At 42.2% G+C, this 72,089-nt stretch overlaps 1 long non-coding RNA gene across 3 annotated transcripts; it reads left to right on the top strand.

The window, feature by feature from the left end:
- The first annotated feature begins 44,651 nt into the window (after positions 1-44,651).
- Positions 44,652-71,320, top strand: LOC122565343 (uncharacterized). Of its 3 annotated transcripts, none has more exons than XR_015751905.1 (5): positions 44,652-45,147; positions 45,873-46,074; positions 48,063-48,183; positions 50,922-51,047; positions 70,826-71,320. It is a non-coding gene; the product is annotated as an uncharacterized LOC122565343 (long non-coding RNA). The 3 variants fall into 3 exon arrangements; XR_015751906.1 differs by lacking the exon at positions 70,826-71,320 and having other exon boundaries at positions 44,652-44,796; positions 44,957-45,147; positions 50,922-51,159; XR_015751904.1 differs by lacking the exon at positions 70,826-71,320 and having other exon boundaries at positions 50,922-51,159.
- The last annotated feature ends 769 nt before the right edge of the window (positions 71,321-72,089 follow it).

Genomic DNA, 72,089 nt, shown 5'->3' with positions numbered 1-72,089 from the left:
GGAGTAGAGACAACCTGGGTAATTATAGACCAGTGAGCCTTACTTCGGTTGTGGGTAAAGTGTTGGAAAAAGTGATAAGAGATAGGACTTAAGATCATCTAGAGGGGAATAAGTTGATTAGGGATAGTCAACATGGTTTTGTAAAGGGCAGGTCGTGCTTCACAAACCTTATTGAGTTCTTTGAGATGGTGAACAAACAGGTGGATGAGGGTAAAGCGGTTGGTGTACTGTACAGGTATATGGATTTCAGTAAGGTGTTTGATAAGGTTCCCCACGGTAGACTATTGCACAAAATACGGAGGCATGGAATTGAGGGTGATTAGCGGTTTGGATCAGGAGTTGGCTAGCTGAAATAAGACAGAAGGTGATGGGAAATGTTCATCCTGGCGTTCACATACTAGTGGGCCCCCTTTCCCCTTTGCAAGGATCTGTTTTGAGGCCACTGCTATTTGTCATTTTTATAAATGACTGAGATGAAGGCATAGAAGGATGGGTTTGTAAATTTACGGATGACACTAATGTCGGTGGAGTCGTGGGTAGTGCTGAAGGACGTTGCAAGTTACAGAGGGACATAGATAAGATGCAGAGCTGGGCAAATGAAGTTTAATGTGAAAAAGTGTGATGTGATTCATTTTGAAAGGATTATCAGGAATAAAGAGTACTGGGCTAATGGTAAGATTCTTGGTAGTAGAGATGAGCAGAGAGATCTTTGTGTCCATGTACATGCATCTCTAAAAGTTGCCACCCACGTTAAAATGGTTGTTAAGAACCCATACGGTGTGTTAGATAGGGTGGACAGTGAGAGCCCTTTTCCCTAGATAGCATGAGGGGACATAGCTTTAAATTGAGGGGTGTTAGATATAGGGCAGACATCAAAGGTAGTTTCTTTACTCAGAGTAGTAGGGGTGTGGGCATTTAAAAGGTCATTGGATAAACATATGGACAAGAATGGAATAGTGTAGGATAGATGGGCTTCAGATTGGTTCCACAGGTCAGCGCAACATCGAGGGCTGAAGGGCCTGTACTATGCTATAATGTTCTATGTTCTGTGATGGGAGGTACCTGACCTGTAATACTTCCCTTAATGATACTCAGAGTTTTACAGCATGGAAACAGGCCATTCGGCCCACACTGTTGAGAACTGAAATCTAATGTGTTATCTAATAAATTGCTGCAAAGCTATGCTGTGCCACAGTACATTGAGAATTCACAGACACTGACAGATCACAAATTAATTAAGCAAGAATGACAAGACACAGGTTAAATTTATTTGTAATGCTACCATATATCAGGTGAATAAGGCAAAGTCCATTGCAGGACAAAATTGAAATGTTCCTTTCCTGCACTGAATACAGGCTGGCACCATCAATTCAATAATAATCATTTACATTGATAGAATATTTTATTTGTGTGGCTGGAAAAGCAATGATAGTTTTCTGTCGAGGCTTCATTCAACAGTTTCAGCCACTGCTGAGGAAATGGTTGTGATTCCATCACGGAATGTAGATTCAGCATATAGGTGACTGACAGTCATAATTACGAATAACGAAAGCAGATAAGAAGGCCATTCAGCCTGCTGCTCCTGTGCTGACACTTTGTAAGACCCAGCAAATTAATATTGCTCCTCTGCTTTTTCTTTGTAGACCTACAACCTTTTTTTTGTTAATGTGAGTTTTAGCAAAACGTTCTGGGCGTTTTCCATTTATGGGAAAATAATTCCATTGGCAGGAGTCATTCCCTAGTGCCTTTTTTAAGTAATTTGCTTATGATTTTTGTTACTGAGTTCCCACAACATCAAGGCAGCTTTGGACGGAGTGTAGATTCAAGGAGCCCTGGTAAAATTTGAAAGTAATGGTCATCAAAAAACTCTCCACAGCACTGAGAGGGAAGTGGAAACAGGCATTGGAGATCAGTCATCTCAGCTACAGGATATCTCCCCAGGAATTCCTCAGTAAAGTGTCCACAGCCTATCATCTTCAGTTGCTTCAGTAATCGTAAGGCCAACAGTAGGAATGTGTGTACAATGTTCAATCTTATTTGCATGTTCCCCAGATACCTTAAGTGTCTGTAGCAAATTGCAACATGGCTGCAGAAAGGCACAGTGGCTCAGTGGTTAGCACTGCTGCCTCACAGCACCAGGTACCTCAGTTCAATTCCACCCTTTGGCAACTCTATGTGCAGTTTGCATGTTCCCCCATAGCTGTGGGGATTCCTCCCAGTGCTCCGGTTTCCTCCCATATCACAAAGATGTGCAGTTTAGGTGAATTGGCTAAATTGCCCTGTGTGCCCAGATATGTGCAGGCTCATTGCATTAGTCATGGTAAATGTGAGGAGATGTGTGGGATGCTCATGGGAGGGTTGATGCAGGCTTGATGGGCCTCTTCCTGCACTGTTGGGATTCTATATCCTGGCCAGCAGGTTTGGTTGACAAGTGCTAGGCATTGACTGTCTCCATTAAAAGAAAATCCAATTACCTTCAATGGCATTACCATCACTGAACATGCCACTGTCAAATCCTGGAGGTTACTGTTGATTAAACACTGAGTGAGACCAGCCATATAAATGTTTTGTTTGCAAGCACAGATCAAAAGCAGAGAATTCCCAAGGTGAGTAACTCCTAAGTCCCAATACCTGTCCATCATCCATAGGGATCAATGTTTGCAGGAATGCTCTTCATTTGCCTGGTTAAGTGCAACTCCAATAATATCCAAGATACTTGTCACCATCCAAGACATAGCAGCCCACTGGATCAGCACCTTATCCATCACCCTTAACACACATTCCTTTCACCACTGCTGTACAAGGGCAGACGTGTGTACCATCTACAAGATGCCCTGCAGCAATTCACCCAGGCTCCTCTGACAGTTCTTACCAAACCCACAACCTCTAGCATACAAGGATAGCAACTATATGAGAATGCTATTACTGAGAAGTTCACCTCCATTCTGATCACGATCCTCCATTCTGATTGGAAATATATTGCTGCTCCATGACTGTCACTGAGTGAAAATCCTGGGATTCCCTTCCTGGATGTACCTACACCTTAACAACTGCAGAGGTTCATGAAGCAACTGGCACTACCTTCTTGAGGGCAATTAGAGATGGGCAATAAATACTGGCCTCACCAAAGATGCCTACATCCTACAAAAGGGTATTTAAAAATAAGTCAAGGGGTAGCAGTGATTGATAATTAACATGATGTTTGTTACTTTGCCTGAGTTTGCTCTGGAACTGTAAGACTTTGGGATTTGGAGTTAATGTTCCCAGGACAACTCCGACTGTGGTGCATCAGTCTGTTGATGGATGAAGGACTGTTAACCTCCATGTTGGTTTATTGCTATTATCATGTGGGAGGGGCTATGTCAGGTTGCAGCTGCTATGAGTTGCCTTCATCATACTTTTTTTCCCTCGGTCAGAACCAAGTGATCGATCGGGTCTTGTTCTTGTACATTTTGTTGCAGTTCGATACCATTGAGTGATTTGCTAAACCATTTCAGAATGTAGTTCAGAGTCAAAAATGCATTAGTATGGGACTGGAGTCACATACAGACCTAACCAGTTATAGACAGCGGATTTCCTTTGTTGAAAGTTATTCGTGATTCAGTTGAGTTCTTACATTAATCCAATAACTTCATGGTTACTATTTTTTACTCAGACCAGATTGTTTCCTTTCTAGTTTCCTACCGTGTTGGAATTGGAATCTTCCCTTTAAGACGTGCACATTCCGACATCTTAAAGGGATATCCACAAATAACCATGCTAGGCCTCATAATGAAAAACCCACTGAGAAACTTGATGCAACTTGCATGTAATCAAAAAAATCTGTAGGATTTTGCCCAGTGGGTGAACGTGGGTGATATGTTCTGGTCATGGTGCATTCAGTTTTCTCCTGTAAATTCTTTCTGCTGGGGTTACACATGCTTATGCAGCCAATATACTGGATTTTTTGGCAGGAGGTTCTGCAGCTCAGTGGGACTTCCCAGCTGCCATATTTAAAAGGCTCTTCGCTCTCTGCATCCCAGGAGCATCAGTCAAACTTTGCTTGTCACTCCACTCACCCCTGGAGATGAGTGGAGGATCTGTCTTAGGGGATGAGTAGATTTGGCCTGTACTTTAGCACAGGCCATGTTATTGAAATGTATAATGTTTTTAAGGTCCTTGACATGGTAGATCCAGAGAGGTTAATTCCCATTGTAGGAGAGTCTAAAACCAGAGGACATAATCTCAGAGGGTAAAAACAATGACTGCAGATGCTGGAAATTAGATTCTGGATTAGTGGTGCTGGAAGAGCACAGCAGTTCAGGCAGCATCCGAGGAGCAGCAAAATCGACGTTTCGGGCAAAAGCCCTTCATCAGGAATACAGGCAGAGAGCCTGAAGGGTGGAGAGATAAGTGAGAGGAGGGTGGGGGTGGGGAGAAAGTAGCATAGAGTACAATAGGTGAGTGGGGGAGGGGATGAAGGTGATAGGTCGGGGGCGGCGGGAGGGTGGAGTGGATAGGTGGAAAAGAAGATAGGCAGGTAGGACAAGTCATGGGGACAGTGCTGAGCTGGAAGTTTGGAACTGGGGTGAGGTGGGGGAAGGGGAAATGAGGAAACGAAGTCCACATTGATGCCCTGGGGTTGAAGTGTTCCGAGGCGGAAGATGAGGCATTCTTCCTCCAGGCGTCTGGTGGTGAGGGAGCGGTGGTGAAGGAGGCCCAGGACCTCCATGTCCTCAGCAGAGTGGGAGGGGGAGTTGAAATGTTGGGCCACAGGGCGGTGTGGTTGAGTGATGCAGGTGTCCCGGAGATATTTCCTAAAGCGCTCTGCTAGGAGGCGTCCAGTCTCCCCAATGTAGAGGCGATTGGGGAGACTCTATGCTACTTTCTTCCCACCCCCACCCTCCTCTCATTTATCTTGCCACCCTTCAGGCACTCTGCCTGTATTCCTGATGCCGAAAACGTCGATTTTACTGCTCCTCGGATGCTGCCTGAACTGCTGTGCTCTTCCAGCACCACTAATCCAGAGACATAATCTCAGAGTAAGGAGTTACCCAGTTAAGACAAAGATAGGAGGCATTTATGAATCAGTGGTATTCCTTACCACATAGGACTGTAGACTTTGGGTCATTAAGGATGTTCAAGGTTGAGATCGATTTTTAATCATTAAGGGAATTGCGGGTTTTGGGGAATAGGCAGAAAACTGAAGTTAAAGAATATCAGATCAAGCATACTCATCATTGATTGGCAGAGCAAACTCACTGAACTCAACAGCCTACTTCTGCTCTTCCATCTTGTGGTCAGAGACTCCGGAATAAGCAGCAGTATGTTCCGCTGGAGGGGCTCCTGAAGGCTGACCAGGAGAGAATGTTCAGTGCTCCTTCCTTGTGATAGCAACAGGAGTCTCTCCTGCTTGATGAAGGCAGCTGTCTGTTTATATGACTGCCCCGAGGCTCCTTTCGATCTGTTAATACTTTGTTTTCCTTGTCAGTGACCTTCAGAGGGACTCACATACAGATCACATACAGTAATGCAAAGGGACACTGAGGCTGTCATTCACTGCTGTTCTCTGGGAGGAACATAACTTCTGGAAGGTGGGAACGTAAGCTGGATGGTGGGGTTTGGGCAGTCAGTTTCTCAACATTTTGGTGACAGATGAGTACCCTTCAAACAAACATTTGAGCCATATAAGTATATCTCCTGTGTAATCCTGCATAACTCCATATTGATCTCTGACCAGAAAACTGAACAGAAGGCTATTGGAGCAACGAGAACAAATTAGCTTACACCATCAGATGAAAGATGACTTACAATACTGTCTCTATTTCTCTAACTTTTCATCCCCATACATTCTGAACTTTGAAACCAAAGTAATTTTTTTTTCGAGGCCTTCCCTTCAAAACCCACAATATGTATCAAGAATGATCATCAGCAGTTTTAAAATCTCTTTAGAAGGCAAAAATGCTCTGTCATCCAGCAAGTGTATATGTCAATAATATAATTCCATTGTGATGCGGTTTGAAATTTATCCTGTGTAACATATACCAAAAATAGCCTGGTGTTGTGAGACAAATATCTTGAAATTTATTTACAGGGCTATTTACAAGGTCACAATATCTCAGACGTACACATAATCTGGGTTCTGTGCTTAATGATGTTGCTATACATTACACACACTTAGCTGACTAGACTAATTCCATTACACAGAGAGAATGATTGAAAGTGAGTGGGTTACTTTTTCTTATATATTCATTTAGTGGGGTGTGGGTGTCACTGGCTGGCCAGCATTATGCTAGAATATCACACAGCGTGATATTATGTAACTGTTTCAGAGGTGCTGGCCTGTCTAGTCTGGAATCTGCAGCAAAGTATAACAATAAGTTAACTTAATGTTTCAATGTAGTAAACCAAGCACGGCTGCAATACCTCAGCACAGTAATTGGCTTGTAGTTCTGAGTGTTTACATATGTTAATACATAGAAACATAGAAAATAGGTGCAGGAGTAGGCCATTCGGCCCTTCGAGTCTGCACCACCATTCAGTACGATCATAGCTAATCATGCAATCTCTTTATCCCATTCGCGCCCTCTCCTCATACCCCTTGACCCCTTGAATATATCTAATGAACTGGGCCCAACAGCTTCCTGTGGGAGAGAATTCCACAGGTTCACAACTCTGAGTGAAGAAATTCTTCCTCATCTCAGTCCTGAATGACTTACACCTGATTCTTAGACTGTAGCCCCTTGCCTTGCACTTCCCCTTCTTCGGGAACATTCTTCCAGTATTGAGTCTGTCCAGTTCATCAGGATTCTATGAGAGCCCCTAAATTCTTTTAAATTCCAGCAAATACAAACCCAGTCGATCCACTCTTTCCTCATATGTTAGTCCTGCCATCCTGGGAATCAGACTTGTGAACCTTCGCTGGACTCCCTCAGTAGCAAGAATATCCTTCCTCAGACTAGGAGACCAAAACTGAACACAGCACTCAAGGTATGGCCTCACCAAGGCCCTGTATAACTGCAGCAGACATTCTTATTCTGATACTCAAATTCTCTTGCCATGAAGGCCAGCATGCCATTAGCTTTCCTCACTGCCTGCTGATCTGCATGCCAACCTTCAGCGACTGTTCCACCATGACACCCAGGTCTCGTTGCACCTCACCTTTTCCTAAACTGCTACCATTCAGATTATAATCTTCCTTCCTATTTTTGTGACCAAGTGGATAACCTCACATTTATCCGCATTCATTGGATTTGCCAAGTATTTGCCCGCTCAGCCAGACTGTCCAAGTCACCCTGCAGCCTCTTAGCATCCTCTGCACAGCATACACTGTCACCCAGCTTCGTGTCATCTAGTCATTCACTCCAAATCTAGCTGCTATCAAGTTCTCTCAGGTCTGTCTGTCTCATATCATATTGCTATGGCTTACTTATCATCCTCATCATCAGCATTTCCATCAAATTCCCTTTCTCGGCCATCTGAGGAGATAGATTACTGCTCCATATCACCTTCTGTTATGGTATAAGCTGTGCTGTGCAGGCTACAGTAAACCTTCCCTATTTGGAGACCCTGCTGGAGAGCTTCCCCCCGATAGAAGCAATCTTCAGAAAATTATCTGTTCATTGATGGCCTTAGAGGATTGTGGGCAGTGTTGTAATAATGTTCAGCATCAGTCTGAGGGTCTTGCATCTACTATCCCTTCTGGGGGTATGCTTGTGACTCACAAGCCAGCCCAGGTGGCACTGCGGAGGGGAACACACTCATGGAACCTGTGAGTTGTGCAGGAGCTGGGTATTATGGCAGCTCCCTGGGCAGTGGGTACACCCCTGCAGGAATTTCACATGGTTACAAACAAACTGGACACACAATCTCACACACACACAATCTCTCACACACACACACAATCTCTCACACACACAATCTCACACACATACAATCACACACACAATCTCTCACACACACAATCTCACACACATACAATCTCACACACAATCACACACACACACATACACACACAATCACACACACACAATCACACACACACAATCACACACATACACAGTCACATGCACAATCGCACACATACACAACTTCTCTCTCTCATACAATCTCTTTCACACACAATCTCTCTCACACACAAACACACAAATCTCTCACATACACACAATCTCTCACACACACAATCACACATACCAACACACATCTCTCTCTCTCACACAAACACTCAATCTCACACAATCTCACACACATACACAATCACACACAATCAGTGTCTCAGTCTCACACACACATACACAATCACACACCAACACACAATCACACACGCACACTCTCTCTCCCTCTCTCTCACACACACTCAAACTCTCACACATTCTCACACACAACCTCTCGCACACACAACACACACATACAATCTCTCTCACACACACGCACACATACATAATCACACACACACGCACGCATAATCAATCTTATACACATCCAATCAATTTCACACGCACACACAAACATACATACAATCATACATACATACACACGTAATCACACACTCAGTTGGGGTCAACTCCTTCAGCTGGAAGATCAACAGGTTTCGGACCGCCCAGAGAGTGTCCTTCACCGAGTTGATGATCCTCCAGGCACAGTTGATGTTCGTCTCAGTGTGCGTCCCGGGGAACAGACCGTAGAGCACGGAGTCCCGCGCGTCACGGCGCTGCTCGGATGAACCTCGACAAACACCACTGCATTCCTCTCCAGACTTCTTCTGCATAGGCACATTCCAGAAGGAGGTGTGTGACAGTCTCGTTCCCCCCGCAGCCGCTTCGAGGGCAGTGTGCGGTGCGGCAGTGAGTCCAGGTGTGCATTAAGGATCTCACAGGGAGAGCCCTTCTCACCACCAGCCAAGCCATGGAAAGTTCTGGCGATGAGGCAATCTGCCAAATGGCTTTGACATACATTTTTTTATTTCAAAAATATACTTTATTCATAAAATACTTTAATGGTCTGTACAGTTGGACATGCCATACATATGTAAACATTCCATTTGTTTGCATACCGAAACAGAATAATCATTCCTATTTACAGGTCTGTACGATTACATATTTAGCTGAGGCGTCAGCAGAGCCCAAATGACTGCGCGGGCCCCCTGTTTTTCTTTAGGCAGGCAGATGTTACACGGTGGTCTTTCCCCACCGCGCCTTGGCGGCAGCTGCCCCAAACTTCAGCGCGTCCCTCAACACGTAGTCCTGGACCTTGGAATGTGCCAGTCCTCGACACTCAGTCGGGGTCAACTCCTTCAGCTGGAAGATCAACAGGTTTCGGACCGCCCAGAGAGCGTCCTTCACCGAGTTGATGATCCTCCAGGCACAGTTGATGTTCGTCTCGGTGTGCGTCCCGGGGAACAGACCGTAGAGCACGGAGTCCCGCGTCACGGCGCTGCTCGGGACGAACCTCGACAAACACCACTGCATTCCTCTCCAGACTTCCTCTGCATAGGCACATTCCAGAAGGTGGTGTGAGACAGTCTCGTCCCCTTCACAGCCGCTTCGAGGGCAGCGTGCAGTGCGGCAGAGAGTCCGGGAGTGCATAAAGGATCTCACAGGCAGAGCCCTTCTCACCACCAGCCAAGCCATGTCTTGGTGCTTGTTGGAAAGTTCTGGCGATGAGGCATTCCGCCAAATGGCTTTGACAGTCTGCACAGGGAACCGCTCGATAGGATCGGTCCTTTCCCGAAGGGTCTCAAGGACACTACGTGCTGACCACTTCCTGATGGACTTGTGGTCAAAGGTGTTTTTCTTCATAAACTTCTCCACGAAGGACAGGTGATACGGAACGGTCCAACTACTCGGAGCGTTCTGCGGCAGCGAGGCCAGGCCCATCCTTCGCAACACCGGGGACAGGTAGAACGTAATGACACTTGGTGTTTGTGTAGGCATACACTGCAAGCATTTAGGAACTATAAACAAAACCACACACTGTTAAAGCTTCCGTAGAGTGGTTGATCCAGTGAGACTTCACACGTTACACTCTGAGTGTTTGCTTAGAGAAGCTGCTTGCTTATGAGCCAAGTTATTAAGGAATTTGTACTCACTAAAGTTTGGAGGAAGAAGTCCGTAGTTGCCTCATATATACAGTTAGGTTTATGAACACATGGATTTCCTACTTTTGGCTAACAAGGTTGCATTTCCAGAATATAATTGCACAGGACTGGTGGGTTAATAATGAGACCCTAATTATTCATGAGACACTAATGCATATACAAGAGGTTCTATTTCACCCACCTGACTGGCAAAACTTTAATCTGCCTTCAAGAAACTGGTTTTTTGTCTCCTGCCTGATTTAGGTGCCCTGTGCTACTGTTTTAAAATAGCCAGGATGGGCTGTGAGTATGTGTGTGTGTGAGTGTGTGTGTGTGTGTGTGTGTGTGAGAGAGAGAGAGAGAGAGAGAGAGAGAGAGAGAGAGAGAGAGAGAGAGAAATAGGATCCGGGTCAGTTGCGTTGTCTCTGATACCTTATTAGCCTTATTAGCCACATTATCTATCTAGGCTGCACATTGACCACATTTAATTGCACACCATGAGGGAAGTGAATCCACACATTTAGTAGAAGGCAGAATAAACTCTTTTTTTAAAAAAAAACTTTTAAAATTATTGGTCTTGAAATTAGATCCTTTGAATAAGTAGTTTGATAAAGCAGTTTAAAATGTTCATGTTGTATTCCTATGTCAGCAGTATGATGGGGGAACCAAACCCATCCTGAATAAACAACGTGACACCAATGTTTGTCCAGTCCCAGAATTTTCTGAGACAGCCTCAATCAATTATTTACAGTGAGTTCATGTTACGTTTTGTGCCTGATGCTGGGAACTGGCCTGAAAAATGGCAGCACAGGAAGTTGGGGTTGTCAGCTGCCTCGATAGGATTGCTGCCGCAGTTTAAAGGTGACCAAGCTGCCTGAGAAGGAAACAGGCATGGGAGACCGGAGGCACTTGCTGCAACAATTAATGATCACTTCTTCATTCACCATGTGAGGACTAATATAAAGGCCTGTCAATGCTTTATAATGAGCCCTGGTTGATAGGTAAGCCAGACATGTGGAAATATGGGTCTGGAGCAGTCTCTAGAAAAGCATCATGTCAGTGCGACAATTTGAAAAGGAAATAAAGAGACTGAACAGCAATTAAAATCAGAGAGGTAGTCAGACAGGGATTATTACAGCTGCTAGCAGAGTAGGACTCTTTAAAAACAAATGGAAAGGACGTGAAGCCTGATATAAAATGCAACAGCGTGTATGATGAATAAAGAGAATAAAAGGGACAGGAAGGGGAATTATTAAAATAAACTGTGCCATCACAAGAAAATGGAACGTTTTCTGGAAAGCATTTAAACTGATAATGTGCAGCTTAATAATGAAGTATAAATTCACAAAGGCTGCACTTTTCCTGTGCCATGTCATTAACAATATCATCAATACTCCTTCGCTTTTATTATTTGATCAACATGATTGCCTTATAGAAAGAAGGAAGATTTGCAATTAATTAACATCAGCTATGATCTCAGGGGGTCCCAATGCTCTTTACAGCCAATGACATGTTTTTGAAGTGTAGGTAACTATTGTAATGTCCGCAAAAATGTGTGGACACTAAATTTGAAGAAAAATAAACAAAAGCAAAGCACAGAGATATCGAGGGGGTGTGGAGAAATAAAATATCATGCAAGGTGAAACCAATCAATCAGCCTTTGGATCCAGTTGAGGTTGACAAATGTTATCAGCATCCTTTACGTCACTGGGTACTCAGTTGAACTACTCTTCCTCTTTTGTAATTTAAAATACAAAGACACTAATTAAAAAAAAGGAGTGTATGATATCTAGGCTCAGTAAGTCTGGCAACATCGACAGAGAGAGAAACTGTGTTAACGTTTCAAATGCAACAAGACTCTTGTTTGTTAAATTTCTGAAACATTAACTCTGTTTCTCTCCCTGCAGATGCTGCCTGACCTGCTGCATTTCTCCAGCACCTTCTGTTTATTTCAGATTTCCAGCATCTGCAGTATTCTGCTTTTTGAATTCATCAATATACTGAAAGTACCCCTGTAAAAATATAACTGAAACTCTGGTGTGTTACAGTTTAAAGTCACCAATATAATTTGAAAGGTTTAGCACAGAGATCATAGAATCCCAACAGTGTGGAACAGCCCATTAACCCATTGAGTCCATGCCGACCCTCCGAACAGCATTCCACACTGACCCACCCCTACACCATCCCTGTAACCCTATAGTTCCCATGGCTAATCCACACAGCCTGCACACGATGGGTAACTTAACACAGTTAATCCATCAATCTGCACATCTTTGGACTGTGGAAGGAAACTGGAGCATCTGAATGAAACCCATGCAAACACAAGGAGAACATGCAAACTCCACACAGAAAGTTGCTCAAGGTTGGAATCAAACCCACGTCTGTGTTGCTGTGAGGCAACAATGCTAATGGCAGATAGCGCATTGTTGCTAATGAATGGTTGTGAACTGATGTGAACTGATCCAAAATGAACTTATATATGCAGCATTGAATTTGCAGAATTTGGACCAGATTAGCTTTAGATTTCTCTGTCACTATTGAATAAAATCAGTGAGGTTGATCCATGCATTAATTGACAAGGTGTTCTACAAAATCGGTTTTGCTGTAACACGTGCTTCTTCAACGTGAATTTAACATCATAGAGTCATAGAGATGTACAGCACAGAAACAGATCTTTCAGTCCAAATCGTCCATGCCGACCAGATATCCTAAATTAATTTTGTCCCATTTGCCAGCACTTGTCCCATATCCCTCAAAACCCTTCCTATCCATTTATCCATCCAGTTGCCTTTTAAATGTTGCAATTGTACCAGTCTCCACTACTTCCTCTGGCAGCTCATTCCACACACACACACCACCCTCCGCATAAAAAAGTTGCCTCTTTAGGTCCTTTTTAAATTTTTCCCCACTCACCCTAAACCTATGCCCTCTAGTTCTGGACTACTCCACCCCAGGGAAAAGACCTCGTCTATTTATCCTATCCATGACCTTCATGATTTTATAAACCTTATTGAAGAGTTATTTGTAGAACGTGAAATTTTCCTTACCTGTGTTGGCTATAATGCGATTCCAGCCCCAATAGTTTAAATGGCGTGGTCAGTGCGTGATTTAGTTTGTCGCAAGATCGCACAAGAATCTACTATTACATTATATCAGAACCAACTGTACCAAGCCTTTGTTTGGGGAGGTGGCTGGGTGTGAGGGTGTGGTTTGGAGATACTGCAAAAATACGGGCATTTTACAAAAACACGGTGTGGATTCCTAGCCAGTGGTTGATTCTGATTAATTTGCAGTTTTCATATGATCTCATGAGCAACGTGATCTCGCATAAAATTCGAAACATTTATCCCTTTGCTTTCCATTTCACTGTGATCTTGATTCTGCGAAACACTTGAAAAATAAGGAGACTATCTTCTCCAGTCTATGCACATAACAGTCTCTCATCCTGTCACACAGGTGAAGGAGGCAGGTATGTCAGATCCCTGTATCCAGGTGATAGGTTCAAAATGCACACAGTGGATGACAGTAACGTTTTGGAAGACAGAACTATTAGATTGAATTACTTTGAAATTCTTGCCTTCTTTTGCAACATCTGCGTGGGTTTCCTCCGGGTGCTCCGGTTTCCTCCCACAATCCATAGATGTGCAGGTTAGGTGAATTGGCCATGCTAACTTGCCCATAGTGTTCGGTGCATTAGTCAGGGGTGAATGTAGGGGAATGGGTCTGGGTGGGTTGCTCTTCGGAGGGTCAGTGTGGACTTGTTGGGCTGAAGGGCCTGTTTCCACACTATCGGGAATCTAAAATAAAAAATGTTGAGTCCTGAAGAAGGGGTTATGCCCGAAACGTCGATTCTCCTGTTCCTTGGATGCTGCCTGACGTGCTGCGCTTTTCCAACAACACATTTTCAGCTCTGATCTCCAGCATCTGCAGCCCTCACTTTCTCCTGTTGAGTCCATAGTTTATTTTTCCAAAAGCAAATCTTTTAAATGCCTACACAATAAGGAATAGGTTGAAATCTACTTGCAATGCAAGAATAATGTGGACTGGGGTTGTCAAATTGTTTGGTTTCTAAACCAATGACAATCAATGCTCAGTTAATAGTTTCCTGGCTGTACACACTGTGATGTTGAGAAATGGTTTGTTTTATGCTCCTTTAGTGCTGACAAATCCTGACGTATGGGTCTTCTGCAGCTGCGGTCAGCTTCCAACCTAAGCTTCACTCATCTGTAAAGGCAATTATTCCTTCAAACAGCCAACAGCCCACCTGGCCCCAGTAAATACAGTTTACAGTTCCCTTTTAATGTCTCAACAAGTAATGATGATAGTTACATGTTGTGACGGGAGTGCTCCACATTGGCCAGTTCAACTCTGTCTGATCCTGTATTACATGTTACCATAAGCAGGCAATCCCAGCTGAAATAATGCACACAAAGTCTGGAAGAATGACCAGCATTCTGAAAGGACCTGACCAGCAATACACAAATAATTTTAATCATTTGATTGTCCTGAAACTTTGCCCCGTGCCCTTTTTCTCAGCACTGAGGAGAATGAACTGCAACCTCCCAAATCAAGGGATGTAACTATATCCTGTTTTAGGTTTGGAATGAATAGTCATGGTAAAAATGTGAAGACCCACAGTCATCAATGTCAAAAATATAATTTGTCACCTCTTTCTTGTTGAGAAAGTTTTATTTACTTTACATATCATTGGCCTCCTCATTGGCTCATCCCTCATTGCCCTTTCAAAAGCTGCTCAGCATTACAAGTAGGCTGGATCAGATAAAGATTTCCTTCCCCAAAGGGCATTAGAAGATGAGTTTTTAACAACAATCAGTGATAGTTCCATGAGGAATGTCAGTGTTTCATACAATCATAGAATCCCTTCAGTGTCGAAGGAGGCCATGCGGCTCATTGGGTCCACACTAACTTCCACCCAGACTCACCCCATCCCTGTAACCCTGCATTTCCCATTGCTAATCCACTTAGCCTGCACATCCTTGGATACTTTGGGAAATTTCCCATGGCTAATGCACCTAACTTGCACACATTTGGACTGTGGGAGGAAACAGGAGCATCTGGAGGAAATCCACACAATCACACATCCAAGAACGTGCAAACTTCACAAAGACAGCGACTCAAGGCTGGAATTAAACCCAGGTCCTTGGTACTGTGAGGCAGCAGTGCTAACCACTGGGCCACCATGTCACCATTTCCTGAGAGTAGTTTTCAGACCAGATTTTTGTTAAAACCAAATTTAAATTCAGCCATGATGGGGATTTGAATTCATGGTCCTGGAGCATTAGCCTTGTGCTGCTGGGTGCAGTGAGATTATCACCACCCCACTGTCTCTCTGTGGCTTGACAGTAACTAACTTTCCTGGTAGAATTGAGGTGGCCTAAGGTCAGACCTCTGCATGACCAAGCCATAGTCTTCCTGCTAAATTACAGCTACTGTGGTTTGAGAAGGGGAACATGTTGCTAAAATCTTAGTCTTCTCTGAGGAAGTAACATCGTGGAAGATCTTAAATGCCATCTTTAAATAAGGTACTTCTCCCAATGCCTTGGCTAACTTTATTCACACAACCAACACTAACACAGAAATTATTTGGCCATTCATCTCATTGTTACTTCTAGTGTCCTACCATGATGTGAAAGAAGAAAGGACTAACATTGAGAAAGCATCTTATTGCAACCTCAGGCTATCCCAGTGAGCTTTGCAATCAAAGCAAAATACGGCAGATGCTGGCAATCCGAGCTAAAATCCAAAAATAGTGGAGATACTTAGCTAACCAGGCAGCATCTTTGGAGAGAGAAAGCTAATTCTCAAACCTGCTATCAGAACTGAGGGATCACCTCTGGAGCCTGCTAGTTCTCAACTAATCCAAAAACAACGAAATTCAGAAACTAGTTGACCTGGCAAATGAATCGAAAGTTGGTATGAAAGTCACCACACCATAAGAAGCAACTAGAACTGTTCAAAATAACTTTGTTAAAATCCGTAATGGAGAAAATCAGTGGCAAAGATATTTAACACAAACAAGTACAAAATCTACTTACAATGAAAAACAACATGGTTGTCAAATTATTTTGTTTTTAAACCGATGGCAATTAGTGTTGCAAAATGGAGTGAAAGCATGTGTCATACATTTACAATACATAGTGCAGAAATTGCTGAAAGAGATTTGGCAGTCATACATTCAAGAGTTAATATCGTATCACCGTGCCGTAGCAATAAACAGAGCAAGTATGTGGTGCAGGCATTAGAAGACATTATGATGGAAAACTTCAGCCTTGAAAAAACATGACTGTGAAAAGGCCTTGTACAAATATGGAAAATGATTATGTCGTAGCTGTAAAAGATTTGCATATGCTGCAATTTTCCTAATGAAAACCCTTAATTCCTATCATTACAAATTTTGAGCATGCATTTTTGTAAAATCTGACATCCAATTTTGCTACCCCAAGATTCACAGCATGGTTACAGGTGCTGTCTGCAAAATGGCTTTTCAGCTTGAGTTTCTGAAATCTTCAACTCTTGTCATCATCTGGTTAATGAAAAGTAAATAAATGATGAAGAAAAAAAAGCTAAATTAAATTGATTATCCGCAGACAATTTACTGATAGATGGGATGAATTGGAGAACTGCTTCTGGAACTGTCAGTGTTAAAACTATCGCCAGAGGATATAAGACAAAAAGACAACCTGGGTCAGATGTCAGGAAAAGATTCTCCATTCAAAGATTGTTGAACATTTGAAAAGGTCTTCTGGTTAGGGTCGCAGAGGCAAAAATCTCTGATGGGGGGAGGGTGGAAGAGTGCCCTTTAATTCTGGTTTGAAGAACTGGGGCTGAATGCAATCTCTCATTTGTTTTCAAGCAACCGTGTGGTCAAAGCCAACTTGAAGTTGACACAGACCATTCTGCACATGCTTACCTGTACACACACACACACACAAATGCACACACATGTACCTTCCAGCAGAGGTCATTGGACAGCAGTCAAGACTGCAAGCTCTATCTGACTTCTTGTTGTTGTATACTAAATATTAGGACCTTCCAATATCCTTGTCATTGTAATCAGGTAACGTAGAAATGATCAGTGACTGAACTTGACATTTAAATAGGGGACTGCTGGCGGAACTGATTGGTTGAAGTCAGGACTGGCGTTAACTATAAAGGGGATTCCTGCAGAATGAAAGATAACTGTTAGTATTTTCTTGCTATGGATTAACAACATATAATAACACAAAGAAAACTGAGAAATATCTAGAGTAAACAAACTTCACACCTGAAATCTTGGACAAATCCACTCATGGTAAAGCCTGGTAAAACAGAAAACTTGCAGTTTCCTTGATGTCTTTTGTAGTGGGAACTTGGTGACCTGTTTTGCAGAGCACTAAACTTAAGAAAAGCACAAACAAGGAGGGTGCAGTGGTAATTTGGCGCACTGACCTCTACACCGCTGAAGTCAGCTGCCAACTCAAAGACACCTCCTCCTACCGTCCCCTCGGCCATGACCTCACACCCCATCACCAAACCATCATCTCTCAGATCATACACAACCTCATCACCTCAGGGGATCACCCACCCACAACTTCCAACCTCCTAGTTCAGGAACCCCACATCGCCCAGTTCTACCTCCTACCCAAGATCCACAAGCCTGACTACCCCAGCCGACCCATCGTCTCAGCCTGCTCCTGCCCCACCGAACTCATCTCCACCTACCTCGACACTGTCCTATCCTCCCTCGTCCATGAACTCCCCACATACATTCGGGATACTGCCCACGCCCTCCATCTCCTCCAAGACCTCCGTTTCCCCGCCCCCAATGCCTCATCTTCACCATGGATATCCAGTCCCTCTACACTTCCATCTGCCATGACCAGGGCCTCCAAGCCCTCCGTTTCCTCCTCTCCTGACATCCCCACCAGTACCCTTCCACTGACACTTTTACTCATTTGGCTGAACTGATCCTCACCCTCCACAATTTCTCTTTCAAATCCTCTCACTTCCTCCAGAGGAAAGATTAGATTACTGATTAGATTACCTACTGTGTGGAAACAGGCCCTTCGACCCAACAAGTCCACACTGACCCTCCAAAGAGCAACCCACCCAGCCCCATTCCCCTACATTTACCCCTTCACCTAACACTAAGGGCAATTTAGCATGGCCAATTCATCTAACCTGCACATCTTTGGACTGTGGGAGGAAACCGGAGCACCCGAAGGAAACCCACGCAGACACGGGGAGAATGTGCAAACTTCGCACAGACAGTTGCCAGAGGTGGGAATTGAACCCGGGTCTCTGGCACTGTGAGGCAGCAGTGCTAACCACTGTGCCACCATGCCGCCCACCAAGGGGTAACCATGGGCACCTGCATGGGCCCCAGCTATGTCTCTTTGTCGCCTACATGGCACAGTCTATCTTCCACAGTGACACTGGCACCACTCCCCACCTCGATGACTGTATCAACGCCACCTCTGCTCCCACAAGGAGGTTGAACAGTTCATCAACTTCACCAACACATTGCACCCCGACCTTAAATTCACCTGGACCATCTCTGACACCTCTCTCCCCTTCCTGGACCTCTCCATCTCCGTCAACGGTGACCAACTCAACACTGACATTTTCTATAAACCCACCAACTCCCACAGCTACCTGGATTACACCTCCTCCCACCCTGCCTCCTGCAAATATGTTATCCCTTATTCCCAATTCCTCCGCCTCTTCCACATCTGCTCCCAGGAGGACCAGTTCCACCACAGAAAACACCAGAGGCCTCCTTCTTTAAAGACTGCAATTTCCCCTCCCACGTGGTCGAAGATGCCCTCCAGCACATCTCATCCACATCCTGCAGCTCTGCCCTCAATCCCTCACCCCTCAAATCACAACAAGGACAGAACTCCCCTGGTCCTCACCTTCCACCCCACCAACCTCTGTATACATTGCATCATCCTCCGCCATTTGCTCAACCTACAAATGGATCTCACCACCAGAGATATATTTCCCTCCCTACTACTATCCTCTTTCCGTAAAGACCGTTCCCTCCGTGACCTGCCTGACCTGCTGTGCTTTTCCAGTGCCACTCTAATCTTGAATATGGAAAACTTGTTAACCTTCTGAAATTTGGCTTTCACCTGTTTGACTCTGAGCCACGTTGACATGTTTGTGTTGGTGCACCTTCTTACTATTTTCTTCACCACCAGCTTTGTGGTGTTTTCCTGTCTTGTCGTTCATTTGTATTTTGTTCTGGGTCTGGCTTGAACTTTAGAATCACATATTTGGCACATGCCCAATCTCCCTTAGTGCCATGTGCTTTATAAATACCAGGGAAAGCAGCACAGCTTTGGGGTAGATGTGACTATCCACATCAGTTATAGATTTTATTGGTTTGGCGCACTTTGCCGACTAGCAAATAGTGTTGACTGCACCTAAAGCATGTAATTACAGCTTCATACTTACATCCAATCTAAGTAGTGTGTCAATAATATGAGGAGAAAGTGAGGTCTGCAGATGCTGGAGATCAGAGCTGAAAATGTGTTGCTGGAAAAGCGCAGCAGGTCAGGCAGCATCCAGGGAACAGGAGAATCGACGTTTCGGGCATAAGCCCTTCTTCAGGAATGATATGACCCTTTCTCCTTGGTCCTTTCTAAAGGCTTTAATTGCTACAAAGGCAATGACAAAATCACTCGGCCTTTCTGAGAGTTACCCTTTAGAAAAGTTATTCTTATGCTTTTCTTTGTCATATTTTCTGAAAAACTGAAAATATTGGCATGCTATTTGTATAACAGGGTGACCAACTCAACACTGACATTTTCTATAAACCCACCAACTCCCACAGCTACCTGGATTACACCTCCTCCCACCCTGCCTCCTGCAAATATGCTATCCCTTATTCCCAATTCCTCCGCCTCTTCCACATCTGCTCCCAGGAGGACCAGTTCCACCACAGAAAACACCAGAGGCCTCCTTCTTTAAAGACTGCAATTTCCCCTCCCACATGGTCGAAGATGCCCTCCAGCACATCTCATCCACATCCTGCAGCTCTGCCCTCAATCCCTCACCCCTCAAACCACAACAAGGACAGAACTCCCCTGGTCCTCACCTTCCACCCCACCAACCTCTGTATACATTGCATCATCCTCTGCCATTTGCTCAACCTACAAATGGATCTCACCACCAGAGATATATTTCCCTCCCTACTCCTATCCTCTTTCTGTCAAGACCGTTCCCTCCGTGACTACCTGGTCAGGTCCACGCCCCCTAACAACCCACCCTCCCCTCCCAGTGTCTTCCCCTGCCACCGCAGGAATTGCAAAACCTGTGCCCACACCTTCCCCCTCACCTACGTCCAAGGCCGCAAAGGAGCCTTCCACATCCATCAAAGTTTCACCTGTGCTTCCACTAATGTCATTTATTGCATCCGTGGCTTCCGATGTGGTCTCCTCTACATTGGGGAGACAGGCTGCCTTCTCGCAGAGCGCTTTAGGGAACATCTCTGGGATACCCACACCAACCAACCCCACCACCCTTTGGCTAAACATTTCAACTCCCCCTCTGCCGAGGACATCCATCACTGCTCCCTCACCACCCAACGCCTGGAGAAAGAACGCCTCATCTTCCGCCTTGGGAACCTTTAACCCCATGGCATCAGTGTGGACTTCACTAGTTTCCTCATTTCCACTCCCCCACCTTACCCCAGTTCCAACCTTCCAGCTCAGCACCATCCTCATGACCCATCCTATCTGTCCATCTTCCTTCCCACCTATCCTCTCCACCCTCCTCTAGCACCTATCACCTTTACCCCCATCTCCATCCACCTATTGCACTCTGAGCTACCTTCTCCCCAGCCCAACCTCCACCCATTTATCTCTCCACCCCAGAGTCTCCCAGCCTCATTCCTGATGAAAGGATTTTGCTGAAACATCAATTTTCCTGCTCCTCGGATGCTGCCTGACCTGCTGTGCTTTTCCAGCACCACACTCTCACAATGCCTGGGCTAGTATTAAACTATTAATATTAATAAAAGCAATGTTATAAACAGAGGTCTTAACAGAGGAACAGGTTTCGAGTAGAGTATCAAGTTTCGAATGATCAGGGAATGCAAGACCTTTTTACCCTCAGGTCACATGCAGTCACGCACAGTGCTGACATTGCAAGCAAGTCCCTTAAAGGTATAGTGACATATTGGCCATGAGACATAACACAGCATTCCTGTTTTTCCAAAAGTAGCAATGTATCCCTAATAGATATGGGCATGCCTTCTTAATTGATCATAAACGCATTTGGAAAGGTATACCTTGTTCTCTGATGCGCTTGTTGGACAACTTGGTTGTCTTTCTGCTGGTTGCTGTCACTCAACATTACTGTACAATCATCACCGACAGAGTGTTCTTCCTCGCTTTCCTTGTGTCTGATTGGTACGCTGTACATTGGTCTGAGTGGCTTCTGTGCCATTGCAATGTAGCACCATGATCAGTAGTGACTTAGTGTGATCTGTGCTGGTTGAATATTTTAGATAACCTTTCAGGTATCAAGTATTTGTATTTCTACTTCTAACTCACAGTCTCTACCCAATGATCAGTTTTAGTTGTTCCTTACCTGCTCACTTGTCATATATCTCATGTTGTCCTATGTCTTTAAAGAATAATGCCCTGTGTCTCAGAATGGTGAGACAATTAAGTTTCTGGATAAGAAAGACACTTGCTTACTGAGCATAATTGTGTTGGAGATGGTAATCATAACTCTATATGTGTTGCATAAAAATACAGCAATGAATCTCAAACAATATTGCTTCATTGCTTGACGCTTAATGATCATTGATTTGATAGTACCTACCATGTATTCCATTAAACCATTTGAGCATGGATGGTGGGGGACATCATATGATACTAGTCACTTCCTTTTAACATGTCTTGAAATGGTTTGTCAGTGAACTGCAGTCTGTTGTCAGACTCTATCTGATTCATGACACTAAGTAAACCAAAGCTAGTGTTCATCCATGGTGGCTCAGTGGTTAGCACTGCTGCCATACAGTGCCAGGAACCTGGGTTCAATTTCAGCCTCAGGTGACTGTCTGTGTGGAGTTTGCACAGTTTCCCTGTGTTTGTGTGGGTTTCCTCTAGATGCTCTGGTTTCTTCCCATAACCCAAAGATGTGCAGTTTAGGTGAATTTTCCATGCTAATTTGCCCATAGTGTTCAGGGATTTGTAGGTTAGGTGCATTAGTCAGGGGAAATGCAAAGAAATAGGGTAGGGGAATGGGTCTGGGTGGGATACTCTTCAGAGGGTCGGTCTGGACTTTTTGGGCCACATGGCCTGTTTCCACACTGTTGAGATTCTATAATCATGCTAATGACTCTTTCATTTGTTGTTTGTTGCTAAGTTGTCAAACAATGGAAATTTAGAGAAGTAATCTGTCCCAAGATGTGATTTTTCCCCTGCACCATGAACATGTCTGATTCTATTCCCATCCAAGGAATGGATGGAATATCACGTGGATGCAGAAGCTTCCTCTGCTGCTGGGGTTGATACAGTTAATATTCCTCACAGACGTTCATGAGTCATTAAGTATCCTGATTCACCTCTAGCCAGTACAGAGATTCACATGCTAGCCATCCTATGTGTTCAATACCCATATGTCCCTGGTGTGGGATAGACATGACATCTTGGTGTAATGCTTTTGGCATTAGAAATTGTTTTCTTTGAAAATGACCACATTAGTTCTGTATGACCAAAGTGAATAAATATTGTCAGGTACTTCTTTAATACTGTCAGGACATCCTTGCATAATGGTCTTGTGCAACATTCTCATTAGTGGCAGTTACCAATAATAACTGTTCTCACTGGCTTTGGCCAAAATGTAACAGGTCGACCTTGAGAATGTCAACACCTTCATAGCCAAGAGCATTAAAATGAAGATCAGGAGGAATAGATTAATCCTTGTGTGGATTGGGTAATAAGTTCAGCCTGTCAATTATAATCAACCTGGTAGCTAACTTGTATCTAACTTCAAAATGATCCCCTTACATCTTGACAAGTGGACACTGCAAATATGGCAGTGTCCCCATTGGCATTTTATGGCAAATTATTTCCATTAGCTTTTGATCTGATTCAATGGTGAACATCTTGCCAGATATGTATGTGTAAAACTGCATGATGCTGAATGCCAGGGCTAATGTCTTGCGTGTTATATTGGAGTAATTGGCTTATGCAGATGACTAGGTTTTCAAACCAAGGGCAATGGGTTTTCCATCTTGCTAAAGGCAAGAGCCAAGGCCTTTTTTGTGATGCATTCCACTTTAAAAGCAGACTTTTCCTTGAGATCACAGTATTCCAATCTGCAAGCTTTTGCTGACAGAACCTGCTTGGAGAGAATCAAAGATGTTTTGATAGTTAGCTTGCCCCATAGAAGGGGCGAGTAAATCTCTTAGCAGAGATACCTCATCCATAAAATTTGGAAAATACACTGAGAGAAAATTAAAAATCTGAGGCAATGTGGCACACCCAGTTTATGCTGCATCCTGCCTTTGTATAACATCTTCAATCTTCTCTGGATTGGGATAGACTACGGGCAGAGCAAAAAGACTTGATAAACATTGTTTGGCTGATGTTTATCTGACTCTTTATGATGTTAAAAACCAATCTCTGTCTTCACTGTGTTGCCATCAGTTAGTGAAGATTGTGGTCATCCTCTGCCTTTGTCTGACCCATGACTGCAACCTTGTCATCAATACAAAAACATCCAGATACATTCTCAATAATCCTATCCTTTAGGGTGTAGGTTTGCTCGCTGAGCTGTAGGTTTGATATCCAGACGTTTCATTACCTGGCTAGGTAACTTCATCAGTGGCAACCTCCAAGTGAAGCGAAGATGTTGTCTCCTGCTTTCTATTTATATCTTTCTCCCGGATGGGGTACCTGGGGCTTGTGGTGATGTCATTTCCTGTTCGTTTTCTGACGGGTTGATAGATGGCATCCAGATCTATGTGCTTGTTTATGGCATTGTGGTTGGAATGTCAAGCCTCTCGGAATTCTCTGGCATGCCTTTGCTTAGCCGGTCCCAGGATAGATGTGTTGTCCCAGTCGAGGACCTGCCTGACCTGCTGTGCTTTTCCAGTGCCACTCTAATCTTGAATATGGAAAACTTGTTAACCTTCTGAAATTTGGCTTTCACCTGTTTGACTCTGAGCCACGTTGACATGTTTGTGTTGGTGCACCTTCTTACTATTTTCTTCACCACCAGCTGTGTGGTGTTTTCCTGTCTTGTCGTTCATTTGTATTTTGTTCTGGGTCTGGCTTGAACTTTAGAATCACATTTGTGGCACATGCCCAATCTCCCTTAGTGCCATGTGCTTTATAAATACCAGGGAAAGCAGCACAGCTTTGGGGTAGATGTGACTATCCACATCAGTTATAGATTTTATTGGTTTGGTGCACTTTGCCGACTAGCAAATAGTGTTGACTGCACCTAAAGCATGTAATTACAGCTTCATACTTACATCCAATCTAAGTAGTGTGTCAATAATATGAGGAGAAAGTGAGGTCTGCAGATGCTGGAGATCAGAGCTGAAAATGTGTTGCTGGAAAAGCGCAGCAGGTCAGGCAGCATCCAGGGAACAGGAGAATCGACGTTTCGGGCATAAGCCCTTCTTCAGGAATGATATGACCCTTTCTCCTTGGTCCTTTCTAAAGGCTTTAATTGCTACAAAGGCAATGACAAAATCACTCAGCCTTTCTGAGAGTTACCCTTTAGAAAAGTTATTCTTATGCCTTTCTTTGTCATATTTTCTGAAAAACTGAAAATATTGGCATGCTATTTGTATAACAGGATTTGGAGTATGTTAATACTAATGTTAATTCTTACCTTTGAGAACTTTCTAGCTCTTTGAATCTTTATTCAAACCCTTCCTTGGAAAGGGCAAGCAAAACCTTTAGAGCTGTTTTCTCAGGATATCCATCACTTGTTTTGTAAAATACATTGTTTAAACAGTTATAATTCAGTAAGGGTGCTACTCAATGTGCAATCTATAATGAGGTTTCTATGTTACAAATATTGCAGTCTACTACACGAAACCATCTGACCCTGGTTTTGTCTCACTGTAAATAAAACCGATCCTTCCTTAAAGAACAAAGATTTTTCAGTTGTTATGAGAAACTGGTACTTATATATCAACTGTCAGCAACAGAGTATTCCTGCAGCAGTCCAGCTGGTCTTGTTTCCCAGCCCAAGATTGCACTTTAGCTTTTTTTTAAATAAAGTCAACCTTTAAAATTCTTTTTGTCTCGAAAGGACCTACATTCTATTCAGAAATTAAATTAGCCCAGTTTTCATGGTGGTATGTATCATGCAGATCAATTGAGCTCATTGAACTCACAGAAACTAATGCTGCTTAAGGGTGGGAAACTCTCTCTTTGTCTGAATTCTCCATTATCCAAAGCTTTTGTCATGTTGATCTTCATTTAGTTTTAAAAAAACACCTATCAACAACCTATTAGAGTATTTCATAGGGAGCCACTGATACTATCACGATATCAGTTTTCCTTCAATAGGATGTTTTTACCCGATGTGGTAATGTTATGTTGTCTTCCATAACATAAGAATTGAAGAATCTAACAAATTATTGTATAGACAGATTACATTCGTCAGGCACATAAGTGCCTGGGCTAACATTCAGCTATTACTTTACAACAGAAGTGCATACACCCAGTAAAATATTATACTTCAAGTGATCCAAAGTGAGATGGAATAAGAGACCTTTACACCCTCAGATCACATGTTACGTTACCGTGATAATATCATGAGTACATCTCTTAGAAGTGTACTGACACACTGACCTTGAGACATAACACAACAGGAGGTCATTCAGTCCATACTTTGCCATTTCTTCATTACTGCTGGGCCAAATTCCTTGAATTTGCTGCCTAAACGCATTGTGGATACACCATATAAATGACGAGTCAAGGAGTGCCTTCTCAAGGTTGGCCAGGTATTGATAATAAACAGCAGCCTTGCCAGCAACCTGAGAGTAGAATAAATAAAAATGACAATCTGTCTGGGCTTCCAGTTGCAATTGCTTTTGGAAATGCCGCTGTCTCTTAAGAGATCCAACAAAATCTCCTTGGATGCTTGCCTCAGAATCTGAAAAACAACAGCATCGCCACCTCATTTAGTTTACAGTTCAGCCATCAAAGAGCTGTAAATTAATGAGAGAATTACAATGCCAAGCTGTTACCATAACTTTAGGGGAGATACTGAGCAGGTGGGAGCATGAGTCAGAGTTAAACTTCTACAAAATTGTGACCATTTTGCAAGTCTACTGACAGCAGGAGTTTATATGTAATTGGTTTTATGTCATATGCACTTGAAACACTCTGCAAAGTGTGTGATCTCAGATCACAACAGGTTTTACTGACTCATGTTGGTTCATGTATTGTTAAAATAATCTCAAAGCAAGATGTCTGTTTTTGCATATAAAAGCATGTCATTTTAGGAACATTTCCCACTCACACATCTGGCTTTCTCTTCCCATCTCTACACCGCCCATACAGAAAGAGAGAAACTGGCTTATGTTTTATAATCCAAAAGACAAGGAAATGGCTGCTGCTTGTGATTTCAAGGCACTATATTCCCTGACATTGCACAAGGTACATTAACCATCTGTGTGCCCCACATAACAGTGGTTTTTAACACTGTTAGAAATTAGTTAGGCTAATTCACTGGAACTAACTCAGCTAACTGCAGGCCAGGTAAACCTCTATAGTTCACTTGTAGTCAGATGATGAATATTTGAGTTCTCAACGTGTCATTTTTGAGAAGAGCAAATCTTTATTTATGTCATGCTTTTCACAAAACAGCAAAGTGCTTTATAGCCAATGAAGTACTTCTGAAGTTTTAATGTTAACTGATTATGAACTCCTCTATTGTATAGAATTTCAACATGGGATTTACACTGACATTTCAGTGCAATGAGACATCCAATTCCTTTCTGACGATAGTGGACCCAAATTCAAATGTTTCAGCATCCCTTAACTCAACCTACATATCCACACTGAGACCTCTAAGCCTCTCTCAGGCCTGACTTCATTCTCAGAAATATGAACCCCCACAGTCCCTCACCAAAGTTACTCTCCCATCCACCACCCCATTTCCTCACTGAGACTCTTTTCCAACATATTCCTTTCTCTGTTGACGTCCCTTCCTCCCTCCACAAAATGATCCCTGCAACCTCCCAAAATCCCAAATAAAATTCCAAGATAAGCCCTCTCCCCCACCCCAATTTCTGTATACTCCTGGAGGATAAAGCAGGCATATCTATAAGACAATACCAGGTTATAGTCCAACAGGTTGATTTGGAAGCACTAGCCTTTTGAGCGCTGCTCCTTCATCAGGTGGTTGTCAACCTGGTTATTCTGTTGTCAACACTATAACCTTGTGTTGTGTGATTTTTAACTTCGTACACCCCAGTCCAACACTGGCACCTCCAAATCATGATATCCATAAGAGGTTGCTTTCTGTTGAGAGGAGAATAAGCAATCCCTTGCTACCTTTTCATATAAGGCCTCCCTCATTTTGATGTTTCCCTGAGGATTTACAGATGCAAAATCATGAACATCACACCGAAATTTGCCAGTCTCTGGATCCACAGCCAGGCTTTTTTTTCTGTTGCAGACCTCTTTTATATTAAAAACACACAATTTATAAAAGCTAAGAAAAATCTGCAAATACTTTCAGGGTTTGATGTGTCATCCTACAATCTTTAACATGTTAGCACAATGGGCTAGGACAATGAAAGAAAAATGATTGGACGGTCTCAATCCTGATTACAAAGAAGTCCATAAGCTCAAATCTAATTGTTTGATTTAAGAACAGAGATGAGGGTGAAGGTGTGTGGGTAGTAATGAGGTTGGAGGAGAGAACTTGGAGGTGAAGATGGAGGAGAAGTTGGAGGTGAGGATGGACGTGAGAATAGAGGTGAGGATAAAAGTGAAGATGGAAGTGGAGACGGAGGTGAGGATTCATAGATTTGCAGATGCATACAGTGCAACAAAGGGCCTTCGGCCCATTGAGTTTGCACCGACAAGGATGGAGGTGAGGATGGATGTGAAGGTGGAGGTGAAGATGGAGTCAAAGATGGGAGTGCAGGTGGAGGATAGGAAGGAGGAAATAAAAATAGATGGACCAGCCATTTGGTTTAATGGTGTGTATGGAACCCTGTTGAGTACAATAACAGCTCCTACATAAAGCTAACCAAATAAAGCATTAAAATGAATTAATTATTTGGAGACGTTTTGGAGAGACAAGTTAGGATACTACATAAAAGCAAATATTAACTCTGGGAGATAGATATAACACTATTGTTTGCATCTTAATTGATTTGTAGCCCAAATCCTTGAAAAGATTTTACTGATTTTTCCCTCTAACTGCATACATTTTCATTATAAAATATGGTAAATCTTGTCAATATGTGACTGATGAAACCCCTTTGGCAAAGTTTTGTGTGAGCCTGGATTTAATTTGTTATATTTTTCACTTTCCTCTCCTGATTCATTATGCGCCAGCTCCACATGTTCACACACTGCACGTGTGCTCAAGCAATAAATGTAGGCAGACTATTTGACCACTAAGGCTTCACATTCAAAGCTGGCCCTTTCCTTCCACAGAGGGTGGTGGGCGTCTGGAACACGTTGCCAGCAGAGGTGGTAAAGGCAGGCACGGTAGATTAATTTAAGATGCGTATGGACAGATGCATGAGTAGGTGGGGAGCAGAGGGTTACAGATGCTTAGGAATTGACCGATAGGTTTAGACAGTACACTTGGATCAGCTCAGGATTGGAGGGCCAAAGGACCTGTTCCTGGGTTGTAAATTTTCTTTGTTCTTTGTTCTATCCAGAAACACAACACATATGCACATACGCACTCACACACAACACACACATAAAACACACACACACACATGAAACACAGTAGCAATTGTATTATCAATTGATGGCTGTTATATTAGCAATTTTGTCAGCCCAGATGAGAGCAGTTAATCCTAATACTGATCTAGAACTAAACTTGGAACTATGTGGTTTTTAGATACACTCATTTTCTATATTGAAAAGGACTATTGCTCCTAATAGCGCATAAGTTATAGGGGCAGAAGTAGATCACTTCGCCCATCAAGTCTGTCCTGCCAATCAATGAGATTATGGTTGACTTGATAATCCTTAACTCCACTTTCTTGTCTTTTCCCCCTTTCCTTACTGTTTGAAAATACTTTCATCTCAGCTTTAAGTATACTTAACCACCCAATCTCTATAGCCTGACACAGTTTTATGCTAACTGAGGGAACCCCTAATTTGAGATTACGCCTTCTGATCTTAGACTCTCCCACAAGTGGAAACAAATTCCCCACACATACCCTACCAAGCACCTAAGAATCTTATATTTTTAACATGGTCTCTTCTCACTCCTCTATATTCCAAAGAGTACAAGCCCAACTTGTATGGGATAGGGTGGGGGTTGGATCTGGGTGGGATGCCCTTTGGAGGGCTGGTGCAGACTTGATGGGCTGAATAGCCTCTTCCTGCACTGTAAGGAGTCTATGATTCCATAAACTACTCCATCGTTCCTCATACCATAACCCCTCATACCCAGGATCGACCTAGAGAAACTTCTGTGAACTGCTTCCAATACCAATAGATTTTATTCTGAGATATAGGGACCAAAATAGTTCACAGTATTTCAGCTGTGAGCTGACTAGTATCTTGCATAGTTTTAGAAAGACCTCACTATTTTAATTCTCTATTCCCTTTGAAATAAAGGGCAACATTTCCTTTGCCTTCCACTGAACTTAAATGACTCATGCATTGGGGCCCTCAAATCCCACTGTGCTGCAGTTTTCTGCAGTCTTTCCCCTTTTAAATGATATTCAGCTCCTTTATTCTTCCTGCCAAAGCACATAACCTCACATTTTCCCACATTATATTCCAAGTTACATACTGCCAAGTTTTTGCCCACTCACTTAACTGCTCCTACTATAGGCCTGTGTGTCTCAGAACAATCTAAATGTACCAAAGAGACACTGCAGTTAATAAAACCAAAGCAAAAACATTACATCAATATACAATATATAATTCAGTTATAAATAACCTCATGCTTATTTATTATTTGCTTATGAAGTAGGACATTCAGTCATCTTGAGAAAAAATGTCTCATGCCTGAGGGAACAGACCATGTGACAGATTTAATCTACTTACATGGAGTTATCAGGGTTTAAAAGCAGTCATGTGATGTTGTGCCTTCATGTGAGAAAGAACATGGTAATGCCTTGGGTCAGGTTCATCCAATTTAACTTTTTGGTTTCCAAAATCCCTTCTGAAGTTCTAACTGAATTTCAGGCAGTATTTATTTGGAAACTGGAAGAATGGTCTAACAGATGAGGCATATTTTCATCAATTCAATGCGTCAATCTTTAATGCACTGTTGTTTTCAGTCAGATATGAGCTGCTCTGTTATATCAGAAACAACTTAGAGGGATTTTGCAGTCAGATGGAGCAGAGTTTTGATTGATTAATAGCATCCTTGCAATATAAACCCATGACCAATGTAGTGGGAAGATCCCATGATTTTGTTTTCCTTCAGTCCTGTCCTCAAAACAGTGACCATTTGCATTTACGGAGTGCTTTTAATCTAGAAATTATGCTTTACAGAGGGTGGGGGAAAGTGACAATGCAAAATATATTGAATTGTGGGGGAAGCTGAAGGATACCAAAAGGCTGTTCTGGTGGAACGTCATGGCCTGAAATGTTGACACTGTTTCTTTCCACAGACGCTGATGGATGCACTGAATATTGACAGCATTTTCTGTTTTATTTTATGAACAAAACCTTCTTTGAAAAGATAGATGTTGAGAAGGTTATTAAAGGTGAGAGGAAAAGTTGAAAGGACTATGTTCTGTTGTTGTTCAATAAAGACACGATACACAAAACTGCAGCATCGGGTGATTGAAGAGTACAGGAGAATAAAAGGTTGATTAAAATGCAACAGTACAACATGAGACTGTGGAATGGTATGAAAACTAATTGAGGATTTTAAATACAATGCATTAGATGACTGAAAGCAATGTTACTATTGCATTTATAATTATTCAGCATAGTAAGTATATTACATTCATTAAAGAAACCACTAAATGTAACCACTCCTATTCACAAAATGTTCTGCTATTATGTCCCCTAGCCTGACTCCCTCTCAAGGGCTAGGATTCTCTTCAAATTTGTCAACCTTTTTTGCAGTCTTTCTTGCTGAAAATTCCTGACCTCTACACCTTTTTTACCTTTACCTTCCCCATTCCAACACATGCATAGCTACTCTACCAGCTTTCACCCTCTATACATTTAAGCTCATCCAAACATTGTTCCCAAATTCTCAGTCACCCTAAGTCCCAATTGCCTGCTTTTCTCAGTTGATAGGAGGCAGACCAATGAAGCACTGCATTCTGCTTGTAAAGGAACTATCAAGAAAGGACTAGTGTCTAACTTTAACTTCACCATCTGGCTTGGGATCCATTTGTCACCTGATAGCATAGAAGAGGTAAATAAAAATGTACAAAGCAAGAAAGGAAATTGAGCAGGAGAGACAAATATATATCTGCAGAAGGGAGAGATGACTGGGAAGGTCGGTGCAAAAAAGATGTAATGAAGAAATGGAGGGAAAAGGAGGAAAGTAAATAAAACCTGAGCAAGACCACTGTTAGTGCCACTGTAACCCATTGGATCCATGTTGACAGTGCTAAGACCTGCTCTTTATTACTCATTATAAGCCGGTGACCCGGGAGTGCAGCAGTTCTTATAGTTCAAGTTCCCAATTAATATTAATAAATCAAAAATCAAAATTGGGCTTTAACTCTGGTGATACAGGGTGAGGGCAGGTCACAAACTACCACTAAGGCCTGGTACATAAGACCTGGTATTAAACTTTTCACGGTTTATCTCTGTCATGCCTTGGACTGAGATTTATAAAGGAATAACAAAGATATTATCATTCATTTTGGTCTCTCACTCTTATATTGCTAATCCAAATTACATTAATTATACACAAATCACTGGTTAGCTAATTTATGGAATTTGACAGATCAGGGGAGAGAATGAGGTTTCACACAAAAAGCACAGTAATCTTTCAATAGTTTTACCTATGTGATCCCATGACAGGTAATTGAGAGACAAGATTGATATTTTCCTTGCTAATCCAGCTTGTCTATCTAAGGTTCCTGCTCAGATACACTGTGAGAAAGAGACACATCCTTAGATCAGATAGAGGCTATTTACCACTGCTGTGGGAAGTCTCTCTAGATTAGTGGCAATTGATTTAGATATATATCTTAGTTCAAATATGGAGATCTGTAAACCATGACACTTTGTCAAGGTGTGCTCTTCCTGATCTTTCCTTTCTTAGTTTTTTTTTTAAACAGCATGTTTAGTTTAGCCCAGACAGAAGAGTGACTACTCAGGGTGGAGGAACCTGCCATTGGTCAAAACAAATCTGTGATGACACAAAACAAGATTAGAATGGTAAACGAACAAATGTTACCACTGTATACTTTCCTATTCTCTTTTGCTAAAACTGGAAATGGAGTTTTCCCCTCCCCCCGCTCTATTCAGATGGCGGGTTGAGTCTCCTTTATTACTGCTGGTAACTGACTTTAATAAAATGAAAATGGGGGAGATTGGGTCAAATTTTTGTTTGTTTCTATTGTTACCTGCCTGGTACAACAACATCTAGTATTTATACAATACCATTAACGTTGAAAAATTCTCCTTGAGGCACTGCAGTGCAGTCAGACCTAAAAAATAATAATTGTCGACAGAAGCTCCAAAATGAATAGAATCGAAGGATTGAAAATGAAAGGGAGTGAGGGAGAAGCAATAAATCAGTGAATACAGTGCTTAATGGGTGAGTGAAACTTGATGCAGATTAAAATATTGTCCAGGCGGCAGAGATTTGAATGAGCTGAGGTTTGTGTGATATTGGAGGACAATAGGCCAGCCAAGAGAGCATTGTAAAAGCTGTGTCTCAGGTAATAAAGGCAGGGATGGTGCTTTTAGCTGCAGGTCAGGGTCAGAGACAGGTGATATTATGACAGAATTGAGCTGTCTCTTGATAGTGGCTTGGAGTCTGAAGCTCTCTGTCTGTCAGGATCAGACAGGACATTCTGGTGCAAGCTGCCTGTTTAGCTGGAGATGGGTGGGCTGGTGAGAGCAGCATTTGTGGCAGGAATAAAAGTGAAGGATCTTCCTCCTCTTACTGCTGAATCAAATGTGCTCAGTGTATGTATGGTGCCTGACAACATGGGGAGGGGAACGTTTAATCCCAACTGTTGCTATCACTGCCAGAAATGGACACTTCACCCAAAACTAGTAAAGTAATTCTTACAATATGCACTTGTATAGCCACTGATGGGGGAAGGTGTAGAAAATATCATCCCCACTAGATAATGCAATTATATATTGTGAACAAAATATACTTCAAAGAAAATAAATATACTACAATAAAATGTAATTTTGGAGATAATAAGTATTTTGTTTTTCTCTGGACCTTGTGAAATCCATGCGGCCTGACATTGCACTTCTTTCTACAGAACTTTCCAAGGAGTATTACCCCTCTGTTTCTGTGAGTAGTGATGTCTGGGTGGATGGTGTTCTTTGTGATCTTACCTGCCCTGAAGTTCTGAAGTATTTTCATTTATTTAGCAAATGCAAATCCCTGAAGTCATGGGATAGTTTCGTTACTTGCTGATTTGAGATGACTAATCCAATTGCATTCCTGTTAAATTTGTTTTGGTCTGCGCGGACCAGCAAGGTCTGTGAGTGGCAATGATTTCCAGAGCCTGACATCAATGCTACAAATAGCATTGTTGCGGGTTACCATGCGCAGCCCCAGAAGGAACATTGTGAGATACAGTTTAATCTGTGCAGCTTTGTTTGGATCTATCCTCAAGTACATACGATGTTTGTTTTAATGCTCTAGCACTGAAGCAAGTGAGTGGAATTTACAACTAGGGCCAAGGAAATAATTCACCGATTTCATGAAATACACCCAAACATTTGTGAGAAGAAATGTAATGCTAAATTTAGCATGGTGGCATGGGGTGGCATAGTGGCTCAGTGATTAGCAGTGCTGCCTCACAGTGCCAGGGACCTGGGTTTGATTCCACCCTCGGGTGACTGTGTGGAGTTAGCATGTACTCTCCATCTCTGCATGGATTTCCTTTGGATGTCCCAGTTACCTCCCACAATGCAAAGATGTGCAGGTCAGGTGGATTGGACATGCTAAATTGCCCATAGTGTCCAGAGATGTGCAGGCTAGGTAGGGTTAGCTGTGGGAAAATATAGGGTTACAGGGATTGGGTAGTGGGAGTGAGTCTAGATGGGATTTTCTTTTAGAGGGTTAGTGTTGCCTGAATGGATTAAATGGCCTGTTTCCACACTGTAGGGATTCTATGAAATTTGGTGTGATTCACTGCCCATCCAAACTTACTTGATGCAGACAACCTTCAGTTGAAACTTTATTGCTGGAACAGCACAGCAGGTCAGGCAGCATCCAGGGAACAGGAGATTCGACGTTTCGGGCACAGGCCCTTCTTCAGGAATGAGCAGAGAGTGTTCAGCAGGAGAAGATAAAAGGTAGGGAGGAGGGACTTGGAGGAGGGGAGTTGGAAATGTGATAGGTGGAAAGAGGTCAAGGTGAGGGTGATAGGTCGGAGTAGGATGGAGGCGGAGAGGTCAAGAAGAAGACTGCAGGTCAGGAAGGCGGTGCCGGGCTGGAGGGATCCAGCTGAGACAAGGTGGGGGGAGGGGGGATGAAGAAACTGGTGAAGTCCAAGTTCATCCCCTGCGGTTGGAGGGTTCCCAGTCGGAAGATAAGACGCTCCTCCTCCGACCGTCGGGTTGTTGTGGTTTGGCGGTGGATGAGTCCAATGACCTGCATATCCTCGGTGGAGTGGGAGGGGGAGTTGAAATGCTGTGCCACAGGTTGGTTGGGTTGGTTCGTCCGGGTGGCCCAGAGGTGCTCTCTGAATCGCTCCGCAAGTAGGCTCTCACTGCAGACAACCTTCAACCTTACTGCTGGCTTCCATATTTCCATGATACCTGCATGTAGCCCAGCGTGACACATACTGCCGGCTGGCCACATCACAACAAAGAGACAGAGTTTTCTCTTTTGGTGACGAAACAATGTTACAACACACGGGGGAAAGTGAGGACTGCAGATGCTTGAGATTAGAGTTCAGAGTGTGTTGCTGGAAAAGCACAGCAAGTCAGGCAGCATCTGAGGAGCAGAAGATTCGACGTTTCGGGCAAAAGCCCTTCATCAGGAATGTTACAATACACCCCAAGTGATGTTCCCCAATTTGTTACCGTTCCAGACGCAACAAACCAAGCTGTCAAACTCTTGACTGAGAAGGCTGAACTGGCTCTTTATTCAACTTTATAATGGAGAGAAGTTCATTGATGAAGCAGCTGAAGATGGTTGGGCCTGAGACACTATCCTGATTGTGACTACTTTAATTTAGAAAAGGATCTTTAGCAAGTGGTGCTGGGTGAGAGGAGAAAGATTTTAAAAAGGCAGGAGGGGCAACATTTTTACAGAGAGAGGGGTTCATGTGTGGAATGATCTTTCAGAGGAAGTGGTGGATGCAGGTACAATTACATTTAAAAGACATTTAGATAAATGCATGAATAAAAAATGTTTGAAAGGATGTGGGCCAAGCGCAGGCAAGTGGGAATAGATTACTTTGGGATTATGGTCGGCATGGACTGGTTGGACCGAAGGCTGTGTTTCCCTGCTGTATGATTATATAACTATATTCATCTTGGCCTCAGTCGGTGGTCCCCAGCATCACAAACACCAGTCTTCAGCTAATTTAATTCACTCTATATTCACTCAATCTCAAGAAATGTTTGGAGTCACTGGATACTACAAAGGCTATGGACCCTGACAACACTCAGAACTTGCCACTCCCCTAACCAAGCTGTTCCAGTACAGTTACAACACCACCTTCTACCTGATAATGGGGAAAATTGCCCATGTATGTCCTGTACACAAAAAGCAGGACAAACTAACCCAACCAATTATCGCCGCATCAGTCCACTATCAGTCAGCAGTAAAGTGATGGAAGGTGTCATCAACAGTGCTATCAAGCAGCAGCTGCTCAGCAATAACCTACTCAGTGACACCCAGTTCGGGATCCACCAGAACCACTCAGCTTCTGATCTCATTACAGCCTTGGTCCAAACATGGACAAAGAGCTGAATTCCAGAGTTAAGGTGAGAGTGACAGCCCTTGGCATCAAGGCCACATTTATGAGTGGTGTTAAGGAGCCATGGAAGAACTGGAATCAATGGGTATCAGGGCAAACTCTGCTGGTTAGAATAATACCTGGCATATAGGAAGGTTGTCGTGGTTTGTTGGAATTCTGCTATCTCAGCTCTAGGACATCTCTAAAGGGGTTTCTCAGGGTATTATCCTAGGCCAAATCATCTTCAGCTGCTTCATCAATGACCTTTCCTCCATGATAAGGTCAGAAGTGGGGATGTTCATTGATGATTGCACAATATTCAGCACCATTCAGTCTCAGGTGCCTCAGCAGTCCATATTCAAATGCAATGAGATCTGGACAATATCCAAGCTTAGAGTTCTAAGAGTCATAGAGTTCCTACAGTGTGGAAATAGGCCATTCAGCCCAACAAGTCCACAGTGACCCACCAAAGAGCATCCCACCCAGACCTATCCCTCTACATTTTCCATGACTAACCTACACATCCCTGGACACTACGAAGCAATTTAGCATGGCTAATCTCCCTAACTTGCACACTTTTGGACTGTGGGAGAAAATCAGAGCAGACACAGTGAGAATGTGCAAACTCCATACAGACAGTCTCCTGAGGGCGGAATTGAACTCAGGTCCCTGATGCTGTGAGGCAGTAGTGCTAACCACTGAGCCACTGAGCCACCCCTTGGGGCATCAATTTGGCCTGACAGGTGGCAAGTAACTTTTGTGCCACACAATTGCCAGGCTATGACCATCACCAATAAGAGGTAATCTAATCACCATCACTGAATTCCCACTATTAACATCTTGGAAGTTACCATTGACCAGATCTCAACTGGACTCTCCTAAATACAATAGCTACAAGAGCAGGTCAGAGGCTAGGGATACTGTGGTGATTAACTTATCTCCTGATCCTCCAGAGCCTGTCCACCATCTACAAGGCAGAAGTTAGGAGTGTGTTGGAATATGCCCCACTTGCTTGGATGATTGCAGCTCCAAAAATATTCAGGAAGCTTGATTCCATCCAGGACAAAGCAGCCCTCTTGATTGGCACCAGATCCACAAGCGTCCACTCCCTTCACCACTGATGCTCAGTAGCAGCAGTGTGTACTATCTACTAGCCCTGCAGAAATTCACCAGAGATCCTTACGCCTTCCAAACCCAGGTGCACTTCCACCTAGAAGGCAGCAGATATATGGGAGCACCACCATCTGCAAGTTCCCCTCCAACCATCTCACCATCCTGTCTTGGGAACATATTACTGTTCCTTCTCTGTCACTGGGTCAAATCCTAGAATTCCCTGCTTATAGGCAATCTGGGTCTACCTATCTCACATGGACGGCTGCAATTCAAGAAGGCAGCTCACGACCACCTTCTGAAGTGCAACTCGGGACGGGCAATAAGTGCTGACCCAGCCAGCAGCACACACATCCTGTAAATGAATAAAGAAAAAATAACAAGCAGTACCACGCTTTAGTGATGCTTGCTGCGAGGTTCTCCTGATGGATGTTCAAATGATAATAATGTTTTTATCCTATTGAATAGAAACAAATGGGTCTCTTGACTGATCAAGGCAGTATGGATAGAGGTGGCTGCAGAGGTCAGGGCATGTGGGTGACTTAAAAGAGTCTGCATCCAGTGCAGCAAGATGGTGGGCTCTGTCAATGTGTGTACCACTGCCTATTCCATGCTTCATGCTCTCAGTGTGTGAGTTCACCCAGTAAGGTTGACGTTGCAGAGCACTATCACACAGAACATCACCATTAGATGGCTCATGGGCAGTCAATGTCTATCTCAGCATTGCAGCAACCAGTGTGGAACTACTGGCACAACAGTGATGCTGCCAATAGAACTCACACTTAAAAAATAAGGTCAAACATCACATGACACCAGGTTATAGTCCAACAAGTTTATTTGAAAACACTGGGTTTTGGAATGCTGCTCCTTCATCAGGTGCTAGTGAAAGAGGAAGACCTTAATGTTTCTTATAAATTCTGAGTCTAAGATCTTCTTACTAACAACTGATGAAGGACCAGCGCTCCGAAAGTTATAACGTGGTGTCGCTTGATTTTGACCTTGTCCAACCCAGTCCAACATCAGCACCTCCACATCAAGGCTTAAAAGATAAAAGGAATTACACCAGTCAGTAGCAGGGAGAGAGTAAATGTCTGATAGCTCTTCACCAAACGCTTGCATGGGATAAAGACACAATCAGAAAAGTTATTTTTTTGAGTTGAGTGCTCTTCTGAATGAAGACGAGCTCGCCTCTCCCAGTCAAGTTAGCCAGTGTCAGCCAATGGCGCTGCCTCTCTTGGGTAGGTTTGTCGGCCTGGTCAGGTTTCACCCGTAACATTGCAACTGTTTAACGGCAATGAGCCAAGCTTCTGATGATTGAGATGTCTCAGAGGCTGATCAACCTTGAGTGGCTTCACTCCGTCTTACTGGAAGTGTTTAGGCAAAGTGAAGCCTTGGTTATGAAGGAGCCAATTTGATGAAGAAGTGTGTACTGACTGAAGTTCGGAGGAAGCAGTCTCAACTCCAATGCTTGGTCACTGCAAAGGGCAATTAAGAATGAACCACATCACTGTCAATCTGGTGTCACAAACAAATGCTGGACACACCCAGTAAATTTTCTTCTTTCACTGTTTTCTTACTTTAATCTATTTACATTCTGTGGAGAGTGAGTTTGTGCAGCGCAAAGGAGATCAGTGTGAAGGTGAGCGAGCCCAGAACGTTGGAGATGGAGCCATCACAGGGCAAGCGAACCTAACGTGGTGGAGAGTGCGGTCTCCTGGTATCTAGGTGGCAGTGAGTGCAGGGGGTCAAACGTACTTCTGAAGGGAGCTCAGTTGTGGACGCAGCAGCGGTGACAGCATCACGGCTTCATCGGGTTTGAAGCATGGCAACGGCTGGGGGCCTGGATCTGGACTTGGACAGTGGAAGATCAAGCCCAACGCGGGAAGAGTGAGCCCAATGCAGTGGTGAGGGAGGTTCCCCCAGTATCTGTGAGAGCAGGCAGCCCGAGCTATCCCAGAGAGCAGGCCAAAGCGGAGGAGATCGAGCCCTTGTCGGGAGTTCGAGCCCAGCATGGCTGAGCACTTAAGAGAGACTGTTGAACTTGTATTTTTATTTCTTTATTTTTCTACATTATATTAAGCGGGACTATAATGTTTAATTTTTAACTTTGTTTCTTTATTTTTCTACATTATACCTAAGACTTCTGTACCTAGGTACCCTTTTACTCAAGATGGCGCCAAGGAATGGTGACATTGTACACTTTCACTGCACTCATGAACTTCTATACTTGACTACATGTGACAGTAAAATCTCATTTTATTTTTAGAAACTTTATTTTACATGTAAGTGAGGTACGTAAGGATTGTAGATTTATTTCCTTAGAGAGGGCCTTGGTAAAGCACATGTGTTTTTGTGATGATGGTCACCATTCCTGAGACAAGCTTTCATTTCCAGAATGTATTAATTGAATTTAAATTCCATGAGCAACAATGGTGGGATTTGAACCCAGGTCCCTAGACCTGGACTTCTGGATTACTAGATGTTACCACCATCTAATGCCTGTTCATCTGGGAGTGGTCAACAAAAGCCAATTATTTCCAACTCAGTCAGTATAATTGTTTGATGTCAGCACCACTGGAGAGGCCTCTGTATGCACATCAGGCCAACAGGGGGTTCCATGTGGCTCACAACTGAAGAGGTCATAAGCAGAGATACCACTATTTTCTTCATTGATGGTTACATATGATATAAGTCTCAGAAATAGGCCATTCAGCCCAAGCACGCCATGCTAATGTTCATGCTTCACCCACGCTCGAATTTGCTTTGTGGTTTCCATGATATTGACACCAATTGCGCTAAGAAACCCAATTTCCCAGCGCATAGTGTTCATCTAACCGCAAAACTTTCACTCCAAGCCTCAAGTTGATTGAGAAAACGTTCCTTTCTCCAAAGTGATTTTAGTTTAGTAATTTTTCTGGAGTGTTTGCAGAGGAAGGTGTCAATATCACGTTTTGGAAGAATTCCCAACAGACTTGGAGCAATCAACATGAAAAGAGAACCCACCACTGTGACACTATCATTTCACTTCCAGCATCAAAACATATCACGAGGTGAGATTCCCTCTGAAATTGTGGGCAGGCCGTCCTTAGCCTAAAAACAGGGCACAGTCTGCTGAAACTAATTTCACATCGGACTTATTACAGCTTGTGGAAAGGCTGGCCTTTTATCCCACCGGCCTGGCCTGGTCTTGAACCTCGATTCAAGACATGAAATGACAGTGTGGTAACCCTCCTGCCGCCCAGTTGTCTGAAATCTCCACTAATCTCAAAATAAATTATACAGTTCACTGCAGCTATTTCTGTATCGAAATTACTTGCAATCTATCCTGACTCTGTGTTATAAGATGTTGTCTGATAGTGCTCTTGCCTGTGTTAGTGAAGCAACAATATTGGGTCAGACTCAGGTTTCCAGGATAATCACACCAGCGTGTTAGTTGTCCGTCTCCTGGGTGACATTGACAGCAGTGACCCCATCCAGAACCAAGAGGATTCAGAGCTGATACTGGCCGGGTCACTGATGGCTGCCCCACATTTCCAGGTAAGGGGGCTTTGGGAAGGAGGTCTGAGTATGGGAAGCTTTCCTTCTGGAGCCCTGAAGTTGACCTTCTCCTCCTATCCTGACAAAGGAATGTTTTGGACTGATATGACAGAGCCTGAAGACCACTTTCACCTCAGCAGAAAAGCCAAGACAACCTCTCTGGTTAAATGACTTGGAGGTGTTGGACTGGGGTGGACTACGTTAAAAATCACACAACACCATGTTATAATCCAACAGGTTTATTTGGAAGCACTACTTTCGGAACGCTGCACCTTCATCAGGTGGTTATGGAGGTTAAGGTCATGCTCACAGAATTTATAGCCAAATGAGGCCAGTGCCATGGAGATGTGATATGGTACACAATCTTAGATTAAAACTTTCATCTTTTAGAATGGGGTATGCTGGTTTCTGTTCTTTGATATTTAAATCCCAGAACTTCCTTTTAAATTACATTCTCAAAACAGCTCAGCTTTTTAAACAATAGGTGTGAAGTCTGTCTGCACCCCAATGCTATGTCAGACTGACAAGTCCTCTGGATAGGTTTACAGAGTTTTACATGGATTCATGCAGTTTTTGAGCAAATTGAAATGTAATTCTGCAAAAACAAACTCACCCCATAAGCTTATGTGCGCGCACATGTAGGAGCGACAGATTGAGTGTGCATGTGAGTGTGTGGTTGTGAGTGCATATTTTAGAGTGTGTGTGTAAGCTTGGTTAAGTGTGTGTGTCAGTGTGATGGGGTATGTGTGAGAGGGTGCGTGTGTTGATTTGAGTGCAGGGGTGCATGTGTGTGCATAAGAGAGAGAGCTTGTGTGTGTGTGTGTGTGTTTATGGGGGAGACAGTATCGTGCAGTGGGATCACGTAGTGTGGCATGAATCCAAAGCTTGGTTGAGGCCATCCCCATGGGTACCAAACATTGCTATCAGCTTCTGCTCAGCCACTCTGCGTTGTTGCTTGTCCCAAAGTCCACCTTGGAGGACAGTCACCCAAAGGTCCGAGGCCGTAAGTCCCGGACCGCTGGTGTGTTCCCCGACTGGGAGGGAACACTCCTGCCTGGTGATTGTTGTGTGGTGTCCAGTTATCTGTTGTCGTAGTGTCTGCATGCTCTCGGCAATGTACCATGCCTCAGGGCATCCTTTCCAGCAGCATATGAGATGGACCGAGTCTCATGAGTACTCACTGCGTACATGGTGGGAGGTATCCCCACGTGTCAATACTCTGACATGTCTTGCAGCAGCTGCTGTGGCATGGTTGTACGGTGATTTTGTCCTGGTTAAAAATGCATTGGATTCCTATTGAATGAATATGACTCTGATTTGTCTATATCAGTGAGATTGCTGCCTGACTAAGACAAGTGCTTCATCTCTCTACTAAGACATCACTGCTCAATTTCTGCAATTCTGTCCCAAGATTCTTAGAAAAACAAATTAAGCTTTGGGTGGGAAGCAATATCAAATACACTATTTGCAAAAAATCTACAATTGTATAGGAAATGGTTTGAAACGAAACAGATGTTGGACTCAAAATGTGAACTCTGCTTTCTCTCCAAGGTGCTGCCAGACCTGCTGAGTTTCTTTAGCAATTTCTGTTTTTGTAAATTTTAGAGTTATTAAGGACTGAGCAAGAAATCACTATTAACAACTACATACAATTCTGCATTGCAAATATTACTGTTTCTTTAATTCTCAATAAGCCATAGATGATCAAATCCTTATTCACTGAAGTAGTTAAAAAAAACCCTCAACAAGTTTCCACGACGAATGATTGACAATTAATTGACGACAGCTGGAAATGTTGTCAATAACCTGCACTACAAAGACTCTGTTAGATCCCATGGATGTGGGATGACCTTGATACAGAAGCTCATTTAAATTCTCATCCTGTAATTAATCAGTGCATATATCACAAACTTGCCTAGTTCATTCTAGAAAAATTCATTGCTGAATGGTTGACTGGTAGTTAATGCATAAAAAAGTTAATGCATAAAAAGGTATGTTAAATGATGTTTAACTGGCCAGTTCTGTTTATTTATTGTAAGAATTGGATAAAAAGTTTGAAAACTAGTTAACAAAGCTTTGTTTTACATGCATTATCAAATATTATTGAGGGTGGAGATTTAGATTTGTTTCAGAATTTAGGTTTTAGCAGCTTTAGGCGTTCTGAATCATAACCCTAAAGAGTAAATCCAAATACATTGTAAAGGCACACGAATTCATGTAGACTGTTGATGGGTATGGACTAGGATACACTTTTCAATCACACTTTGTCCCACTCCTCGCAGTTCCTAGGTTCCATTAGTTATTTTAATCCAAGAATTCAATGTTTCCAGGAAAATGTTAAACCTCATGGTTCCTCAAAGCGTGAGTTGTTGTTTTACCCAGGAAAGTGCAGTAAATTTGCATCAGTATTGCAAAGTGAATTTTCCGTTTTGCATTCCAAGAGGTGAAAGTTTACATTAGATCATCAGTTTAAAAGGTGACTGCACCCTCATTATTCTTCACCAATCCCTGAAATGCATCCAAAAAATCCCAGTGAATGCAACTGTTTAACTCAGATAAGGTTTTTAAAAATTCTGTATTTTTTATTCCATAATGTAAAATATAAGTTAAGTGGATCCAGGCTAGAAAATAACACGCAAGCTAAGAATTAAGTGACATTAAATATATTGAAAAATTTATTTTTCCAAACTGTTATCAATATTTGTCCATTCAAGTTTTTAAAAGATTATAAAACATTTTCTTATTCAGGTTACTGATCTTTCTATCATTTAACTGATCTGCTTGTTGAATATTGCACAGAACACAATCTGAACAAACCAGACACATGACAGAACATGAGATTAAATAAAGAGCAGTCATTCTATTACTTTACATACAGAGATGTTGTCTTCAAGGCTGTAATGGTATATTAAATGGATTTAGTGTTGTGCTTTTAATCCTATTTATTTACCAACAGAATGAAACAACTTGAGTCTGATTTCTTTAGGAAATATTTGAAATCTGTACTTCCAACACGTTCTTCAGCAGGAACACTTTAATGCTTTTATTTTGCCGTTCTACAATTTGTATCATTGAGCAAATGTTACATGTAACTAGCATAAAATAAATAATGTTTATTAACAACTTGATGAATAAAGGGAAGTTCTTTTTAAGTTATAATTTGTCTGGGGTATTCAGTTGCAGTCAACAGAAATAAAGTAGAACAGCAACCTTCGAGATGTTTTCTGTCCCACTGCTTAACTTTCAAGTGCACATTTATAGTATCAATTCCAGGAGTATCATGCAAGAAGAAACAAACAATTTCTTTGAGAAGTTGTCTGTTACATTGAGCATATTAATTTCATGGGACAATGAAAGGAAAACGTAACAGCAGATGAAGGCAAATCATAAAGCAGTTTTTGGATCACTAAATCTTCAGAGGTTTCACTGTTCCGAGGTGCTGGAGAATGCTCCTATTGATGGATTTATTTGGCTTCTTTTGAGTCATGAGACAGGTCTTAAGACGAACATCCTTTTTGGTCATGAGGTCCGAAATTAATGAGGATTGTTAAGGTTTTTCCTTCACATGGTTATCACATGAACAGAACTAATATAAAAGGCACTGAATTCCAACAGTTGTCAGATAACTGGGTCATTTAACATAACAGTTGCCTGCGTTTGTTCAGATGTGCAGACTATTGGAGAGGCAATTGAGAAAAAGACAAGATGTGAATAGATTAAAGTGGGAATGGAAATGGAGAGATAAAGATGCAGAAAGATGGAACCTTGGGAATAGTGAAGAAAAGGAACTTGAAACATGGATTAACATCTCAATGCAACGGTGTTCTTTTTGTTTGAGGGTTTCTTAAACTGCATGCAGCAGATTTATGCATTTAAATTACATATTCTCTGACTGTTATGTTTGTGTAAATTGACATTTAATTATCTGAACTTTGACAGAGCCTGTTAAATCAATTCTAATTTACAATTATATTTCTCAGTACGCTGTCTCTCTGCTAAGTGAAGATTGCAGAAGAAAGAATGTGAGAGATGCAAGAGATCAAGAAATGAAGAACACCTTGTTAGCTTCTCTGTCTCCTAGATAAAAGATTGGGAGCAAAATTGTTTTCCCAAGATGAATACTTCAAATAATGTTGGATTTTCTCAAGCAGTTCTGCTGTACAAATTAGAGGTATAAAAGAGCTGTTGTTATTTGAGTCACATGAATTTTCTTTCTTTCTATAACTTCACGTTCTAACCTCTCATTGAAAAATGAATATGTTCAAATTCTGTGACTTCCTACAATGTGATGTGATTTTTTTACTGCCTGAGTACTAATTTTTTAATATTGAAGATAAAAATGTAGCTGATTTCACACTTTATCTTGCATTTGATGTTGATAAATTCATGAGTAAATATATTGTGCGGGAGGCATCTGTTGACACTTAACTGGGCATTACCACCCTTATCAAATAATTGTGTGAATAGAACATTTTAAGTAGATCTTGTCAACAGTTCAAGCTAAACATTAGCAAGGCACAGTTGATGTTTTTGGAAAAAAAGTTTCCTAAGTTGAGCAGAAATGTTAGATGTGATTTTCAGTGGCAATGGTTCTATTCATGCATTGATGTGATTAACACGTCCTTGTGGAAAACAACTTAGGGGAGATTGCATCTCAAGGTATTTTACACAATCTCTGGAGAATAATCCCTGTCCCATTTTCATCAGATGATAATCTATATAGTCTTGCTGAACTCCAGTATATACTGTGGGTACTCAGGAGCCAAACTAAAAGTTAATGAAAGATATCTACCAGGGAAGTATTTGCAGTCTCGAAAAAAGTATTCCTACTTTAACTGATTTAAGGTAGGTAATGAGTTTGTCCCAGCCCTGATCAAATTTTTCTGTCTCCTTTAGTGAAAGTCATTGCAACAGGAAGCTTCATGACACAGCTCTCTGCGAGTAGGGCTCTGGTGTCCAAGACAGAAACGTCAGAAAAATATCATTGTGGCTGCAAGTGTCATAGTTAATCAGGATTGTCAATGGACAACTGCTCGCCTCAAGCTTCAACACCAGACACTGTAACCTGCGTTTCTTGATAACCAGGCTGTATAACCAGGTCAGTAATCTATAGTGAGAGGTCGAATTATCGGAAGGAGAAAGGGAGCATTTTCTATCGGCTGTTTTCCAGTAACAAAAAAAGTTTGTGATACGTTCAGTACTGATTTGACTGAATTAAAGTATCACAGCAGTAATACAGATAGAGCTGTGTTCTTCACTTACATTATCAGTACAAGGGATAGGGAAGACAAAACTTAGATGTATGAATAATCATACACAGGCACAGAAACATGTTTGTAGGTCTATGACTAACATTAAGTATTTTATTAATTATAAGAGGGAAGAAACCATTTTTCATCATTCTTAGAATGACGGTTACTTTTAACTGTTTCTAAATTTTGTTCTGCTCATTTTCTCTACTTTTTGAAGGTGTCTTTTGAAGGTGTCGATTTCTTGCTAGGGTTTCAAAGGTCCTTGTCATCCTTTGGCGCACTTTCCCAAATGACCGTTGTTAATGTGTGAATCTCGACAGTGAGTGATGGCAAGCCATTCACATTCAGGAGCACCACAGCTGAGCCTGACCTTTCCCTCATCTGATGCTCATGCACATACACCCAGCCCGAGAGTTCATCGGCAATTCATTCTGAGGGGGAGGTGACTCAATTTTCCTTCTTTAATTCAGTGGTGCTGAGGCCAATTATTAATAACACCAGGCTGATGTCTAATGACTTAGCACACAGGCACAGACTGGAATATAGAATGTGCCAGGGGGATCTTAAAAAGGAAATTAGGAGAGCAAAATCAAGGAGCATAGAAGGATAATGGTAGATTAAAATAAGGAAAATCCTAGATTATTTTACAAGCATATTAAGGGTAAATGGATAACTAGGAAAGTGTAGGGATCATTAAGCAACACAATGGTAATTTATGTGTGGAGGCAGAGGATGAAGGTATGTTTACTAGTGAGAGCAATGATGTGGGAATATAAATCAGAAAGAAAGTATGTGATATAATTAAAGGAATTAGCATGGATGCAAGAAGTTCTGAGTGGTGTGGCAGGCTTAAAAGTATGCTAAATTTCAACACCAAATAAAATATATCCCAAGTTGAGTGAAGCAAGGGAGGAAATCACAGGGTCACTGGCAATAATTTTCAATTCCTCTCTGCCCACAGGACAGGTACAAGAGAACTGAAGGACTGCCTATGTGGTACCATTATTCAAGAAGGGAGCAATGGATAAACTAGGAAACTTTTGACCAGTCAATCTATCCTAAGTGGTAGGGAAATTATCAAAAATAATTCTGAGGGACAGAATTAAGCTTGGAGGAGCAATGATTCACCAAAATCAGTCAACATGGTTTTGTAGATGAGGGCAATGAGGGCTTTTGATGTGGCCTACTTGGACTCCAGCAAGGCTTTTGATAAGGTCCCAGGTGGGAGACTGAGAGCTAAGGTAGCAGCCCCTGGGATCCAAGGAAATTTGGCTAATTGGATCCAGAATTGACTGAGTGGCAGGAAGCAGTGGGTTGTGAGATGTTTTTGAGACTGGAAGCCTGTGTCTTGTGGAGTTCTGCAGGGATGTGTTGGACCCTTGCTATTTGTGGTTTATGTAAACAAGTTATACTTGAATGTAGGATATTTGATCAGTAAGTTCATGGATGATATGTAAATTGGTGTGGTGATAAATAGTGAAGAGAATAGCCTTAGATTACAGGAGGATATAGAGGAGCTGGTCAGATGGTAGTCCAGTCACAAATGGAATTCAATCTGGGTAAGTATGAGGTGATGCACTCGGCAAGAATAAACAAGGTAAGGCAATACATGATGAAGAGCAGGACCCTGGGAATCACTGAGGATCAGACAGACCTTGGTGTGCACTTCTGCCTGTTTCTGATGAAGGCTCTTGTTGTTTTCCCTTCCTTAATGAATGAAAACTCTCCATTTTGGTTGATCGTAAGCCAGAGATACCCATGAGTCCATGGGGCTGTTTCACCTTATCAGGGATGTTTTGTGGACATGCCTAAAATATTTTCAATCTCTATCCAGGGGTTTCCTGCACTGATGCGGTTTCAAGTAGAGAAATTGCTGCAGAAGGCTGTTGTTGGTCAATCCCCAGAAGGAAAGTTAGCAGCAAGCCAATAGATTAAAAAGGAGATTCCCCGCAAAGGTATAAAGCACTGTGAAAGGGTTAAATAAAGGAGGAGGTCCTACCCTCAGGAGCTCCAGTATTAATAACAGCGCCACAAGCTTAGTAGTGGAGGTTTTGTGTCACTGCAGGTAGGCACATGGCAAAGGCAGCATGGGATTGGAGAGCAGTAAGGTAAAAACAATGACTGCAGATGCTGGAAACCAGATTCTGGATTAGTGGTGCTGGAAGAGCGCAGCAGTTCAGGCAGCATCCAAGGAGCAGCGAAATCAACATTTCGGGCAAAAGCTCTTCATCAAGAATAAAGGCAGTGAGCCTGAGCGTGGAGAGATAAGCTAGAGGAGGGTGGGGGTGGGGAGAAAGTCGCATAGAGTACAATAGGTGATTGGGGAGGGGATGAAGGTGATAGGTCAGGGACGAGAGGGTGGAGTGGATAGGTGGAAAAGGAGATAGGCAGGTAGGACAAGTCTGGACAAGTCATGGGGACAGTGCTGAGCTGGAAGTTTGGAACTTGGGTGAGGTGGGGGAAGGGGAAATGAGGAAACTGTTGAAGTCCACATTGATGCCCTGGGGTTGAAGTGTTCCGAGGCGGAAGATGAGGCGTTCTTCCTCCAGGTGTCGGGTGGTGAGGGAGCGGCAGTGAAGGAGGCCCAGGATCTCCATGTCCTCAGCAGAGTGGGAGGGGAAGTTGAAACATTGGGCCGCGGGGCGGTGTGGTTGATTGGTGCGGGTGTCCCGGAGATGTTCCCTAAAGCACTCTGCTAGGAGGCGCCCAGTCTCCCCAATGTAGAGGGAGCAACGTATACAATAAATGATATTAGTGGATGTGTACAATAAATGATATTAGTGGATGTGTACAATAAATGATATTCGACATTTCCACCACCTCCAAACAGACCCCACCACCATGGATATATTTTCCTCCCCACCTCTTTCCGCCTTCCGCAAAGACCATTCCCTCCATGACTACCTGGTCAGGTCCACGCCGCCCCTACAACCCACCCTCCCATCCTGGCACTTTCCCCTGCCACCGCAGGAACTGTAAAACCTGCGCCCACACCTCCTCCCTCACCTCTATCCAAGGCCCTAAAGGAGCCTTCCACATCCGTCAAAGTTTTACTTGCACATCCACTAATATCATTTATTGTATACGTTGCTCCCTCTACATTGGGGAGACTGGGCGCCTCCTAGCAGAGTGCTTTAGGGAACATCTCCGGGACACCCGCACCAATCAACCACACCGCCCCGCGGCCCAATGTTTCAACTTCCCCTCCCACTCTGCTGAGGACATGGAGATCCTGGGCCTCCTTCACTGCCGCTCCCTCACCACCCGACACCTGGAGGAAGAACGCCTCATCTTCCGCCTCGGAACACTTCAACCCCAGGGCATCAATGTGGACTTCAACAGTTTCCTCATTTCCCCTTCCCCCACCTCACCCGAGTTCCAAACTTCCAGCTCAGCACTGTCCCCATGACTTGTCCAGACTTGTCCTACCTGCCTATCTCCTTTTCCACCTATCCACTCCACCCTCTCGTCCCTGACCTATCACCTTCATCCCCTCCCCAATCACCTATTGTACTCTATGCAACTTTCTCCCCACCCCCACCCTCCTCTAGCTTATCTCTCCACGCTTCAGGCTCACTGCCTTTATTCTTGATGAAGAGCTTTTGCCCGAAATGTTGATTTCGCTGCTCCTTGGATGCTGCCTGAACTGCTGCGCTCTTCCAGCACCACTAATCCAGAAATTGGAGAGCAGTAAGCCTAGCGTATTGTAGGAGAGTATGCTGGTCTTGGGTGGGTCTCTTAGTTGGTGTGTGGGACGGAAGGAGGTGGTACTATTTTTGAGGGGGATGCCCTTAATGGGCAAAGAGCAACCCAAGTAGATTGCACTCCCCTTTTATTACAGCAGTTTTATAAACTTCTTTAAAAGAAGGCATCCCACACCAACTGTATTTTAACACAGGCAGCTTATTATCAGGGCCAGTTGAGCTTTTGACAAGCTTGATTTCCCCTTAATTATTTATTTACAGATGGTGGGTGGGATGTTGAGGTTAGCACACTGCCTCCATCCGTTTTATGGGACTGTGCTTGGGGTGTGGGTGGGAAGTTGGTTTGCTGGCCACCCAGCCTATGCTGCATGACTACCTGCCAAAAATGCTCCCAGTAATTGGGGGGTTTGGAGATGGGGAAAGAACTATCCGGTCTTCTGAGTGGAGCTGATGATGCAGTGGTAATATCACCAGATGAGTAACCTAGAGCCCCAGGCTAATGCTCTGAGGACGTGTGTTTGAATTTCACCATGGCAGATGATGAAATTTGAATTCAGTAACAATCTAGCTCCTGCACAGTGTGACTGGTTTTGAGTGAATTGAACATTCTTGCTCAGCCTGCCGACTCGGTTTGCTCATCCCGGTTTACAAGCAGTGGGAAACTTATCAGTGTTTGTCCTTTCTTTAACTGGAAAACCCACCTTCTTTTCAGTCAGAAGGTATTTTGATAAAATCCCAGTAGTTGAATCAGAAAACCAACGATTTGAACACAGGGATACTTATGGTAGACAATTTTTACTTTTGGCTTCATCAGAATCTTTTTTTAGCTTATGAGAATATTTTTAAATTAAGTTAAGCATAAAGATAATAATTCTAGGCAAGTCTGGAAGCAAGCTCTTATGCATGGCATGGGAGGGGGTGGGGTTTTGCTGCATAGTAATTAGGAATGGAAACCTTCACTTATTTCTCCTTTCTATTTCCTCAAGCAGCACATACTACTGTCCTGGCTGACTTTAGGTAATACATCCAGGGATCAAACCAGGCATCTTTCTGGTCCCTACGGGCTAGTCTTGACTGGAGGGCACATCCGTCCACTGAAAATGAGGGAGCTGCAAGTAACCATTTTGTTCTTAAATTCAAAAGGCAAAGTGTAGTTGTGATATTGTAACAATGTTGCATAAAAATAGACGGACAGTTGCCTAATACATTTCTTTCACACACGCGGTATTTTCGTAATAAAGCTTTTGGTTCAGTGCTAACTCAGCAGTCTCGGCTTCATCTGAATACTATCGGTTCTAGTTGATGCTTCAGTGCTGTCAGAGCTTTTGTTTTAGCCAAGAGACCAAACTGGCCGATGCAAAAGTACGTGAAAAAGCCTGTGTCATTTGGTCAAGGAAGACCAGAAGATCCTCACAGTGATCTCACTGTTGTTGTGGGATCTTGCTGTGCTCAAATTGACTGCAGAATCTGCCCACAAAACAAAGGAAGTAATTTGTTGCTTACAGAGCTCTTGAATACATGTTCTTCCCTTGAAACATATTATACTTGTATCGGCTTGCATGCTGGCATCCTTGCTGCCAGAAAGTTTGCAAGTTCAATTCCTGTGCCAAAACTAGTGTGTTTAATCTGTTCTGACATTTCAGTTCAGAATTGAGGTAGTGTCACATTGCTAAAGATTTTTTTCCTTGAGGTGAGAATTTAACACTTGGCCCTGTCTGATATTCTTGGCCCACAGCTAAAGAGACTCAATGGTTATTTTCTTTGGCAATTTGTCTGAGAAAAATAGCTACAAAAACTGTCCACGTAATGAACAGTGAGCACTGGAATTCAACTGAGTGCATAAGGGGTAAGATATCTTCAGCTGTGTACAGAAATTGGAAAAGCTAACACCAAATGCAAATGTTTCTTTTTTGTTTTAGTGTTCATGGGATGTGGGCAGTGCTGACTAGGCCAGATTTTATTGCCTATACCTCACTGTCCTGGAACTGAATGGATTGCTAGGCTGTTACAGAGGGCTGTTAAGAGTTACTACATCAATGTGGGTCTGGAGTCACATCTGGATCAGACCAAATAAGGACAGCAGGTTCCCCTCCCTAAAGGACATTGATGAATCAGCTTGATTTTTATGACGATTGACAGTGGTTATATGGTTGACATTATATTTGCTTTTAATTCCAGATTTTTTTTATCGAATTCAAATTTCATCATCTGTTGTGGTGGAATTTGAACCTAAGTCCTGAGACTTTTAGCCTGATTAGACATGTTATCTTGGAGTAAAGAGCATTCAAATAAATTACGTTGAAAAGTTTTACATTATTTAAAGTTAGAATGGTAAAGCTCAGAAGAAAGCTACTTGACCTTTGTATCCATTTCATTATTTGCGAGAGCATCTCTGCACTCAAACATGGACTGAGGAGAGCTAGGAGAGGGCATGAAGGATTAGGGAAAACCTAAAGGTGTTCTACTTGTATGTGAGGAATATGAGAATGATCAGAGAGAGGGCAGGGCCGATCAGGGAACTTGAGGAGGGAACTTGTGCCTGGAATCTGAAGAGGTAGGTGAGGTTATAAACGAGTTTTTTGCTTCAGTATTTGCAAGAGAGAGGGACCTTGTTGATAATGAGAACATTGTAGACCAGGTTAATTGACGTGAACAGATTGATATTAAGGAAGTGAATGTGCTAGAAATTCTGCGAAGCATCAAGATAAGTAAGTCCCTCGGGCCAGACCAGATATATCCAAAGTTACTACAGGAAGGGAGAAATTAGATTGCTGTGCCTCTGGCGATGATCTTTGCATCATCACTCTCCACAGGAGGAGTTCCTGATGACTGGAGGGAGGTGAATGCTGTTCATCTGTTTAAGAAAAAGAATAGGGAAATCCCTAGGAATTACAGTCCAGTCAGTCTTACGTCTGTGGTAAAGCAAGGTACTGGAAAAGATTCTGGGAGTAAGGACTTATGACTATTTGGAAAAACATAGCTTAATTAAAGATAGAGAGCATGGCTTTGTGCAGGGCAGGTCATACCTCAGAAGGCTTATTGAGTTCTTTGAGGACGTGACAAGACAAGTACAAAGGTCAAGCAGTGGATGTGGTTGTGTATGTATTTCAGTGAGGCATTTGATAAGGTTCCCCACAGTAGGCTCATTCAGAAAGTTAGGAGGTATGGGATACAGGAAAATTTGGCTGTCTGGATACAGAATTGGCTGGCTGAAAGAAGACAGCAAGTGGTAGTGGATGGAAAGTAATTAGCCTGGAAGTCAGTGACCAGTGGCGTCTCGCAAGGATTTGTTTTTGGGCCTCTGCTCTTTGTGGTTTTTATAAATGACTTGGATGAAGAAGTGGAAGGGTGGCTTAGAAAGTTTGCTAATGACACAAATGTCAATGGTGTTGCAGATAGTGTCGAGGGCTGTTGCAGGCTACATTGGCCGGATGCAGAGCTGGGCTGAGAAGTGGCAGCTGGAGTTCAACCTGGATAAATGCAGTGAAGTTTTGGAAGGTTGAATTTGAATGCTGAATACAGGGTGAAAGATAGGATTCTTGGCAGTGTGGAGGAACAGCGGGATCTTGGAGTCCATGTCCATAGATCCCTCAAAGTTGGCACCCAAGTTGAGAGGATTGTTCAGAAGGAGAATGGTGTACTGGCTTTCATTAACGGGGGATTGAGTTTAAGAGCCACAAAGTTTTGTTACAGCTCTATAAAACCCTGGTTCGACCAGACTTTGAATATTGTGTCCAGTTCTGATTGCCTCATTATGGGAAGGATGTAGATGCTTTAGAGAAGTTGCAGAGAAAATTTACCAGGATGCTGCCTGGATTGGAGGGCTTGTCTTAGGAAGAGTGAGCTTGGGCTTTTCACACTGAGGAGAAGAAGGACGAGAAGTGACTTGATCGAGGTGTACAAGGCAATGAGAGGCATAGATAGAGTAGATAGCCAGAGACGTTTCCCCAGGGCAGAAATGGCTGTCACGAGGGGTCATAATTTTAAGGTGTTTGGAGGACGATATAGGGGAGATGTCAGAGGTAGGTTCTTTTCACAGAGTGGTGAGTGTGTGGAATGTACTGCCAGCGATGGTGGTAGAGTCAGAGACATTAGGGACATTTAAGCGACTGCTGGAGAAGCATATGGATGGTAGTAATTTGAGGGGTATGTAGGTTAGGTTGATGTTAGATTAAGATAAATGCTCAGCACAACATTGTGGTCTGAAGGGCATATACTGTGCTGTAGTGTTCTATGTTCTATGTCTGTGTCTATTCCCTAGCCCTTCCCATATTGCGCAGTAACATATTCCTCTTCAGGTGCTTATGCAATTACCTTTTGAAAGCCATGGTTGAATCTTTATGAACCACTTACAAACCGGCCAAATAGGAGCAGGAGTAGGCCACTTAGCCTCTTTGTCCAATAAGACCATGGCAAAGTATTTTGTATTCCTATCCTCCCCCAATAACCTTCCTATCAGGAATCTATTTACCTCTGCCTCCAAAATATTCAAAAACTCAACTTCCTTCTCCTTTTACAGAAAAGAATTCCACAGACTCTCAGCCCTCTCTGAGAAAACGTTTCTCCTCATCTCTGTTTTAAATAAACAACTTTTTAAAAATTGTGACCTCACATTCTAGATTCTCTCACAAGAGCAAGCATCTTTCCCATACTCAACTTTTAAAGACCTCTTAGAGTCTTATGATATGATCACGTTATTTCTTGGTCTTCTAAACTTCAGCAAATGTGGGGCGGCACACTGGCTCAGTGGTTAACAATGCTGCCTCACAGTGCCAGGGACCCAGTTTTGATTCCAACCTCAGGCGACTGTCTGTATGGAGTTTGCACTTTCTCCCTGTGTCTGCGTGGGTTTCCTCTGGTGCTCCGGTTTCCTCCCACAATCCAAAGATGTGCAGTTTAGGTGAACTGGCCTAACAGAATTGCCCATTGTGTTCAGGGATGTGTAGGTTACATGCATTAGTCAGGGGTAAATGTAGAGTAATGGCTTTGGGTGGGATACTCTTTGGAGGGTCAGTGTGGACTTGTTGGGCTGAAGGGCCAGTTTCCACACTGTAGGGATTCTGATTCTAATTCTAAATACAGTCTAGCTTGTCTAAGCTTTCCTCAGAAGACAACCTGCTTGTTCCAAGTATTAGTCTGGGAACATTCTCTGAACTGTTTCCACAGCATTTGCGTCCTTGCTTAAATAAATAGACCGAAACTGTTGCACAGTACTCCAGACATGATCTCACCAATGCGATGTACAACTGGAGAAAACCTCCTTACTTAGTATTCAGTTCCACTTTTATAGGCAGTGTATCATTCCTATTTCTAACCACCTGTTGTGTCGTAAAGATCTCCTCACATTGCTGTTGCTTTTTTTGTGAATCACCTTAAATCGGTATCAACTCTTTTTTGCCAAAGAGAACACTTTTTCTGTCCAGACTCCTCATGGTTTTGAAACTCCCTCTCAAACCTGAAGGCTCTCAACCCCATAGCCATTCTCCCAAGCCCTCCGTGCCCCATCTCTGAAGCTTTCACATTCTTCTTAAAATGTGGTGCCCACCACTGCACCAAAGTGCTGCAGCATTTTAAATTTTAATTCTTGGGTGACTTGAGTGGAAGGAAGCATCAACAGACTAACAAGTCACTCTGTTTCCCATACCCCTCAGTGACAGGACTAATTCTTCCTCCACTACTGTCCTTCATGACTGCGCCCATACTGTAATAACTGGCACAATAAAGCAGTCAGACTTAAAAGTGAAATTTTCCCTTGGTGTAAATCCCATAGTTGCTATCGATGTCCACTTTATTGACTGAATGAGGCAAAAAAGCTGCAGCATTGTTAAAGGGACAGTCCATCTTATTACAGTTGCCCATAACTATTGAAAATGAAATAGTAATACAAGGCTGGCAAACATCAAATTTAATGCTGTTTTAGCACAAATTACTTAATGATGTTTCCCACATTTTCTGATTTATGAGAAGTGGTGAAATTTGTATAACATTGTTGTATAAGTCCAGCCTTAATTACAAATAATGGAAATACATTGTAGAGGCCCCATTGTGGCTTACATAGAGATGGCATGTGTGATCTTGGCAATCAAAGTAATTTACAAATAGTTACTACATAGATCCCTAATGTAGTATTAGAGTTCTTGGGTACACAGCAGAGAAATGGCACTTGAAAAATACTTTCATAAAAGAATGTTATAAGTAAGCTTAAATGTGTCTCAGACCCTCAGTGCTGTATCAGACATGACTCCAACAGGCTAAATCTTGCCAAGTGATTACTGTGAATGAAAGCAGACTGGACATTCTGTGAACAGTTGTGCTTAATCATGTGACTTGTGGACTTCCCTTTGTCATCCTATGCCTGGTAGTATGATGGGGGCTGGGACGGTAAGGGGATGTTCAGCTGTCAATTACTCCATCATTTTCACTGTTCTGTCAAAACAAAATGGTTACGGTTGGTTCACTTAACCACAAATTACATCAAAGCCGTTTCCTCTTTTTTTTTTATCGACCTTAGATGTTAGGTGGTGTAATAGCAGAGTGCAGATGGAGGCAACTGCAAAAAACAGAACTGTCTTCTAAACCTGATGCCTCTGATTACTGAAACCAAGTGATGTATACATGAATTACTGTGTCGATACCAAAGGCCCAGTCTATTCCACAATAATGGGAATTGAAGATTGATTACCCATTCTTGTAGAAGTATCAGTTAGACCAGAATATAATATCTACACAGTGGTGAAGTGATACAGAGAGATAGTTATGTATGATTTTGTAAGGTCAGTCTAGCTGAATAATAGTCGAGCATTACATGGACTAATGCACAGAGAACAGCAATAGCTGGGTAGCCAGGAATTCAGCAGGTTTTAAAGGTTTGCTGCTCCCAGTTAAAACTGTGCTGCACACTGAAAAACAGGATTCAAGTTTTACTGCTGGCAGTTGAGAAGCAAAGGAGGCAAGAGTAGGATTTCTTTTGAAAGTGCAGCTCTGGAGGTTTTACTCAAAGAAAACATAGGTTTGCTTTATTTACAGTTGAGGGGCTCGCTGCAGTGAAGAGCAGTACTTTCACTGAATTGGAGTCCAGCCTCTGTGTTCATTGATCATAGGAGCTGCAGCAACAAATTACATTTAAGTAGCACCTTTAGCAGACTTAAAACAGCACAGGCTGTTTTGCAAGCATACTATCAAAAAAAAAGTAATTGTGAGCCACATAAAGTGATATTAAGACAGATTACCAAGGTTTTTGTCAAATAAATAGGTTATTAGGAGTGCCTAAAGGAAAGAGACAGGCTAACAGGCAGAGAGACTTCAGGGGTGAATTCCAAAGTTTAGGATCTCAGCATCTGAAAGCACCAGAGATGCTAGAATTGGAGAAATGCAGTGATATTTAAGTTTCTGGACTTGAGGACATTAGAGTTAGGGATGGGTGGTACTGTGAAAAAGAATTTGAACTCCAAATTGAGAATTTTTAAGATTGCATTTGTGTTGGGATGGAATATAGGCCAGCAAACACAAGGACAATGAATGAATACACTTGGCGTATGGCCAGAGGAACCTCGGGTGAATTCCGGTTGATGCAAGGCTGGCAAACATCAAATTTAATGCTGTTTTAGCACAAATTACTTAATGATGTTTCCCACATTTTCTGATTTATGAGAAGTGGTGAAATTTATGATCTAGTTAGCAGCTAACTAGATCATGAGATTGCCTCCAAGTCTGGAAGTAACAAAGGCAAGGATGATGGTTTCCACAGCAAACGAGCTGAGGCAGGGGGTGAAGGCAGTTATCATTTTGAAGATAGAAGTAGGTGACGGAGAGTAATGGGTCACAGATGAGAAAGAAACCAGCTGGAGCAAGATTGGGTTATGCTGTGCTGTGCTAATACTGGAAGGTGTCTTGTCAACCAGCAGTGCATGAAGTAAATATTAGGAAGCTTCAATATTTGACGTATGTGCTGTGAGGCTGGACTCATAATGAAGGTTAGTTATTTTAATGTATAACTTTTAGGAATAGCAGTGTTAAGATTTCACTTCCTATTTGGAGCTGCTTCATTTTCACTTCATGCCAAGCACTTAAGAAATCTTTCTTTCACATACATTCATAGCTCTGAAGCTGGAAATTTGTGGTAACATCTCCTGCCTCTCCAGTGTCCATCCACCATCTACAAGGCACAAGTGGAATACTCCCCACTTGCCTAGATGGGTGCAGTTCCAACAACACTCACAAAGCTTAATACCATCCAGGACAAAGAAACCCGCTTGATTGGCACCACATCCACAAATATTCATTCCCTTCACCACTGATATTCAGTCACAGCAGTGTGTACCATCTATAAGATGCACTGCAGAACTTCACCAAAACTCCATAGACAGCTCCTTCTTCCAATCCCATGACTACCATCTAGAAGGACAAGGGCAGCAGATACATGGGAACACCACCACCTGCAAGTTCCCCTCTAAACCACTCATCATCCTGACTTGGAAATATATCGCCGTTCCTTCCATGTCACTGGGTCACAATCCTGAAACTCCCTCCCTACAGGCTTTGTGGACCCAGTTACATTAAACAGACTGCAGTGGTTCAGGAAGGAAGCTCACCACAACCTTCTCAAGGGCAACTGCCAGGGCTGGAGGATTTGAGCTATAGGGAGATGCTGAATAGGCTGGAGCTGATTTCCCTGGAGTGTCGGAGGCTGAGGGGTGACCTTACAGAAGTTTATAAAATCATGAGGGGCATGGATAGGGTAAATAGACAAGGTCTATTCCCTGGGATGGGGGAGTCCAAAACTAGAGGGCATAGGATTAGGGTGAGAGGGGAAAATTTTAAAAGGGACCTAAGGGGCAACATTTTCACGCAGAGGATGGCGTGTTTGTGGAATGAGCTGCCAGAGGTAGTGGTGAAGGCTGGTACAATTACAACATTTAAAAGGCATCTAGATAGGTATATGAATAGAAGGGTTTAGAGGGATAGTGGCCAAGTGCTGGCAAATGGGACTAGATTAGATTAGGATATCTGGTCAGCATTGTCGAGTTGGACTGAAGGGTCTGTTTCCATGCTGTACATATCTATTACTCTGTGACTCTAACGAGTGATGGGTAATTCATACTGGGCCAGACAGCAAAGCTCACATCCCGTGAATGAAGATTTTTTAAAACTTTGCCGCTTGCTGTGTAGATTTCTTCTGGCACAAATTAGCAGCTTATCATTTTGAACCATGAAACATGCTGCCAGCAGAACTTAGTTACGCGTGTGTTTGTAATCATACAAATTAAATATTCTCGAGGATTCTGGATGACAATAGTTGCAATATTATAGGGAAGAAGGGCAGGGTATTGTGGAGCTCGCTGGCTACCTTGCTGCCAGATAGGAAAATCAGTGTTGGAAGGACAGTTTTGAAAGTTTCTTAGCAATGAAGAAAAGTCCGAGCATAGACAGAAAGAGGGCGAAAGGTTTCAGAGGATTGTAATCAGGAGAGAGGGAGGGTGAAAAGCTCAGGAGTTACCTCTCTGCGTCCACAAACATGCTGCAAAAAGCTCCTCGTTCTCTGGCTGCTCCATTTTGCTATTGGCTTTCCCAAGCTCTGGGAAAGCTGCATGGCAGGCTCAAAATTGGACTGTGAGGGATATTTTAAACGTCATAATTAAATGTCTCACCCCTCCACAGAGGGACAGAGAAATGTCCCCTAGCATACTGCCATATACATTGTGTGCCCATTTGTCGTTACACTTCATGATTTTCTCATATTTAATCCCTCTCTTCTCTCCACTACTCTTCCATTACTATTTTGATCTATGTAAAGTATAAGTGCCACTGCCACATACCTACTCATAACAAGTGGGAGCAATGATGGCCTGGAGAAGTCACAACAAACTAAGCCCGCAACCTCTTCCCATTGACTCACTATAAAGAATCTACCCCCGAAAATCTGGAACTGGATTCCACGGAGGGAGTAAGGAAGTGTGACCTCCATTAGAGGTCTTCCAAAACTGAAAGCTATTCTCTGCTTATTATCCTTACCCATTCACCCATTCAATTCGAGATCACACAGACGCAGTCAATAAAAAACTGGGCCACAATTGAGAACACCAGTAATTATTGCAAGAAAAGACTGAATAAGCTTTGCTGGAGAAGAAAACAGTACGACAGTTTCTAATGGCTCACTTGCAAATCTTTAAAATGGTTGAAGAGGCTTTAAAAGGGTGTTTAACGACCTTGATATGCATTCCAACCGCAAAACATAGGAATTGATGCCATCAGGTAGTTAATGCATTTTCTGAATCCTTAATAAAGATATTGCTCGTAAAAGATAGAGTGATCACCCTTCCAGTGAAGAAAGCAGCCAGATCATGGACTAACTTGCTGCACTGTCACTGCGTGCAGATACCTTCTTAGCTGCCAATATAGGGACATCTGGGCCTGTAGTGACAATTCATGATAGAAGGTCATATCTTAAATGAGTTAAAAAAGGTCCTGATTGTAGATGGCTGGCATGACTTCTTTGATCCTTCACTGTAAAGCCTTCAAAGTGGGAGCACAGTATAGATGAATACACCTGTAGTCACACATGATGAAATAAAAGGCTGAACTGGCAGATGGAGCACAGCTTTAAAGAATCTGAGTTTGCAGGTTACAAGCCTTTTGTCCCTGATCACAAATTTTAAAAAGGCAACAATTACTTTGGCTATACCACGAAGAGTCAATATTAAATAAGAAAAAGTAAGTAATAACACCAAATTTTTGACAAAACATATCTTATGAAGCATCAGTGAAGAGGTCGCCATTGAAACATATGTTTCAAACAGGTGCTGCAAACACTACAAGCATGAATTTAAATCTAAATTTAATGAGCTTTGTGCCCAGTGCGTGTGCCGATTCTAAGTGTTTATAAGAGCACATGGTACGGACACTGGCTGTGTAATATGACTCATACCTCCTTTGAATCATAGAATCCTTGTCTAAAGCACACATACAGGAGTTGATGACTGGATAGTGCATTGGTCTTGAAGTAATTTATAAAGTGCTATTGTGACAACATTTTCTCATTAACAATTTCAGTCAATCACAGCTCTTTCTCAGGAGATCCAACAGCCTTCTGAGATGAATCAGCTGCTGTGTCTCTTTTCCATAAGAGGATCACCATAGTATTAATACAGGTTTGTTTCTGTTAAAGGTATTAGTCTATATCTGTGTGTCATGAATTGTGTGCCCTTTGAATGGCATTAAGTGAACTTTGTGTCAATATATTTGGACAGCGATCTAATTCAGGAGCTCCTGAAGTCGGAAAAGGTGAGAACTTAAATCCACCCTTCAATGCAGGTATACAATATAATCAATATAAGTTTTTCTCACATGTAAATGTTCAATCTTCCCCATTTATTGCTAAATAATTTCCGCTAATGACCTTGAAATGAACAGCTTGCATTGAATAACTGTTAATGTCTGTTCAAATATTATGTGAGAACAAGTAAATGATGCTACAGTACATGTCTCCGTTGTATTTTTGTATAATTTCATAATCACACAATGCAGTTACATCCTCACCCATATATATTTAGAATGAAGTGTGAATTTCATACATTATACTCTTCCTTTGCAATGAGAATATAGGTAGCCAATTAGGAAGCACTCAGCAGGTTGTTATATTAACCTTAAGTTCTCTCACGTATATTTGTGTAAAATATTATTTGTAACACTGATTTTAACCTGTCATGTCTGACAAGAACTGAGTATGATGGATGCTCAAATGGTGGGTGCGTACTAAACTCTCTCTCTTTTGAGTGTCACACCCACTAACAACAACTTAATTCAACAATTTTGGGAAGGAGCAGACCCTGTTTGAACAGAGTGAGAAGAGTTGAGCCCACAAGAATTTAATACTGTCCTGCGGAATGGAATAATGGGTGGCTAAATCACTTGTGCTCAATTACTGCCCCATGGACTTGAACAGGCTGCAGAAGAAGGCAAAACCATGAAAGGGGGAGCAATGACTTAAACAGGACATGGGTATTGGAAACACAGGGAAGGCAGTGATTTCATGCTGCAGAGATATTGCAGCATCAGCTGCATAGGCCTTCCTTCCCATTCCCACTTTGTTATTTTTGGTGTCATGCAAACACATGAATTAGGAGCAGAGGTTCAGCCATTCAAACCTGCCCTGCCATCCATTAGTAACGACTATTGATCAGTTTGTGTTTCAAATGTTTTATTCCAATCTACCCCTCGATAACTTTTGATTCTGCTGACTAACAAGAATCTACCTGCATTTGCTAAAAAATATTCAATGCCTCCAACTCAACTGCCTTCTGAAGCAGACAGTTGCAAAGAAAGAAAATATTGCCTGTCATTGCTGTCCTAAAAGGATGACAACTAATTTTAAACCAGATTCGACCAGCTCCGGACTCACCCACAAGGGGAAACTTCCTTTTCATGGCCACCTTGTCAAAACAGTTACAAACATTAATTAAGACTCTCCTCTCTCTTCTAAACAGCAGTTATTCTCCAGATAGGTTTAGGGTGAGAGGGGAAAGATTTAAAAGGGACCTAAGGGGCAACTTTTTCACACAGAGGGTGGTGCGTGTATAGAATGAGCTGCCAGAGGAAGTGGTTAAGGCTGGTACAATTACAACATTTAAAAGGCATCTGGATGGATACATGAATAGGAAGGGATAGGAGGGATATGAGCCAAATGCAAGCAAATAGAACTAGATTAATTTAGGATATCTGGTTACCATGGACAAGCTGGACCGAAGGGTCTGTTTCCGTGCTGTACATCTCTATGAATCTTGACCTTGATGAGTTGCGTATGAGGGCAACACATGGCAGATGGAGTATAAATGTGAAATGATATACTTTACTGTGAAAAACAGAAAGGCTGGGTATTACACAAATGGTGATATGTTAGGAAATGTAGATCTTCAAAGGGATTGGGGTGGCCTTATACAGTCAATGACAGGCAGGTGCAGCAAGCAATTAGAAAGGCAAATGGTATGTTGGCCTTCATTGCAAGAGGATTAGTGTTCAAAGGTAAGGATGTCTTACTGAAGTTACACTGAGCCTTGGTGAGATTGCACCTGGAGTACTGTGTGTAGTTTTGATCTCTCTACCTAAGAAAGGATATACTTGCCACAGAGGGAGTGCAGCAAAAGTTCACTAGACTGGGATAGTAGGACGGCTGTATGAGGAGAGATTTATTGACTGGGCCTGTATTCATTCAAGATTAGAAGAATGAAAGGGTTCTAATTGAAATTTGTAGAATTCTGACAGCCTGGAATCAGGAGGATGTTTATCCAGATGAGGGAGTCTACAACCCCAGGTCAAAGTCACAGGATATGAGGTTGGCCATTTTGGTCTGAGATGAGAAAGGTTTCCTCACTTGCTCAACTTGTGGAATTGAACTTTATACATTGTTAGATATTAAAGGCATAAAAGAGGAGAAAGGGGGAATACGGTGTTGAGATAGAGGATCAGTGAAGATCAACTTGAATGGCAAAGCAGGTTTGAAAGGCCAAAAGGCCTACTCCTTTTGCTAACTTCTGTCTTTCTATGAAACATGTAAGATTCTTATGGGACTTGACAGGGTAGATGCTGAGAGGATGTTTTCCCCTGGGTGACAGTGGGGGACTTGAGGACATAGTCTCAGAATAAGGAGTTGTGCAGTTAAGACAGAGATGAGGAGAAATTGCCTCTCTTAGACTGTAATTAATCTGTAGAATTCTTTACCACAGAGGGCTATGGAGTCTGAGGCATTAAGTACATTAAAGGCTGAAAGAGACATTTTTAATCAATAAGGGAATCAAATGTTTTGGGGATAAGGCAGGAAAATAGAGTGAAGGATTATAAGATCAGCAATCATCTCATTGAATGGCAGACCAGACTGAATGGGCTGAATTGTAGCCTCTGTTCCTGCATTTCATGCTTATGGAAACATCTGTCCAATCTCACCCGATTGGGTATCAATCTCATAAACCTCATCTGAACACATTCACATGTTTCCTTAACTGAAGAGACTAAAATTACACAATATAATGACTACAGATCATAATCTGAGATCACCTATTGACAAATTGAATCTTTAACTTCAACATTTTAGTTTGAAAATAAGGACTGACACACCCAAAAGGACTGTATGTGTAAATTCAGCAACTTGTCAGAGGAGGAATCCTGGAATGTTACACCTGTACAAAGTCAGGAAAACTTCAAATGGTAAAAGTAAAAACAATGTAAGAAGAGGCTGACTACCCAAATCCTTCTCAGCAGGATGTCATCTTCTGCAGACAAGTTTGTGTTTCATCTTCCAGGGATATACAAAAAGAATGGGGTTTAAAAGCAAAATTCAACCCCATTAGTCTTTGTTAGTGGCCTGGTGTACTTGTGTTTGGGTGAGAATGGGTTGTGAAGGTGACAGCTTTGAGAATAGCCATTAAACACCTCTGCAGGTAAAGAAAGGGGAAAGACTTTCTGGCACAGTCTCAACAAGCCAAAGGGCTTTTTCTGTGCTGTAGATCTCTATGACTCTACAACGAAGATATGCTGTCACTCTGAGTGCTGCCAGCCAGTCAAAGGAACCAAGACAAAGACATTCTAACCTGCAAAACCAAGAATCTCATAATCACCTGTTCAGTTACCAATGCTAATGCTACCTGTAACATTCACTGCAATGTATAGTGTGCACTCTTCATGAATAACTCAGGACTGATCCATATATCTTTTAATTTTTATCTTTTTTTTGGGTCTCACTTCTCATTCCTAATCTGTGTGTCTGTTTAAAAATTATTAGGCCTTAAATTACAAACAGCAGTTGTAATCCTGGAATGCATAGATAATTGCTGGCTATATAAATGCAAATTGTTGTTGTTGAATTAATGTTGAGCAGACTCTATAATGGATGTCTACTGCTTCACCAGCTTATTACCCCAGTGATGAAATCTTAGACTATTAACTCTCAAACTCTTATCAAATGAAAATACATTGATTTGATCATACTTTTGTGCATCTTGCCAATTTTCCCATTACTGGTGATTTCTCCTCTGTAAAGCACTTAAGGATGTAAAGCACATTAAGTGACATATATAAGCCCTTGCCAGCATTATAATTAATACTCAAAGCAATATCTGGTTAACAGATGATAGGAAATTCATCGAAGGAATTGCTGAATACAAGACAGTAATACAATGCAATTATTATGTCATTGTTTCTAATTTATCTCAAATTTGTACACGGGTTCTCTGAAGAAAATGACCCTCACTAGGTTATATTTTCACAGACACTGGCAATCTGTAGCCCCATTAAATTACGGCCACTCCTTTGTCTTTGCCATTGTGTTAATCACAGACAATAGAATCTCTGATCACTTCCTTGTGTCCCTCATCACCCAAAATCTCCTTCCTCCTTTCAACCCTCTTTTCGGCACCTGACCTGGAAAATGAAACTCCTTTCATATTACTGAAAACTGCAATTCAAAGCAACCAACCTTTTAGCCTTTGGCCTTCCATGTCAACATCAATAGCTTGTATTAATATAGTGCCATTAACATATTAAAACATCCGCAAGGCAGGAGCTTTATAAAGCAATATTTGGCATGGAGTCACCTGAGGTGGTGGTGGAGGTTTATGAAGCATCTTAAAAGAGAAGGGAAGGTGTTTTGCTCAGACCCTAATTGAGGTTTTCCCCAATTTGTTATGGTTCCAGACGGGATACTCGCCATTAACAATGTACCTCTTCCACAGTGGGGAGACCAAATATAAATTGGGTGACCATTTGGTGGAAGACCTTGTGCAAGCATGATCTTGAGCTTCTGCTAACCAGTCACTTTAAATCTCCAGCTTACCCTCATGCCAGCATTGATGTCTTCAGTCTATTGCACCATCCTAATGAGGCTTAATGCAAGCTTCAGGAATAGTACCTCATGTATCAGTTAGGCACTTCATAGGATTACAGACTCAATATTGTGTTTGACAATTCCAGATTGTAACCATGGTGCTCATTTAGTTTTGATTTCTTTGTCTTTTGGTTCTTTGTGTATTTATCACTTTCAGCCAGAGACACAACTGCTACAGGCCCATCTTTTGTTTCTTTGTTTCCTTCCTTAGCCTCTCACCACTTTGGTCACGGACTAACTCATCGTTATTCAATCTCTCCGGTCTTTCATCTCGTCACAGACCCTTGTTTGGTATTTGTCTTGCTCACCTCTTGCTCAAAACCGATCTCTAATTTTCTCCAGTTCTGATGAAATTTCACAGACAAGAAGCATTAACTGTGTTTCTCTCCACGGATGCTGCTACCACTTGATGAGTGTTTCCAGCACTTTGTTTTCATTTGAGATTTCTATCTATCTGCAGTATTTTGTTTTTCAAAGTGATTATAAACCTGTCTTAAAATATTGGTTCATCCTCATTGGGAGCATTGCATCCAGTTGTGAGCACCACAGTTTAAGAGGAAGTCTCAGAGATGCTCAAAATCATGGTGGGTCTAGACACATAAACAGATAGAGATAGATCCTGTTGATGGGAGAGTGGAGGACCAGAAGGCCCCAATTTAAGGTGATTGGCAAAAAAAAAGGCGTCAGCATCAGCGAAAATTTATTCCATGCAGCAAATAGTTAAGATCTGATAAAGTGGCTGAGGCAGATTTAATTTTTCCTTTCGAATGAAAATTGGACAATTACTTGAACAGAAAAGAATTGCAGGGCTCCAGGGATAAAGCAGGAGAGCGGGACTATATGTAAATGTTGAAGAGAGTTGGAGGCGAACAGTCTTATTCTGTCTTGTAACCTTTCTAAGATTCTGTGTTGCATCCTACAGAGCTATTGGGCCAAAACTGTTTTGGACACTTTGGTAGACAAAGACCAATGAACCTTAGAAATTTCAGTTTACTCTAGAAATTGAAATATCACCAATGTAAATCTTTTTACTTGGCACATATTCCCAGCCAAGAAGTGTCACGAATTGAGAGAGGCACCTAACACTTCAGCATTCCTTCCCCTTCAATCCCTCAGGTGCTTTACCAAATTCCCATTGTAATTGGTTGGAATAAAGTGTGCAGTGTATAATACTTTGGGAACACGCAGGAATGGGGGAAATAGAGAGGTGATTAAAGCATGAAGCAATAGGCAGTGCTTTAATGAGCTTAAGATCCCATATATTTGAGCACAGGGCCTCTGTGATTCCACACTGTAATCATTATAGCCTGAATAAACACAGGACTGCTCTGCACGCCAACCAACTAATCAATCACATCAATACCGATTTTAAAACAGCTTAATATCCCACATTCCAAATGTTTTGCAAATTTTGAGAAGCAGAATTTGCCCGAAGTTAAAATGCAAGTCCAAAACTCAAGTTTCTGCAATGCTGCTGTTGAGTCAACTTGCTTTGGTGCATCACTTCCGGGGGTTTGATAATTATTTATCTTATCAGTGCTGTTCCCTGTCTTATAGCGATCAGAAAAAACAAATTTGCCTTATCTCTCAAAACCGCAATGAAATCAAGCTTAAATTTTTTAAGGATTTACCTGATGGGAAGCCTGTATTTGGATTTTAAGGTCTTTTAGAGATTGAAATTTCTTTCATGGATCTCATTTTGAAAATAGAACTCAGAGTTTTGCCTGGATATAAACCTGGGAAGGCATATGCTCTGAAAGGAAGTTAAAATGTTAAGATCGATAGAAATCATATAAATGCTGAGGGTGGTCTTTAGTAAGTAGGAACAATAATATTTCAGGATACAACGCAGTCAGTAATATCCAATAAAGAAATCAAGAGAAATTTGTTACCCAATGAGTGGTTAGAAAATGGACTTTGCCATCATAAGGAGTAATTAATGGAAGTGATCAGCATGGATATCTTTAAGGGGAAGCTAGATAAACACATGAAGGAGAAAGGAATAGAGGTACAGACAGTTAGGGTTAGGAAGAGTTTCACTTGAACCAACACAGACCAGTTGGGCAGAGCAGCTTGTTTCTGTGCTGGAACTAATATTGATTTTGTTTGCTCAATATGAAGTGTTTCTCTTATCATAACTGTGTGGAGTTTGCACGTTCACCCCGTGTCTGCGTGGGTTTCCTCCGGGTGCTCCGGTTTCCTCCCACAGTCCAAAGATGTGCAGGTCAGGTGAATTGGCCATGCTAAATTGCCCATAGTGTTAGGTAAGGGGAAATGCTTCGGCGGGTCGGTGTGGACTTGTTGGGCCGAAGGGCCTGTTTCCACACTGTAATGTAATCTAATCTATATAAGAGCACATAATCAAAATCTAAGTTAAAAATCGCACTACACCAAGTTATGGCCCAACAAGTTTATTTGAAAGTAGAAGCTTTCGGAGTGCTGTTCCTTTATCAGTAGCTAGTGGAGCAGGACCATAGGACACAGACTTTGCTATAAATTTGCACGGTGTCAAATTCTGTTTGATAATGCTCCTGCAAAAACCCTGGAACATTTCATTATGTTAAAGTTTATATATAAATTTGATTAGTTGCTGTTTGTGGGGAATCTGAAGATGGTAATGACACTGGATGATTCTCTTTTTGGACGTAGTCATTGTCTCATACTTGTGTGGTACAAATATTAATTATCACTTTTTAACGTAAGCGTAGATGTTGTCCAAGTTTTGCTGCATGTGTGCACAGATTATTATCTGAGGATTGCTGAATGTAATGGAATACTGCGCAATCATCAGTGAACATCTCCTTTTGTCTTTCTGATAAGGGGTACAGTCATAGATAGCCTGAAGTCCTATTAGAATGAGACCAAGTATCTAGAGAGGCAATTTTCTTTGTCTGTTTCCCAAAGGAATATTTCAGGGAAAGGATTACAAAAAATGTAAGTACAAACTTCACTCCAACCGCCGTAAAGTCTTAACTCATAAACATAGGTCCACAAACAGCAGCAATCAAATTATTCTAAGGAAGGGTCACTGGACCCGAATCATTAACTATTGATTTCTCTCCACAGATGCTGTCAGACCTTTTGAGATTTTCTCGCAACTTCTGTTTTTGTTTGCAATTAAATTGTTCCTGTGTTCAGGCTTTCGGTTTGGCTTGGAGCAAATATGAAAGTCAATTTTAAGATCATTGGCAGGGCCAAGTTCTGTCATGGTTATGTGAAGTTAGCTATCTCACTGCAATAGATGTATTTCAATTCACCTCAGTGTCTTCAGTCTGGAGAAAGCAGTTCAAACCATGTTCCCATTCATGACTATGATGCATTTGATTCTCTCTTGTGTTTGTAGTTGTCAAATGAGGAAAAGACTAGACACTGTTACAATGGCCCTATGCACACATCATTGCCCTTTTGTGAAGGGCAGTGCTTATCACTGGCCACTCGGGTGTTTTCCTTTCTTCCTGGTGGTGGATACTGAATAAAGATTCATACACCTTGTGTCTCTCACAGTGTCTCTCACCTGCACACACACACAACATGGGTGCTGGGGAAAAATAAGCACTACCGCAGTTAGGCGGTAATGTGGGGGTTTATTTTAAAAAAATAAACAGGAGTGTCAGAGGTTCTGTTCACTCTGAGAGATGGTTCTAAAAAAAGGAAAAAAAAGAAAAAAAAAATGGCCCTATGATAGATTAGCCTGCAGATAGTTTAGAAATTCCTATCTGAATAATTTTACCAATTTAAAAAAATTGAGTTGCTATCAGCATTAAAATAATGTCATTCAGAAAATCTAACGTCTGATGCTTGAAGAATGGGCAAGATGCTAGAGGGCAGCCCCTGCTTCTGAGCAGAATTCTATTGAGTAGTTTTGAGAAAGGAGACATTCTGAGATTAAATAAGTCATTTAAAACAAACTATCACAGCATTCATTTTAGCAACCATGTCATGGTTGGAACTTCCTTCTAATTTGATATCTACTCTCAAATCTGAACATATGGAATTGGGAAATACATACTCAGACTCTTCTGTATTATTCTAACATGGCTGCAGGATGGCTCACAATAGAGCAAACATTCAACAAACAAAAACACAGACAATAAAATCACTCCATTTGCTGCACAAAGGAAGAAAATAAGTAAATACATTTTGCTTCCAGTTTCTCCCTGATGCTAAGTAGATGAAGCTCTGTAATAGAACATAATTTTCATGACCACTAATCTAAGTCTTTTGTTAATTTATAGACTTCCACTATAATTGTCAAGCTTTATTACAAAATAACTAGTCTGCTCTTAAGTAAACGATATACGACGTAAAGGCGAAATCTGTCATCCTATGTGTATCTATGAGAGTAATTGTGTTAGGGCAGTGGATGTAACATATGTACATCAGTCAGGCGTAAATAGAACTTTGTTCCCCTTAGGAATACAATCTGTTCAGGCATGAAAATAAATATTTTTTTTGCCAGATCATTTTCAAACCTCCAACTCAACAGTTATTTTAACCCTTACTCCTGAAACTGCTGGAAACACATTTAACTCTTACACAAGATATTTATGAAATCAGCAATATGCTCTGAGCAGAAGAGCAAAGTAAAGAGTAAGTTACAGTAAAGGTATAAAATAAACAAGTATTGGGATAACATGTGACGCCTATCACACGTGTCAATGTAGGTACAAAAATCATAGGTGAGCCCAGAATATATCCTTCTGATAAATGAGAACTTTTCCATTGCTCAGCTTAATTTTTCTCATTTTGTGGAAATGATTTTTTTCAATGTTTATTAAAAGGCACCTTCTTTAACAAATGAAAGGACTTGCATTTATGTGGTGCTTTATCACATCAAACTGAAAGCTCCCTCAGTATTTCACGTACAATGCATTTTGACATCATCTCAATCACCATGGAGATGGTTTCAGCTAGAAGAGCCATGAGCCATATCTTTTGAGATGGTTTTGTACACAAGTAACGTGATAATCCTGTGACATCACATGATCATTCTGTGACATATTTACTTGTTTATACCCTCAGATGAAAAATGTTATGTCAAGCATGAAGATCAAAACAGGGAGAGGAAGATCAATCAAAATGAATTCAAACAATAGAACAAATAGCCCATTTCAGAATGGATGTAAATTAAGCTGCTTCAGTGAGCTTTATATTCAGTGAGGAGGAGGAGAAGCAGAAGATAAACAGGATGGGAAAACTGAAACTCCATAGATCCTGTCACCAAGTCACCCTCTATTTACATAGAATTGACCCTGATCCGGCTTCCTCAGAGTGAACAGAACCTCTAACACTCCTGTTTGATCAGACAGCCAGGGCTCCCTGATTGAATAAGATTAACAGCCCCAATCAGGGAACTCATACTCTATGTGGTCCACCTGGCTGACCTAGTTACAATCACTACAGAGATTAATGAAACTGAAAAAGAATGTAAAAAACAATTAATGTTCTAGCCTATTTTTAATGGCCTATTCAATATATATGGCTCTGCAGTATTCCACCAGGTGCAATAAATTCTCTAATGCAACCCGTTGGTCCTGATTTGAACTCAGAAATATGGTATAGTAGTATAAAATTAATGTGTTGGAGATCCTTCATGTTGTATCACTATTGTCTATAGCAATGCTTTTGCGCACACCAACTCATGTTGGGCTGATGTGTATTAGCTACAAGACAGCTGTATAGGAGCAGCCTTGCATGCATTTCCTCAGGCTGGGGGGAGAGATACTGACCTATGGCACATCCTGACTGAAAGAGTCATAGAGCCATAGAGATGTACAGCACAGAAACAGACCCTTTGGTCCAACTCGTCCATGCCAACCAGATATCCCAACTCAATCTAGTCCCACCTGCCAGCACCCGGCCCATATCCCTCCAAGCCCATTCTATTCATATACCCATCCAAATGCCTTTGAAATATTGCAATTGTACCAGCCTCTACCACTTGCTCTGGCAGCTCATTCCATACACGTACCACCCTCTGCGTGAAAAAGTTACCCCTTAGGTCTCTTATATCTTGCCCCTCTCACCCTAAACCTATGCCCTCTAGTTATGGACTTCCCACCCCAGGGAAGCGACTTTGTCTATTTATCATATCCATGCCTCTCATGATTTTATAAACCTCTATAAGATCACCCCTCATCCTCCAATGCTCCAGAGAAAACATTAATAGCCTATTCAATCTCTTCCTATAGCTCAAATCCTCCAACCCTGGCAACATCCTTGTAAATTTTTTCTGAATGCTTTCACTTTTAATGATATCCTTCTGATAGGAAGGAGACCAGAATTG

Source organism: Chiloscyllium plagiosum, unplaced genomic scaffold (assembly GCF_037043375.1).
Source record: "Chiloscyllium plagiosum isolate Xiang-an unplaced genomic scaffold, Cpla_swu_hap1 HiC_scaffold_28, whole genome shotgun sequence".
Lineage (NCBI taxonomy): Eukaryota > Metazoa > Chordata > Chondrichthyes > Orectolobiformes > Hemiscylliidae > Chiloscyllium > Chiloscyllium plagiosum.
The sequence above is the reverse complement of the archived record's forward strand: the minus strand, read 5'-3'. Positions and strand labels throughout refer to the sequence as shown.